Source organism: Phlebotomus papatasi, chromosome 1 (genome assembly GCF_024763615.1).
Source record: "Phlebotomus papatasi isolate M1 chromosome 1, Ppap_2.1, whole genome shotgun sequence".
Lineage (NCBI taxonomy): Eukaryota > Metazoa > Arthropoda > Insecta > Diptera > Psychodidae > Phlebotomus > Phlebotomus papatasi.
The window spans coordinates 47,503,176-47,568,738 of NC_077222.1; the positions used below are offsets into that span (position 1 = coordinate 47,503,176).

The 65,563-nt window shown below is 32.2% G+C and overlaps 1 protein-coding gene across 7 annotated transcripts; it reads left to right on the top strand.

Moving 5' to 3' along the window:
- The first annotated feature begins 27,823 nt into the window (after positions 1-27,823).
- On the top strand, positions 27,824-57,857 carry LOC129799481 (protein FAM107B). 7 transcript variants are annotated; one of them, XM_055843387.1, is made up of 5 exons: positions 34,697-34,998; positions 35,071-35,098; positions 44,774-44,910; positions 52,196-52,433; positions 56,629-57,857. In XM_055843387.1, exons 4-5 carry the CDS (start codon positions 52,294-52,296, stop codon positions 56,900-56,902), a joined length of 414 nt encoding a protein of 137 aa, XP_055699362.1. In that variant the 5' UTR covers positions 34,697-34,998; positions 35,071-35,098; positions 44,774-44,910; positions 52,196-52,293; the 3' UTR covers positions 56,903-57,857. The 7 variants fall into 7 exon arrangements, with proteins under 7 accessions (XP_055699360.1, XP_055699364.1, XP_055699363.1 ...); XM_055843385.1 differs by lacking the exons at positions 34,697-34,998; positions 35,071-35,098 and adding an exon at positions 27,824-28,049; XM_055843388.1 differs by lacking the exons at positions 34,697-34,998; positions 35,071-35,098 and adding an exon at positions 32,576-32,800.
- Positions 57,858-65,563: the final 7,706 nt, after the last annotated feature.

Here is a 65,563-nt window from a genome sequence, read left to right on the forward strand (position 1 = left end):
TTCTCTTTTAAAATATCCACTACTTGATATCTCTTTTAGATATGAATCTCGTGTGGCTGTCACATAAAATAGAGTCAATTAATTTCTGAATAATAAATTCACAATCGATTTGGTTATACGACAGTTATTCAACGAATACCATCTGAGAATGGAATATGGAAGATTGTGTAGAGAACCCTGACAATTTGCAATATCCAACACTCAAAGACACTGTGGTATAATATGAATTGTATTTATATGTGAGTTTGGCGGTGAAGAGTGGCTGGGAGTTTGCCAAAAAGAATTGGAATGTTAATTGGGAGTCGATTCATTGGAAGGAAGAACAAAATGCCAGCAAACAGCTTTAAGCTACTGTTTTGGAGTCTCTTTGTATTGTGGTGAATGCGCGAGAAAACGAGTCACCTTATCGGCACTGTTATCTTACCTGGGAGAGCTTCAGGAGAATCAACCACGGAGAGTAAGCCAGGAACGAGTAAATAAATAAATTGCTGACCGTAAGGTGTATTGTTGCCTTACCACCAACCCCAGACTTTCCATCACTAACTCTTTCAGTTTCAGGCTCATAAGGCACCTCACCTCACGGTCCTCTCTTTACTTATTCGTTCAAATCAATTGGGAAATGGATGGATTTATGGAGTTACCTCCTACTCTCTGATGGCAGAGGACAAAATCAAGTGGTCAGCAATTTACATTGGCAATCGTACAATAAATCAACTCATGGTAAATTATAATCATTCAGTGTTACCATTAATCACTCACGGTCTCTGACACTGTAATTTTTGCATATTATCTCCTATTAGTAAAAATTAAATCGATGGCTAAATGAATTGTAACGTAATTAAACGTATGGTAGACCACTGGCTGTGTTAAAAAGTTGAAAGAAATCACACAAAAAGCAGCCACCAAGTGTGTGTCGATATAAATTCACGTTAGACATATTGACGGCACTAAATTGTGCACCTTCTCGAGTGATATTCACTCACATAAAATAAAGTCCATGTGAGGAAAAATAAGTCTTTGACAGATTTTTATCTAAGATTTCGGTAGCGAATTGACTCAGGTTAAATACGATTACGTGACAAAACTGGGAATAAATCCCAATCAGTTTGGGATACAGATACTTTCCCTTCCTACAGGTTCCTCAATTTCATGAAGAAAAAACTAACTGTGTGGTAGGAAAATATTCGAATATTATGGCGAGAGATTTGGGTCTTCCAGTGCCTGCATTGTTATAAAAACTCCACCATATTCTCTGCCAATTAGACATGTTTGGTAAATCGGAATGTCCGAATGTTGGGATATTCCTCAGGCCAATTAATTTTATTCCTCATTCAAGACATAAAAAACACAAGATTTCGCTCCCATATAGAAGAATTTTTGAATCGAGATTTTGCTCAATCTTGCTTTCTTCAATATCCACTAAAACTTAGTGAGGATTATATCTGTCTAAGAATCTATATAGAATCAGGCTGATCCTTCACAACATTTATCCTGTAAAATTTGACTGTAAGGGATTATGTGAAGGAAATTTATGCAAAAGACCTCTAATTAGTCTAATTGATGATCCTTAGCCCCCCGTGAATGACAGTTTACAATAAACTTCTATTGAACTTCTAAATTCTATTAAACTTCTAACTTCGAGGCTAAATATTTTTGAGGAACAGCCTGAGTTTATTTTTGCCCTAACTATTACGTTAAGGATCGTATACGATTATAACTCCGATTTTGTAAAGGTAGTATAAAATTGAAATTTCCGGCTATGCTAAAGATTTGAGGTCATTAAATTGGTGCTAAAAATACCTGAAAAATAGATTGCATTCTCAATCGCTAATCTGGTTGCGACTCCCGTCGACTTACCTTTACCAGTTTCCCCAAATATATAGCAAAAACCTTGTTTTAGTATTATATTTAATCAAATCGAAATATTTGCACAATGTAATCATTTTTACAATATCATATGTCGTAGTGGAAGAATCTGCTAAGTCCGTTGTAGACCGCCCAGAAGCACCTTCACATGGTGTGCATGCTTCTTCCATGCTCCGGAGTGTTGAGCGAAGGCGGTGCATCATATTACGTTACTGTTACATGTGAAAATTGTCTGAGTCAAACAGTCAGATTTTTGCGCCAGACGGGAGTCAAACTCACAACTGTGAGAGTCGAGTCAAAGATCTCACCGCCCAAGAGCCAACAGTCTTGCCTATTGTGCCACTGAGATCCCCCTGTTTTAGTAAACCCTATATATTTATTTATAACCAGAGTAAGGAGAACCAGGAACAGGCTCATGATAAACACATTGTCATTGTGTTGAATCAAAAAATCAAAGAAGATAAGCATATAATGAATTGTATTTTCTTAAATTAAGAGGTGAGAAAGCGTCCAAGCTCTACAACATGCTCAAACTCTCGTGACTTAGGATGCCAAAATTTGTTTTGTTTAATTTGTTTTGTAGTTTTATTGTTGCCCTGGACCCTAACATAGCCCATCATCCATTCCTCAGGGCCAGAACATTGAGTTCCATGCTCCCATTTTCACGATCCAGCCCCCATCTATGAACTTCCTCTTTGTGATCTCGTTTTAACACTATATGGAAAATAATTGGTAACTTTTAAATAAGGTCCGTTGCAATTTTAGTAGAAAAACTGAGTTCTAAGGTTTTTTTTCTTTTACACATTTTCTTAATGATCAACTATACGACATTTTAAGCATAACAACCTAATACATCTATTAACACATTCTTCATTATTTGTGGAAAACCTCATATCATATCAACTTAAGTGATAAATCTAATATATCCCAAAATGGTGAGTAATCTTCCTTAAAAAGGTTTAAATCCTCTTCTGATTTGAAAAACGATAACTTTCAAAGTTTCACCATATACATCAATTCAACTTATTCACTGTTAAGAAATAACAGTCTTAGTATTACAATTGCAGAAAAAAAGTCATGAAATTTTTCCAATCAAAGCAATAACACGGTGGATATTTTAAAAGGTGAAGGTATGTCAATTTCATCCGTGTTTTGCATCAATAATATCAAAATTTACGATCGACCTGTCTTTTCTCGTTGAGCACTATTGCCATTTTGATAAAGAATAAAGTGCGAAAGGGTACACCACCATGCACAAGATCATCCATTTTTCTCCTATTTTTAAGTCTATCAGGGATTACAAATCGCGAATTTGTGATAATATCTCAGCACAGTGATAGATCTGTGTACAAGGAACAGCATGGGTTTGTGGTGATGGTGATAAAAAGAAGTAAGAGTTGCGGAAGGTAACTCCATCAATTTTGAGCAGTTTGCTCATGAGAACGCCATATACACAAACGTTAAAATGATCTTCACTCAACCATTCATATTATCTCTTAAGATTCGACGTGTCTCGTGTATTTAATTGGCTCGTTAGTCAGAGAACATGTTTTGGACGTGCGACGATTATTGATACAAAATACTGCTTCTCGCTATCGATGCTCAACTTGCATGCCTTTATGAAATTCACATCGCACTCCTTAGCGAACTAGTTCCTGATGCCTCTACTGCACTATTGAGTCGCTCATGATGTATCGTATTATGTAGGTACACCAATAAAAATCGCTAATTGTTAATACGCATTCGTATAACATTTTAAATTCAATGAAGAAGAGAAACCAATTAAAATTTTTCCTCATATTCCCCATTTTTCTGCGCATTTGCTTCAATTAATTCTCTGTGAAGAAGTAATATTTGTCTTGTAGCGAGTTTCACACGCAAAAAAAGGAATCATCTTTGTATGTGATTCTCATCAATTGAGGCAAACACACATTTATATATTAATCATTTTTACTTAACTATATTATACGAGGATGACAGAGTAAATAATACTTCACAAAACGATCAAACATGAGTTTGATACTATATGTCCAGAAAATTGCTTTCGTATTGACTCTGTATTTTGGTTTAATAAAATTGTTTTACGCTTTAAATCATGGTGCAAAGTGTAGTGGAGGACGGGACACTTTAACAATTGGGGCAGTTTCATTTTTTATAATTGAAAAAAATAGGCTAAAATTTTCATTTTACAAAAGTGGAATCTGATGAGTACCATATATAAACTAAAATCGATAATTTTGTAGCAATTTAATTTCAAACTTAAATTACTTTTGTTAAATAAGAACATGAGCAAATTTTTATCGAGTGAAATAATAACTACAAAAATTAATAACTTAGATTAGAATATTGCAGATATATAAGAATCAAATGCGTTGAGTCTATTGGAGTCGTACTGTATTAGTAAATTTTATAGAATAGCTGTACTATATTATTATATTATAATGAGAATAACTTTACAGGTAAATGTTTCAATGGAAATTCAGAAATGTTAAATGTATGAAACACAAAAGGCGAAATGTATAGCACAAAATTAATATAATGGCAAAACTAGATAATGCAGTTCACACTCACGGTGACACTTTGAAATTTGAATTACTATCATGGAGAGACCAATGAGTGGGTATGACGTGAGTACGCTTCCAGTTACAGAAGTTGTTTTTCATCTTCCTCTACTATTATAGCATACTAAAGGCAATAGAAATTATTGTACTCTTAAATAATGTGTAATCTGAACCAATTGTTGGAAGGTGAAACGTTGTATTCTGCACTGTTTAAATATGTAACTAAATGTTATGTTATATGCCGTTTAAGAAATAATTGAGTTGTGTTGTTTGGTTCAAAATATTCCTATAAACAGAATTAATTAAATTCCGGAAAATAGTTGAGGGTTGCGAGGGTTGCATATATTGCAAGAAAAATTAGGAATTTGAATGGATAGAAGACGTGTAAAAATTATTTTTATTCAAGATTTGTTTTATCTCTATCAAAACGAAAAGAAATGGCAAAGCCTTCCATGCTTTGCAAAATGCTCGAACTCGTGACTTCGTGAAAAAAACATGGTTTTGTAAGAGAAGGGAGGAGCAGAAGTAAAATTTGGGGCATGTTAACAGCCCTTGGGTCGACTTATGGAGACGTCCCCCAAAGATCCCCAGCCTGTATCTTGAACCGTTTGTCCTGACGGTTGGTCGAACGGACAAATAGTGTGGCTTCAAAAATTCTAGAATTTTGGATTTCAAAAAGTCTGCCAAAATACGATCCCTTATGAGATATGGAGTCGAAAAATAACTCATAAACGACGGATTATGTATTCTCTTCCTGTGGAGGTCGTTCAATACATATCCTTTCATAATTGGTTCATTGCCGGATAATAACCGATTAAAACGAACATACAGTAGACTCTCACTCAACAGTTCTTTTTGAATCGGGCGCAAAATTTTCTTGACAATTTTGACGTTTGATTTTAAAGCAAATTTGTTCAAATTTGCTGTATTTTCCCTTGTTTTATCGTGATTCTTTAAATTTGAGCATTTTTTTGTGAAATTTATAATGATTTTAATGCCCAATTCTCTCGATAATTTGGATGACATTTTGTCCTATATACCCGATTGAGAGAGAGTCTACTGTAGAGCTGTTAGAATTCGCAGAATTCCAAGAGCTTTTCAACGAGTGCATACATACCCCATACAGTCAAAAAATACACTCTCTACAGGGATTTTAACTTTAGCTTTAAAAACCCGCTATGAGAAATAATTCAACGGTATTTTTGAATTTATTTTATTTTATTTTATTTTTATATATGAATGAAATAATGATCACCTAAAACATATCCAAAAATAAAAAAAAGTCTTACATCGCGTTTTTAAGTAATCCAAAAAATAACAAGCCGTAAGAAACAATGAAAATAACCGACTTATTAGGGGTCCCCCGAAAGTCCCAAGCCTCTATCTCTAACTGTTTGGCCTCAAGACGTGGTAACAACAGAACAGATGGACAGACGGAAGAACGGATAAACAGTGATGACGTCAAAATAATCGAAACTTTAGATTTCCAAAATTCTACAACTTTTAAATATTAAATAGCTCCAGAGAGCGCCTGTCGAAAGTAATTCAAATATTCTGCTACAATTCAGTAATTAATTTTAAACATAAAATCTACACACTATTTGTGCGTTATTTTGTTCAGGTCTTGAAATATTTTATGAATTGGTAAGTTGCTTAAGAAATACTGTGTGAAAGAAATTTAAAGAAATCTTCTAACTCTTAAGTGCGTTACTTTTCTACATGAGTTATATCGTAAAACAAATTTACTCCCACTGTTCCGAAAAAGGTCGTACATTTTTCATACCAAATTTACTAGCAAACGTACGACGTTTTTCGGGACGGAAATAGTATTATTTATGCAAAAAATTAACCCGAAAATAATTTTCAGCGAATCAAACTCATAAGTGTGTATAGTGAAATAGACTATAGTGTACTTTAGTCTATATTAATTAGTATGTGGTAACAAATAATTTCATTTACAGAAATTATTAATAAAACAGACAACTGGTAAAATATTTCAAATTCAATTAATATCAAAGACTACCGAAATGTGAATAATTTAATGAAAATGTCTTCCAATTAGGACACAGTTGTATATTCTCACGATAATCAAAAACCGATTTTTGTATAAATTTAATTTTTTCCAGCAAATTGACAACCATTCAAATTTTATACAGAAAAAGGAATGGCTGTAATGTAATTGGTGAAATGTGACATTTTATACTGCGCTGCAGTGCAGGACCATTGGCATGAATAATGCAAAGAATCTCTACATATCTATATAGGTTGCAATGCATATTGAGAATCGCAAAGAGAGCCTAAGTATCTTCTTGTACATCACATAATGTGCTCCTAAAGAGTCTCCCCTAAGAGATCGCGGGATTATGGTGATTGGTGATACACGCCAATTGAGAAGCACAGAGAGATTGAGACAAGGAGAAAGAAAGAAAGATGCAATTGGATTGACGCGACTCGTGAATACTATTTGTCCCGTGGACTGAGCATGGTGACATCCACGATTAAATTTCAAATGAAGGGCAATAAATGCAATAAAAATTCATTTTAATTGACAGTTAATAAAGGCCAATGATGGTCTTGACATCCCCGTCGACGTCCAATTATTATAAATGTTAAGAGTGTTTCGCGAGTCCCCTTCATTGAGCGCGCGCTTTTAAAAAGCCCATTGTCTTCCATCTCCTTGGTTGATGAAGTAGATCTCATGGGGCTTCCTTCCATCTTTGATTGTAGCCACAATACAAAATTATGATAATGCCTCTAAAAAGGTATTTCAACATTTAAGCGTCGAGAGTGCAAAGGGGCGAGACACAATATGTCTGTTCAATCTGAATCCCATTTGCTCATGATTGGCGGATACCCAGGATATTAATGCAAATTCATTACAGCTCAGCATCCAACGACAATTACCCAAGAAGTAAGGGATTAAAATTCTTCATTCCTCTCGTTTGATGTACAACTTCCTCTATATATACTTTGAGCAACCACTTTGCGGATGTTGCTGGTAAACACACAGCATATACATAAAAAGTCTCTAGAAAATCACAGTTCCGCTCGTAAGAATGAATTACTCCTTTTAATAAATACATATTATTTACAAATGTATTTTTTATACAAAATATAGTATAATAAAATTTATTTCTGTTTAATTTAGGAGATTTATTGCTCAAAAATAAAAGAGAAAGAATATACATATATTAATATACAATTTTAAATTTAATATATACAATATCACGTTTAGGTAATTTTTTACAACAGGTATATTTTTACAAACAACATCAACACAATGTTAAAAAGTTTACATAGAGTATCTAAATTAACCAGGTTTTCGAAAATAATCCAATCAAAAAGCATTTAATATTAATATCAAGCTGTCCGAGAATCTCTATCTTTTTCCTCTTATCCATTAATTTATAATCAATTCGAATTGATATTATTAGTTGTCTCGCAATTGTCCCAGCAAAACAATCATGAACCATTGAACCAGTCTTTGAACAGAGTTGTACTTTTCTAAACTTGCAAGTGTTTGTATAAATCACAATGAGGGGTTATATGTAGGAGAATGCTTAAGATTATCAGGTTTTTGTGTTACGGAATGAAGGCCGATTTTTTTATGCACTCCGCGACAATCAGTAGAATGGCCGTCACGATGTTTGACTGTCTGTCCGTCAGGGTCAGCTCGTCTGTCCGTCGTTCGTCCTAGAGCCCAAACGGTTTGAGATAAAGACTTGGGATCTTCGAGGGATGCCCCCCCCCATAAGGGACCATTCACATGCACCTCATTCTTCTCCCACTTCACTCCTTCCTCTCAAAAACTCTTTAAGACTTAGAATTTAAGATTTTCGAATTTGTTTTGAAGAGGTAGTCCACACGTATATTTCGTCCAAATATACCTATGACCGGAAAATTCGGCATTTTGAAATACTGAAGTTCATAGGTCAATCATTTTGAATGGCTCATATTTTAGCCGATTTGGTTAAATTTGGATTTTTTGGAAAGATCTCATGGACTTTTCTTATCAATTTTTTCTAATTGGTCAACTAATCGTAATTGATTTATTTTTCTCGATTATCCCGTTTTATTTGTGCGTAAGTATGTTACTTTATTAGCCAAGATTCTAGTTCAAAATTGTTTTTCGATTTACAAATGAATTTAATCAGTAAAAACCAGATAGGGTTTAAAAAGTTTAAATTCGCGAGCTTGTCTAAACGAAATAAGGATCTCGTGGTGCAATATGTAAGAATTACACCTTTTTGATGGACAGATGCCGGTCGATTGTCCGGTACAACAACTGAATGTCTGCAAGAGGATAATTTTACATGTAAGAAAACTCTTTGAAATGCATTGCACCTTAGGGAAATATGGGTAAGTTTACTCAAAAAATCAGACTCCTGGGCTACCTACACTGAGGAAAAAACGGGGATGCGATTAACTTTTTTTCCTCATAACATTAACACTTTTTAGGTGTAAAAATATATCAACATTTTTTAATGTTAATTTTACACATTTTTTAGGGTAAAACTAACATGAAAAAGGGTAACTTTAACCCCCAATACACCTAAAAAGCATAATATTTACACCGATTTCGGATCAATACTGCAGGGTAAAATAAACATTTCCGGAATGTTATTTTAACTTTTTCGGATTTCTCTCAGTGTACAACAATCAACAGAATATTGCAATACAAGAACATTTCAATGATGATATTGTAATACGAATAAAATGTCGTTAGTACTACACCAGAAAAAAATCGGCTAAGTACTAGTTCATGAGCTATAATTTCGCTTATCTGGTTGCTAGATGTCGTAGATTAAGGAGAAATGGTCTCTTGTATGAGATCCTTGGTATTATCTGTCTATAGATTTTTTGTTGTGACCACTAAATTTAATAGATAGTAACCAGTACATTGTATCCTTAACCAGTAAAGGTATCTAATAAAATTCAAGGTTTCGAAAGCTGCACTAAATCTTCTTAATGTGCTCTAAGTATGTAAATGTAGTAATTAATGCAAATATTATATTAGTATTACACATAGAACTGTTATCTGCTTCATACGATACACACAGAGAAATTTTAGTGGCATAACAACTCCAAATGGTGTTGTCGGACACACCAACCTCAACCCCAAAATCAACTAACCCCAATTCGGTGTTCAGAATACACCAAGTGGTGCCACAAAGTAACTAACACCGGCTTTGGGTTTCTGATTACACCAATTTTACACCAATTATTAACACCAAATTTAGCGTTGTTGGAACACCATTGTGGATTTTGTATCACACCATCTCAAGAAAATATAGGTGTTCCTTTTACACCAATAAATGAAAAATGTCTACAGATTTGCAACTAAAACTAAATGATCAAAGGATTTAGAATTAGGGCATTGGCATTCATTGGATGGGATTTGAAATTAAATTCCTGGGTGTTTCTATTTAAGAATTTTCCATTTTTCTGCGTGATTTTTATTAATTTTTGACCATTGTTTGAGGGCTTGGGGCCCTCCCTGGATGATATTCTCTGTATTTCAAAGCCATTTGGTGCGTGAAAATCTTTTTCCAACATTTAAGCCTGCGCCGAGATTTGAACACGCGACCTTTGTGATGACAGTCGAGCATCTTCCAGCTGCGCCACGAACTCCTATAATGTATTCAAAGCATATCGGGAATCCTTGCATCGGCACACACGATATTCCAAAATTAGAGATTACAATTAGAATTACAGATTTGCAACTAAAACTAAATGATCAAGGATTTAGAATTAGGGCATTGGCATTCATTGGATGGGATTTGAAATTAAATTCCTGGGTGTTTCTGTTTAAGAATTTTTCATTTTTCTGTGTGTGTGGTCGATGGTGAGCGACGAACACCGTTTGGCGTTGCAACAGCACTGTTTAGAAAATTGATGGTGTTACTTTTGCACTATTTCAGAGATTTCTGTGGCGGAGTTAATACAACACCGCCAAAGCATTTCATAGAACACCATTGATTCAAAACTAGGTGTTAATTTGGTGTGAATGCTACTACGTTTGGTGTTCAAGCAACACCAACACCAAATTTAACCCCAAATTCAACACCGCTTTCTCAAAATCACTTCTCTGTGTGTATGCTTGCGACAGATTAACCCTTATGAGACGACGAAACATACATAAAAAAGTCATAAAGGCTAAAGGAGGCCATCTTGTCACCAATTTAAGGAAAAGTATACACAGAATTGGAAACCAGTTTGTTTTTCTTCCAACACATTGTGTTGAGTAAAATGTTATATTGTGGAACCACACGTAATCAGACTGAGAATGGTGACTTTAAAAATGCAATGCAATAAACAAGAATGTAATTAGTGCATCTCTCGTTGAGAGTTAACATTTTGGCGCGAAACACGTTTCAATTTTGATCAAAAGAAATGTTAATTGATGCTCGTTCTCATTGGACTCGTTCTTGTACTCTGAGTTACTTTTTTATGGTATGTGTAGAAATTAATTGGCAAATTAGTTCCGGACTTGATGATTCTTGTGAGACAAACTAAATATGTACTTCTTTTAACTGGGAATGACTGAAGCGCATAAAAATGCAAGGAAATTTTTTTAGTATATATATACACTATATATGTACGTATACAGTGAACATAACCAACTTGGTATTTTCAGCCTCCACTGTGCAATTTTCACGTATTTTTTAACAATAAATAATTCATCTTTCCTTTCCACTGTGAGTAACTGTAAGAAAAGTTCTTCATTCAATCCCATCACATATTTATGTACATTATATATTATATTTATATATATATATATATGAACACATCTTTTCGCCATTTTTTTACTAAGCCGTTCTCTCTCTGTCTTATAATTTTCCTGAGTGTACCTGCGTTTAATTATATAGAGTGGAACCTATGTTGTCTCCCTCTTTTGCGTGGATGCAATTAAAGCACCAATTTCCGTGCTTCAGACAAACAATAAATGTGCAATTAATTTTCACTGTGAGCAAACAAGTATATGTAGGTACGTACATTTTGAAATGCTGTACAAGTTTATGTGTCGTCCTGTCTCAAATTGGCGACTCTTGGTGTCTCTCTGCAATTTCCAAGAAGTGCGTGTTCGTAGCCCACGATCCCCAGTAAAGTAACACAGATCGTAAGAGACCTCAAACACTGGCTAAAATGCGCGCGCGTCAGACGCATTGGCAAAAAGTCACAAACGGCTTGTTAAAATTCCTGATTTTGCTCATTCGGTCTCCATGAACCGCGCCATTTTTGATAAACCGTTTCGTGCCCAATTAAACAAAATGACAAATTACGGAAAAAATGCGACGAAAAACTGTCAAAGTATGGCCTTAAAACATCCATGTTCAACACAGTATGAAGCAACCCTTTTAGATCACAAAATCGCTTTTACATTTTGATCAGATTCTACCGATTCAACTATCAACGGATATTGGAGGAATCAGATTTAATATTCTTGGCACGTGGCGTGAATCGTCAAACACGTGAGATGGAAATCGCATAATTGCAAGAAAAAGCATCTATCGCACATCCCATCAAGGTGTATTCTTAAGTAGTGATTCAAAAATATTAAAAATTTCTATGAAAATTAACAGTGTAATTTTCCTTTAATTCTTTGTTTCTTTCTTTTCTTTATTTTAGGGATCAAAACAATACCCTTACGTATTTCAAATTCGTTTACATTTATAATTAAACACAAATACTATGAAAATATTTTTAAAAAAAATAGAAAGAAAAACATGTAGAAGTTTTGTGTGGGAAGCGCTACGTTCTTTGTTGAAATAATTCTGAAAGGGTTCCTTCGGAATGCCCAATAAAGTAATGTGGCAAAAATTCAAGCGTCAATGAAAGTCAATGGCTGTCCGGAATTCAAATGATGGAGCCAGTCAAATAATTAAAATTTCTGATTCTCTTTGTCCTCCCCATTTAATTATTATCTGTAAATATTCCTGCAATTAAAGAGGAAGCCTTTTTATGAGTACTTGCAAAAAAGGTAAAATTTTAATTGAGTATTAACATTAACTGTAAGGAATCGTTTTTCGAGAGCTGCGTCTCTTTTGGGCTGTATTTCAATTAATTTTAACAGTAAAATGCAAGACAAGGCGTCCCATGCTTTGCGAAATTCTGGAACCCTGGAATTCGTGACATCGATGCTCTTGTACCTCAAAAGTACTTTCACGTCATTTACTAATCGCTAGTTTACAATAGATTTGAAACGATTTTTAAATCACTCAAAAATTCGCCCAAAACAGCTTAGCATAAATACAATTTAATTTCTGATAAAAGCAAATTATTGATTCATAAATGATTCATTACTGGTTCACAACATCAAAACCAATTCAAAAACTCCAAGAAAATTCCAATAAGGCCAAACATAAGCCCTTTCAGTTGAGTAATACGGTTTCTAGATTCTTTTTTTAACCTTTTATTTTGAAAAAAAAACTTTATTAGGATCCAAACAAGAAAATCGCCTATGTAACTTTTAAAATATATTGCCGATTGGATCATTAACCCGGGTATCTGAGCAGCATATTGTGACGAATTCAAATATAAAGGAAATGCAGATAGCCGGCTACTAACCCGATCAACGATACCCAAAAATTGAAAAGTCGCACTCGTTTTCGAACAATTAAAAGAGTACAATTAGGTGTATTAATAGTCCTTAATCTATTTATGTTAGGGATCCCCCGGAGGTGTATATCTCTAACGGTTTGGCTTCTAGGCTTTTTAACGGCTGAACGAACATACGGACGGATAAACAGACGAATAAACAGCTAGTAGTCATTTCTTCAAAATCCTGTGAAGTGTGCAAACATGTTGAGAAAAGTAATTCCCAAGGGACAGAAGGTGAAAATTTTTGGTATTGAAAAAAATCTAAGAATTAAAATTTTAATACATTTTCGCAATGTTTATTTTTTACTAAAATCAGGGAGAATTAAGATATTTCTTCTCACACTGCCACACTTAAATTTATTTAACAAACTTTATATCTTGCACTATTTTATGCCAAATGACAAAAAAATCTTTTTTTCTTTTGGAAGACTCTAAGCAGAAAAAAAGAAATTGACCACAATCATTTATACTGCGAGACCTTTTTGTCCAAATGAACAAATTTATCACAAAGCAAAAGTCTCTTCACTTTTTGCCCTTCTCTGTCAAAGTCCACAGTAATTTTCACAACTTGTTCTCATCAAAAATTGCCATTTCTTTCATTTATTTCTCTTCGCCAATTTGGTGGTCAGCAAGATTTATTGATTTTCCTTTGTGACATCATTTGAAAGAAATTTTTTCTTAGGTAGCATCTCCAGAATGAACTCTAAGTTATCTATCTCCCACACTTTTTACAATTCACTTAAAATTTCACCTCAGCATTATTTGTAAAGGATAGTGAATGGAGAGGATTGGATGAATGAAAGAAGCTAAAGGGACAATATCAAATCATAAAAATTTAGGAGTGTCTGTGGCGATTGTTGGTCAATTGGAAGAGCTTCATATACACGAAAAGGACTTTGTCAATGGAGATTTTGAAAAGATTCCTTGGGCTCTATATGTCTTTATATCAACCAGCTTCACATTAAGTAACCAAAGGACATTTCTATAAATCAGTTTCTTTTTTTTCCAATTTTTATAACTTGTTTATGAGTTCCAATATGTTTCTTTAAATCTGTCTCAATCCATGAAGGTGTGGGAAAGTGCATTCTCTTTAAAAAGAAAACTGATCGTTAAGGAAGATCAAATTTTAGAGAAAACCGACAAGAGATATAAAATCATTAGGAAAATGACAAATGAAGTGACGACTTGGAAACATAAAAACGGACATGAAACGTTGTAAAAATATGCCGCATGTTATTTTTTTTAATGTTTGTACTCAAATGAAGAAAAAGACCTTTGACTATATGAAAGTCTAATGGATTCTTTTCTCATTTGCATTCGCATATATTTATAGGGCGACAAAGGTTTGACCCCACTAAGTGTTTCAAAAACCTTTGAGATATTCAAATCACATAGAACAATGCCATATGTACAACGAAGTTTCACACAAAAATCAAAACCAATTTACTTACTATACACAATAAACAATTAACTCTCCTGGTTAATTTTGTATTTTTCGTTTTAGAATTACAGAATTTATTTCGTTTATTTAAAAATATTTTAGTTATAAACTAATTTATTTGAGTTGAGTGCATGATTTTTTTTTCTTTTATACAAAAATATGTTTCATACTAAATAAGTAATAAAGTAAACTATATTTCTTTTCTAACTTTTCAACAAAATGTGATTTATAACATGGCTATTAAGAATATATTTACAGTACAATGCTCTTTAACTTTTTGATTTTATTCATTCGACTATTTAAAAGATTAAATTTTACACATTTTATGAAAAACTCCACAAATTAACCAACTTTTAATTATCTTTAATAATTTCTTGAAGTTTTATTAATCTATTCACGCAAATGTGTACTCAATATTATTGCTGAAATTTGCAAAAATATTCATACAAATTACAATTTTTACGATTATGGTATACAACCATACATTTTCTCAATTCCTTATGGCCCGGAAATATCGAAGTTCTTCCAGGTGTTAACGTGAAATCTTATAGAATGTGAAAGCCACGTAATGACGCTTTTGAAATATTTCGTGACAAAGAAGAATATTGATATTAATTTATATTGTACAAGTGTCCCTATGATCTTTTCTTTGAAACTGTAGGGCAGATGGAGAAATCAACAGACTTGGATATTGAAAAAGAAAGAATCCCATGAGAAAAGGTAATTTTATTGACTCCACTTTCAACCAGTGAGCGCCCATTGAGATATTTGTTACCCATTATTATATTAGGGATTATATGGAGTCTTTTATTATGATCTGCTATTTTCATTCTTTGCAAGATGGAATCCTGAATGAATTGGTTTCCCTTGAAATGATTATTATAAATGAGAACATAAATAACTTCATTTCACGACATGGCAATTGTTACATTCCTTTGTGAAATCACTTTTAAGTTAACTTCCACTCACTATAATATTCTATAACTGTGTCCAAAATAGACAAAATTAAGTTATATACAGAACAATTACACATTTGAGAACACACAAAAAAATTGGAAAGACTGGAACTTTCTCGGAGGAGCGAAAAAAGACAACTTCTGAATATTGAATTATCAAAACATCATGATTCTGCACATTTCTACAAATGTGACTTAGAAAAGAGATCCATCTAAGGAGTATGAATAGCCTAGAGAGATCCATTGAATCCTAACACAAGTGACAAATGATGCCATGAGCGGCTCATTTCATTCTGTTTGAACATGGGTGTTAAATTGTATTCAAGAAGGAGCTCCTCTCCATTTGCAATGAATGATCCCACTCATCGCCTCAATGAACCCCTTCATTGGATCATCCACACAGGCCTAAGTAGGAGATCATTACTTGCAACTAAAAACCTATTTATCACCATCTCATTGTTGGACCGTTTCTATCGTATTCACGTTCCAAGTGACACAAAATAAAGCGTCAATTTTGAGGTATTCCAATTCATAATAGTGCCAATTCAAATGAATTTTCTCGCACATGTGTGGACAATTCAGCAAATTTCTATTTCAAATGATCCTATTTTGTTCTGAAATTCTCCACACTATATATATGGCTTAATTAAATCAAGTCACAATTATGGGCTCATTATGCCTCATTATTAATGGCGTGAGAGTTCATTTAACTGTCGCTCAAAACATTGCCAATTGCCACAGGATGTCTATCGATTGTTTAGCGCTTCGCCAGTTTTCACGATAAATTGATGCACAGCAATGTTGCTCAAGAACAGAGTTGAAATAATTACAGATTATTCCCTTGTCTGCTATTTACAAACATTATTATACTCATGAATTGCAATAATTCTGGTCCAGCCCGTAAATTATAAGTCAGACTGTAAAATCATAGACAATAATAAAATGGAAACTTAAACTCGACCATTATCACATTCACAATCAAATTAATGGAAATTTTCACGACGAAAATTTTCTGTTTAGTGGTGCTTTGGTAAAAATTATCAATAAAAAAATGATAAGTAGTGAAATATTATTGACAAAGAAAAAATTAGAAGTTGAACCATTTTGATTTTTTACTGAACAAAAAGGATACTTCTAAATAGAAAAATTACTCTTTTTTACTGACTAATTTTAATTTGGTATTTACCAAATTTACTGACCAAAAATATTTAGGCAAATGGGGCAGATAACATTAGTCAGATGTGGAGTACAGATTTTTAAGATTTTTTGGATAAGTGGTCGAAATGCCAAAAATTTATTACAAGAAAAGCCAAATCACATATTATTCTCACAATCTCTTCTTTTAACCCAATTATATTTTCAATATTTTTATTTTGCACATTTTTAAAGCTTCCAATAGACAATTATTATACATTTAAAAACGTGAGCTAACTCGGAGTGCATGCAAATTCGATTTAGAGCTGAAGTTGGGAGACGCCATTCAGTTATCTTGAATAAAATTCGTGAAATTATACAAATTTTGTATTTAAACCAAAATATCAAGGATTTGGATGAAAATCATGATAAATAATAATAAAATAATGTATTTTTTTGACTTTATAATTTAGAAAATGATTAGTTAGGCAAAGTTAAAGGATGGTTAATCGTCCAGAGATACTGCCGAAAGGAATTTGCGAATATGGTTATATATCTTAATTAATAAATTTCGAAACTTTTAATGTGTAAAATTTTATGTACGAGTGAGCGAACGTTCTGAAACAAATGTGTGCTAAAACAACTCCGTACCGAGTGATACTTAATATTATATTCAAACTCCTGCTAAGTGTTTAATCAAAATTCATCTATGTTTTTTTTATGAATATTGTAAGTAGTCTCAATAAAACTTGGCTGAACTTTTTTTATGTTATTGGGATCTTAGTGGCGCAATAGGAAAACCGTCGATTCCTGAGTGGATAGATAGATCCCTGGCTTGACTCACAGTTGTAAGTTCGAATCCCGCCCTGTGCAAAGATCCAAATTAATGTTTGATTTAGACAATAGACTTTGTAAATTCTTCCTTCATGGGATATGATATTGGAAAAATTATTACATTGTACACCGAGAAAACTGGGATTGTAAAATTTTCCATCCTCCATACAAAATTTTAATAGCTGAATAGTAAAAAAGTCATCCAGCAAACGTGATATTAGATCGGACTGTCAAAAATTGTAGAATATCCGTTCTCGCCTTTAGAATTTACTTTAGAATTTACCATATGATAATATGGATAGTAAATTCTAATAGCCGATAGTAAATTTTAATATACCCGGATAGTAGATTTTAATAGCCTAAATAGTTTTTTATATGGGAAGTGCTTTTCTTTGTTAAAATGTAGGCACGCTTTAGTAGATTCTAAAGGAAAATATCTATGGCGTATGATATTTTTTACTATCTTTTGAGGCAGTAGAATTTAAAGGCACGATTTGTAGAAAATACCATGCAAATTTTTCCCGCTGTATATTACATGCAAGCAAGTAAAATACATACTTGAACGTATTCGATTTAAATCGAATAATAAATCGAAATAATAATAGTCGAGATAATTTTCTTTTGGCAAAATTTACGTAGAATATCAAATAGATATGTGCTTAGTGTTTATTGAAAAAAAAACTAAATAATAAAAAAAATGTTAGGTAAAATAATTAAAAGAGACAGAAAGAAAAAGGATAAAAACGGTAAATTTTATTAATTTTTCGATTTGTATTGCAATTTTACTTGCCGTTTCATGTCAATTCATGAAACAAGTCCCACATATCCTCACACTCGATAAGACTTATAAGTAACCACTACCAGTGTTGGAACAAGCCTCGAGTGTAATTTTAACCCTCATCTTGGGGTTGATTAATTCTAATGTTGGATTTGCGTTGTGACAACATTCATTTCATGTTCTTGTAATACTGAACCTTCCTTTAGTCTTGCAATCAAATCTACTATAGGTTTATAATTTCTTCTGAATTAATATTACCAAATAAATTTAAAAGCTTTAAATGGAAAATTCATAATTGTAGCAATGGTTATCAAAAAAAATCCGCATTTAATTGACTAATTTAGACTTATTATAGTTATTCATCGAAAATAAAATTATACTGATTAGTGATTATTTTATTAAGTATTCCTAAAGAAAGCAGTATGATCTCTGTGGGCTGAAATATCCGTTTAAAACTATAGTCGAATATTTATAAATGTACATTACACATTTTTCTCTTTTTAAATTCAAGCAATAAAATTAACTATCAAATTAACTCTATATAGAGTGTATTCTATCGGAAATAGTGTGAACTCAGGGGTTACATTTCGTGTTGGCACAAAATAATGGTTTCGGCCGAAATAGGCGGAGGTGAAAAGTGTAATATTGCAAATTAATTCAAACACAACGAATCGATTTCTAATAAATTTCCACTTAATAGTGAATTGAATTTTGTGAGAATTGCTTTTGAAAAACACATTGAACTTTTTGTCAAGCTGCCTCGGCAACATTAATGGGACTGTCCAGAAGCCTCCCCATTAATATGGATTTAATGCGGGAAAATATTTTATTTAGAGAATCAATCTCTGGGGCGTGTTTTGGGGTGTGAGGTGTCATTTTTGGTGTATGAAAATAACAAAATAATGTTGATATAATATGTTTATATGCTGCATTGCAATAAAAATCAACACCACACGGCATTTATACTGCAAATTGGTAATCACGTTACAAATTACTTCGTTTTCCACATTTTAACTTTTATTGACTTCGACTTACATGCACGCAATTTCATATTATATTTCCAACTTGCCACTGAGAATAAGTGGACGATCTTCTATACTTAATGTCCCTTCTTGTGCGTGAAATTCTTACCCGGTGTGGGTCATTAATAATTTATATTGGAATGATGGTATATGGAAATGCTACAGGAATTCGCCTGGAACAATTCCCGGACTGGAGTCTTTATTGTTGTGAGTAATTGCTATATACGAAAAAGGGGATTTACTAAGAACGCCAGACAAGAGTAATACGCAAATATTCTATTTAACAGCACATCAATAAATGTGACGGACTTGAATGGTTGAATTAAATGAAGATCCTTTTGCAATATACTAAGGCAAAAAGATTTGCATTGCATGGCCCTAAGGAGTGTGAAATATTTCTTTTATTTTCACCTCTACAGCTTAATTTAATTTTGCCTTTTACGATCCTGGCACTTTGAGACACGGTCTGTTATTGGAACAGGCATATAAAAATGCTGTTAATTTAACACGAATGCAGTGGCACAATGCATTATTTCACATTTGCCCCGAAGAGGTTTCCGCAAAGGCAATTAAACCACAAAACGCTTTATGATTTTCATTATATGACCACGTGTCGATTTCTGTGTAAATCACAGTTCCTACCAAGAAGACTGCCACTCTATGTTGAATTAGAAGAAAAGCCTCACATTCTTCATGTTCATCGCGAATGCATTAAACATTAAAGGGCGTCTCTATTGATGAAGAGCAGAAACGCCGTGCAAATTGCAATAATACACCATTATTTACTGTACGTTCCATAATCTCTGTGTTGGACCAGGAGGAATGGATGCTGGAGAGACAAAATAAATCATTCACAGTGTCGCCAACACCAGTGAATGCGAGAATCGATAGAATCTCAGAGAATTGAGTTACTGCATTTTATAAATATAGTATTATTTGCCAAAGGGGGAAATCAAATTAGTTTAGACAAGTGGTGTCACAATCTCGAGATTCCCACTATCCAGCATTGGTTGTCTTTCATAGAGATTGCCTCAAGAATTGCCTCCCGGAAACGACAATTGATAGCAAATTATCAAGTGAGATACATAATAATCTCACTCAACGTGATTGTCACAAAATTTTATTTCCTTAGGAATAGACTCAAACTTGACCAAATATATTGTATTTGGAAGTTTTTTTTGCTGATCATTGGACTTTTTTTATAAATGGACTGGACATTTTACTCAGTCAAAAATCCAGCAGGGTATTACATTAATTTCACTAATTCGACTCGAAACCGGAAGTTACTGCATCACATGTCCTTAACATCAGATCCAAATCGAATTTGAATGCTTTCCGAGTCGACTTACGTTAATAATCTCACCTACAATAGACTTATCTAAGATTATTACCAGTTATCACAAATAATTCTTCTAAAAAAGACCGTTTTCCAATTTACATGTATGGTATCTTTTATTCGTTTAACTAGTGTAATGGCCTCTACTCACTAGAGAAATTTATGTTCGGTGCAAATGACTTACGATTGTCAAATATGGACATAAATTTCTCTAATGTGTAGAGGTCATAAGGTGAAATAATAAAACTTTCATTCGCATAAGAGCAGAAAAAAATGAATTTCAATAGAAATAAATCAGATTTGATCATTACAGTATTTAAACCTTAAAAAGTAGGATGTAAATTTTGATTAAATTAAATTTTCCTAATCTGAAAGGTTTGCCGAAGACATTGCTGACTTTGACTCTTTTTGATCAAATTTAATTTTATACTATTACTCATATTTTTTGCCATTTGTAATTGTAAACATATTCAAATTTAAATAAAGAGCTGTAAACACTTACGACTTAAACCGAGAGACGGATCTCAATCTTAAAGTAACATAATTATAATCAAAATAATCAATAAATTACATTTCCATCAGTATCTGTCTAATCCGTCTCTCGGCATAAGCCGAGTAACGACTTAGTTAGTATGGGAATTTAGTCTAATTAAGTTCACCGGTTAATTCGTTATCTTGGATTAATCAATGTCAAATGCCATAGTTTTCAACCGATTTGGTAAAATTAAATTAATTTATTTATTTATAATTTTTTAATATACCTTCTTCTTGAACAATTCTCTACTTTAAGATGGTTTTGTGGTAATTCATAAACAAATTAACCTAAATTAATCTTATAGAAGCATCCATTTTTAGCCCTGTTCTTTCCTGTCCACCGTTTAGGGCAGAATCACATTTACGGTAACATGCTCACCGTATTTCGTTAATTTCCGTATTTTCATTGCAATTTTTACGGAAATTCTTGATTACCGTATTACCTTATCTCATACTCAGTGGCACTAGGTGAAAATAAGAAAACTAATTAATTTGAAAAGAGAAATTATTCGTAGTTTTTTTGCTCGCCGTTTATCGTATTTTCGTTTTATTTCTTTAATTTTGTTATATTATTTTCACCTAGTACCACCGAGTATGAGATAAGGTAATACGGTAATGGAAAATTTGCGTAAGAATTGCAATGAAAATGCGTAAATTAACGAAATACGGTGATGCTACGGCGAACATTTTATTGCCAATGTGATTCTGCCCTTATGCCAAATGTCTCTGATGGCTGCCTAGCCTTCATCTCTTAATTCTATATGAATATTTCTCAAGATTTAAATCACTTCTGTTCTGAATATGTTTGTAATAGTCGTGATTAGAAGGAATCACACCTAAAAACCACTAACTATCAATCAAGCGAATATAATCTGTAAAGGAATTTCCCGTAGTTTTTCCGAAGTTGGTCAACAGCACGAAGACGATAATGCCCGCAAGAGTAGTGGGAAATGTCTCAATCAAGACGAATAATAATAATACAATACAAATAAGAATCATTTTGGCCATAACCAAGTCTGGGTTTCCCAGTAGCCTTTATAAATTATTTACGATTCGCGTGCAGGTGTTGATTGGTTATCACATCTTAAAATTCAATCAATTTATTATATACATTATATTAATTTTGTCAGAAAATTATGAAATAATAAATTGCCTTCACAATATATTATTTCAATTGATGTATTAACACTATAAAATCTTTAAGACATTAGAGAAAACACGAAGCAGCATATATAAGAAAAACCATTCATATAACGATAGCACTATATTACTAATATTCAATAATATCATAAACACATAAAATACAGTAATACAAAAAATTAATACTTTTTAAATGTCAGTTTAACATGTTGATTTATATTTTTATGATTTTGTCTAAGAAGTAAACTAAATCAAATATAAAGTCCTATCATTTTGCTTAATAAAAAAAATTATTGAACGGAGCTAACTACAATAATTCGAGCATTTCACAATTTTTTTTTACAGAGTCACTATTAACCTTTATTCATGTTTTTTTAGTTAACAAATAAATTTGAATTGATTCATAAATGATTTCTACGTCTGCGCTAAACAATGTAAAAGTCAAGAAATTGAATTTCAAATAAAAATCAATTAGCCAGTTTACTACCAACTCATAACTTTTTTAAGCCAATAAAAATCCGCGATATTCAAAAGTTTTTTTTTAATTAAAATAGATTTATCATATCGGACTAAAGGGATGCCAAACGTCCCAGGCTTTGCGAAGTGCTTGAACTTGTCACTTAGATGCTATACCTCAGAAGTACTTTCGCATTATTTACCGTTTACGATTTAAACCGTTTCATAAATCACTCCAAAGATTCCACAAAATAGTTTTAACGTTTTAACCGTATTGAAGTTAAATTCGTACAAAAATTGCCAAAAGGTTCATAACAGCTTCATTACAAGTTTAATACCGATTTGAACCGATTTATAAATCACTCAAAACATTATCCAAAATAACTTTAGGAGCAATTGAATTTCGGATATAATTATCAATAATGAACCGGTTCCAAACTACTTGGAACCAGTTGGGTTTTATCGAAAATTCTGAGACCTTTCCTTTTGGAAAGCTCTCGTAGAATACTATAAGTTTTTTAACACCCCGATATCATCCGATTTAATCGAAAGTCCAATTAATTGAAAAATCAATTTTCGAAAATTTGATTTCGAATATTTTGAAAACTAAACGTTGCTTTTTTCTCTAAATTTTGGTATTTTGTACCTGAAGTCATGGTGGATTGCACTCTTCCCTTGATACCCTGACCTGAGCTATAATAAAAAATCTCTAAAAAAAACTCTATATTATATCTGAGATTGATCTACCAATGCAATGGTAGATCCCATCCATCCCTACTTCAACCTACTGTATCCCGAACCTTACTATATCCAAATGAACCTAATTCTATCTCTAATTTCAGCCGTTCCTTCAATTGTTATATTCTATCTCTAATTTCGCACAAAGACTACCGTCGTTGCGGGTATGACTTTGCATTTTTTTCGCTGTTTTTCAACTTTACCCTCTAACGACCTCTACACATTGGGAGCAATTTTTGTCAAAAATTGCTTTTTTGAAGGAAATTCCCTGCAGCGTTGTAGGGGGAAACGTCAAATTTCTGTCAAAAACGCAATTTTTGACGAAAATTGCTCTCAGTGTGTAGACGCCTTAAAAGTGGATAGTTAAAGTGAAAGGAGGGGAGTGAATGTGTAAAATTATTTGTATTCAGTTGTTAATGAATGGATTTTTTGTCACTAGCATTAATTTTATAAAATTTTACTATGATAAAAAAATTCAAGAAAAAAAGGCTTGCACTGGGATAAGGTGCGGGTGACTTAGCACTTCTTAATAAATGCTAAAAAATCAACAATTTCTGATAATAAACGACAATGAAGATCTTCACATCTAAGGGTAAGATGCACGAGATCTACAAGATGACGTGGTCGCCATCTTGATTTGACGTTTCTGTCCGCCATTTTGAATAACTGTCAAAACCTAAAACTGGTCCGATTGGGTTGAAATTTTAGTATGTTGTAGCTGATGTCAAGACCTTTTCATAACGCATCTGTATTCCAGTCTATGTCAAGCATTTATCTTGATACAGAGTCTCAAAGTTTAAAATTTTGAAATATTCATATTTGTGCGATCTTCTTTTTCTAATCCTGAATTTTAAAACCAAAACGAAATGCCTCAGTAACCATTAAAATTCGTTGAGGCTTTTATTTTATAAATTTATTTACTCTTACATAATTAAAAAAAAAAGACGAAAAATGCATTTATTTATTTATTTTATTTTTTCATCTTTGCAAAAATAGTTTTTCAGATACTAAAATAATAACTGTTAATAAAATAATAAAATAACTGTTGTAAACAATTTTTTTCTTTTTGTTTGTATGTTAGATCTCATCGCCTAAAGATAGCGCTGTCTTTTTTTTGTGATGGTTTCGATAAAAGAAGCTCCCCGTAGTTTTATATTCATGAAAGTGTTAAAATTTTGAAATTGCAGCCCCTGTATCCAGACAATCGCTTGACCTAGGTCGGATTTTATATATGTTCTGAAAAGGCCTTGACATCAGCTAGAACATACTAAAATTTCAGCTCAATCGAATGAAAATTTTGTTTTGACAGTTATTCAAAATGGCGGACGGAAATGTCAAATCAAGATGGCGACCATACCACCTTGTAGATCTCGGTCATTTTATCTTATATTCCCAAAAAATTGGATAATTTTTAGCCAAATACTTCTATAATAAAGCTTTAGAAAGACCATTGTATGCAATTTTATAACATATAAATCATGCATTCTTAGAAAGATAATTTAAAAAAAAGTATTTTAGGAAAAATAATGAACAAAATCAAAGTGGATTATTCTAGCCAGATAAATTTAGAATAGATTTGGGCAATTTACTACTCTGAAATCGATTTTTGAATTGCACCTTCAGATAACTTTTTCACGGAGCCGTTTTTTGGAAAATTACCTAATATTAACATTTCATTGTCTATTACTGAAACTGCAAGAATCCTTTTGGGGATCATTGTAACTTACCGGTACATAACATATCCGTATATACTTTGACATGGTAGACTGGATCAGCGAAGACCATCAATAAGTGTTAGAATTTATGAAAGTCTTACGCCGTTATCACACTTGCGCATTAAAATTTTAATGTGATTCACATTAATTGTCGCGTGTGAGCGTCCAAATATGTTATTTGTGTCTTTGAGTCACTTAATATTTGGGGTTTTTCTATTTATTGATAAAGAATTGGACTTGGCTTGCAAAAATAAGTTTAAATTTGCCTAAAGCATAAATATTTTTCACATTAAAAAATTAAAGAGAAAAACGCATTAATTTTTCGCATTAATGCTATAAATCAATTTATATCAAATTTTGCGGCCTAAGTCTACCTTTTTATCAACAAATAGATCAAATTTTGATTATAAAATGACTCAAACACACAAATTACACATTTGGAATCTCACCAGCGACAATTAATGTGAATAATATTAAAATTTTAATGTGCAAGTGTGATAACACAGTTACGGACAGCAGAGTGCAAAGTCACCCCCCGAGTGCAGTCACCCGCAACGACGGTATTTAAAATAGAAAATGACCAGGAAAAAGCCCAGATAAGCCTATGGTAGCTAAGATTTTTCACAGGTGACCTGGAAATGCGTGCAACTCTAGGTGCTTGCAACTAGGAATGCGTGAAAATTCGATTGTGAGTTAATCTTGGGGGTAAAGAATCGCGTCGATTAAACTGTTCTTGTCGCGGTCGCAATGGATAAAAGTGGCTCGACGTCATAGAATTAAAGAATCTCAGCTAAAACCGTTTTAGCACAGTTTCTTTGCAATCTCAGTTTCTGTAGTCCGAGAATATAATTTTCTCAGATCGGACCTAGGCTTTGTATGTGAACGTTTATGACCGTGAATATTACTACAGACAAAAATTGTTCTATGATGACATAAGTATTATGTTAATGTGTTTCCACAATTATTCCAATTCTAATGATTAGATGGATTAGATCCAGAAATAATTTTATTAACTCAGATTATGGCTTGAGAAGTTGACTTATTCTAGCCAATTAAGAACATTCTTATGGTTTATAACCATTTCCAATTCTCATGTCTAATGAGTATGGTAATACTGACATCCTGATTGCTGGAAATAGATGAAATAATTGGCAGGGTAAGAATATGGCTTCTGAAGTTATACACATTATATTCTTTTAAATCACCGCACCATGACTGGTTAATCCCAATCTTGCGTATGCTAATTCGAATTTCATAGTTTTACTAGTCCGCTTGGGTGTTTTATTATACTTCCCTCATGGCGGTGTTTTCACTGTTTTCGGCAAATTTTGCAAGGAGCTGAAGTACATGAAAGAGAGCAATTGGGTAGGTGCTGGGAACTAGAAGAAGAGCGATGAAACAATCACATGGTCATTATAGGCGTTGGGAACAGCGAAGAGGGAGCCACAGAGCGAGACGAAGACCATCCCCACAAACCTCTTAATTAACCGTCTGTCAGTTTTATTACTCAATTAGTGCCTCTCCAAGAGTGAGCCATAAAGGATCTCCTCTACCTCTGCGATTCCACTGGCATCCGCACCACTCTGTGCGCTAAGCAATCGACGGGCTTGCACTTCCTCATGCTCCTGAATCTCCTCTATTATCTCTCACATGGCATTATGTTAAAGTCAAAGGAAGGGGCCATTTCACGCGGTCTTCAGTTTACCCGTGTGCTGAGATAGTGTGCAGGAAGGCGGGCTGTTCCCCAATACAGAACATGTACGAATGTGTTGGGGGCTTACTCTGGATGTATAGGTGCATTAAGCCCCATATGTATAAAAAAAAAGAAGAATAAGAAGAAAAGAAGTAGCAGCGCGAGAGAAGCTGAAAGCTCGTGCTTTGGCCGCCTTCGTGCATTATAATAATAATAAATAACCACTAATTGACATTTAGCAGGTAAAACGGTGTACATTGAGCATTCATGGAAAATGCCTCTCCATGCCCCATTCGATGCGTCCGCCTCCTCTGGCTAGGTGGGGTGGCATTGGAAAGAGAGACATCATCTTCCCGCACAATGAGAAGAGCACCACAAGTGCCGGTAGTCCAGCGAGTGAGGCCAATTAGTTTTAGCCACGGATTGTGGAACTGCAGACAGCCACAATCGAATGATGCACTTTTTGCTGCACCAGCCATTACTAACTGAACTGAATCCGATCTCTCTCTTTCTCTCTGGGAAGAAAATTTATCGGTTTGCCATTCAATAATGGGATGACGATGTCAATTGAGAGTTTCACTCTGTTGCGGCCTCTGCAGAAATTGCCGTGAGACCTGTATATGGCCTGGGGAAAATTCATGTCTTCATTGGCAACTTGATTGAATAATGATGAGATGAGGTACCCGTTTTGGACACTATTGGGCGTATTTTATTATTCAAACATTTTTCAATTTATTTACTCTTACAAACAATGCAATATGGTTACAATACTACCTAACGACATTTTGTTTTCAATTTCCCGCCAAGTAATTCTCTCTTCAAGTTCTTCTTATCTTATAGTTGCGCCCTCTATTAAATGTGACGATCTTTCGTTAAGTTGAGTAGAGAACGATATCATATACACAAAACTCCAAAGACACCAAGTGTAAATGCACTAACTTAACGAAACACCTGTTCGAAAGCATGAATAAAATTCACCACTAACCAATCCCAGTGAGGTGAATTCGCTGTAGCATTGTGACGTCTGACCCCCTCTTTTCAGTGCGTGTTTATATTTTGATGGGTATATACACGGGAAACCGATGAGAGTTGTGATAAATCAATTAAAATTGCTCAGAAACATCTTTAAAGTGTGATATTTCATTTTTATTCGCATATGCTCACTAGATTGACTTACAACGGACTGTGAGTGAAATAGGAAGGACTTTGTGAAGGAGTCAAAGGGCTAAGGAAGAGGGAATAAGGTGAGTTTCCTTTATCTTTTTTAATCTCTTATTCTTAGCGTCTCCGTATTGATTTTATATTTAACACATAATCTATTAAAATAAATCACAAAAAATGGCCCTGAATATCTTATATACCTTGAAAATGAATCCCTCAGTCGAAAAATTCCTCACAGAGACATCCTTGTGAGGTGTATGAATATCCTTTGTCATAAATGACGTCACAGCAACCCTTGGTGAGCTGTCAAGGTCGAAGGCATTAGAACTGCGCCGCGGTTACGTTTTTCGTGGCCAAAAATAGCGTGTTCACACACAAAAAACCAGAAATAGCAATCCTTCACGACCTTTTCACAAAAGGGCATGGACAATATAATTGATGAATTTTATAGCGTAAGGGTTGATAAAGAAATGACATTTCCCCATTCACCGATACAGCCAACATAATCAATTGAGCCAGTAAATCGTTTTTCTGGTTATCAACCTCTCCTTTCATCAGACAAATTTGTTTCGTTTCCAGAATTGCTTTTAAAGCAATTGTGATCTCTGCCAGCACTCTTCCAGCTCCACGGGTTCTCAGACAAGGCGAAGGTCGTGTCTAGACTAGAACTTGAAATGTAGCATAAACCTTGAACAAAATTCCAAAATCACGAGCAAATGAAATCTCTGACTATTTTCCTGTTTTACTGATTTTCAACATAAAGTTAAAGTGCATTAATAGGGGAACTATTGCCTTTGAGTTGTTTTACGCAATATAATCTTCAAATGTATATTGGCGGAAACATTCAATCTTATTTATGCAATTAATTCAAATCTAAAGCATTTACGTTTTATGTAGCGTCCATTATTTAGATCAGAGTTTTAAATTGTGTTTTGATTTGCTGTTCAAATGAGTATTTTTTCTATTTTTACTCGTTATGAAAATAAAATTAAGCATGTAGCTGTTTCTAAAAATTAATAGATAGAAAGATAATTTTTTTCTGTAAAGAGCCTTTTTTAAATTTTTTTTTAAAATGTTATTTTAAAAAGAAAGTGTCAAGTTGGAAAAAATCAATTTTATAGAAATTAAAACACAGATCGAACTTTTTTTTTAATTACTTTTTTGTCGGAAAAAATATGTTTTGTATTAGTTAACATTAAATTATAATTATTAGTTTGGGTTCTTCGTTTCATTCTTAGTCAGATTCTAGTCTAATTTAGTTTCTAGATAATTCATCCCAAAAAATGTATATTTTCGAAAGTAAGTCATGCCGTGAATCTACCCCACCTTGCTCTAATCTTAATTCAAACCTTAAATTGAATTGAATCTTACAACAGAATGAGATTGTAAAACATCTCATTATTATTATCGTTTTTCACAATTTCAAATTAAAAATTTTCTATTTGTCTTTTATAAACTCTTTATTTTGACGTTTGTCTTGTCGAAAGCAATGTTCCAAAACGAAATTTTCTATTACTGCTCGAACTCCACAGAGAACGCAGTATATAATAATCCCTCGATTTTGAGTTATTATTATCGATTCCACACCTTACCCTTTAAAAAGTCGTAGTTTTGTAGAATTTTGGATATCTGAACTTCTGAGTTTTTTGACGTCATGCTGTTGTCTGTCTCTGACTCTGAGACTCAGAGTTTATGTGTTCGACCATTGCCACGCCCAGAGGCCAAACGGTTTGAGATAGAGACTTGGAAACTTTTGGGGGACCTTTATAAGTCGACCCTGGGATGATTAATATGCCACTCATACCAAATCCCCCTTCCCCTACCCCTCCAAAACTATATTTTTTTTAGGATTGTTTAAAGACGTTGTAAGATTTTTTTTTTATTTTTGGATATGTTTTAGAGATTACCTTATGGCCTCTACACACTAGTAGAAATTTCTTTTTAAAAAAAATGCCTTTTTAAAGAAATTTTCCCCTATCCTTGTAGGCAGAAACGTCAGAATTTCTTAAAATTGCTTCTAGTGTGTAGGCACCATTAGCGGATATTTCATCCAAATACGAAAATACCATTGAATCATTCTTAATAACAACGGTTTTCAAGGTCAAAGGTTTCAAAGGCTCGAGAGAATGTATTTCTCAATCGAATGATATCGTGTTTGGACTCGTTGCAAAGGTCTTAGAATTTCTAACAAGTGTGAACCGGTTCCAATCGGTTTTGAACCGGTTCATAACCGATAACTAATTTTTATCAAAAAATCAATTTTACTACTCCTAAACTATTTCGGGCGATCTTTTGAATATAATTTATGAAATCTTTTAAATCGGTTGTGAATCAATAAATGGTAAATGTTGGGAAAGTACTTATGAGGTATAGCATCAAAGTGACAAGTTCGAGCACTTCGCAAAGCATGGGACGCTTTGCCACCCCTTTTTTGATATAATCTAAAGATAGACGTGCTGTCACCTCTTGTCACTATCTTCGACGTACACAAGATAGAAGATTCCTGATATGACATCATCTTCTAATAAGGCTGATTACAAGACTGCATAGAAAAATAGATAAATACATACCTGACCGTCCATGTACTTATAACTTCATATTGTTACAAATTCAAGAGTTTGCACTGATTTGCACTCCAACCAAAGCAAAGTCCTCAAGGTTCAAATCTTTTGTAAAATCTGTGTACCTTTCTTATTGTAATCTTTTAACAACACTAACTCAACAAGGTGTCAATTTTCTTGCTTCTGAAGATGCCAATCTAAGTGATAAGAAGTGCTCCTATTTGTGACTGGGTACAAGTAAAACTTCTGCTTACCCAGTACAGTGTCTAAAAGGCATTGGGATCCGTGTTAAACAATAAAAGCAATGTAGAGAATGGGGCACTTTCTCTCTGCAATATAATGTTCAATTTCATGTGGCATTTTTTCTTAGCGTCACTTATTTTTTCCGTATGAGCATGATTACAGAAATGCACATCGTTTTAACCCGTACATAAGTTGTGAGTTTCAAGTACCTAAAATTGACTCTTTTCACTTTTGTGCGTCTATAATGTGTCCCAAAAGATTAAAGCAAAATGAAATCTTCCTCATTGTTACTAAATTGCCAAAGTGGTCATCACTACTTTTGATATTCGAAAGACAAATTAGAGTTTATTTTAGTATAATTTACTCATAGGGTCTACCTAAAATTCACATGAAAATTACTTAATGTTCTTCTCAAAGTTCCATCTTATTATAAGTTTACTCGAAGAATACCTATAATCTATACATTTATGCATTACTGAAGAATATGTACTCTCTCTTAATAAAGGAAAAGAAAGATTTCATTAAAAGTTAGTAACATTTAAAAACAATTATTTTTTTATTTATAGACATAAATTCTTATTGATGATTGAGATGCTTAAATCAGTGATGTAGAGTGGATTTATAACTTTCCTAAACACAAAGGGATCTTATATTGCTTATAATTAGCTTCTAATATTCCATAAAAAAATGCTACTACAACAATTCTAGTACCAGTATCACTTTATAGAGTTATAGCTTTTTTTTTAATTGCCTTTATAAAAAGTGAGATTACTTAAAGTTTAATTTTTATCATTTACTTAATAAATAAACCGCATTACACATAAATTTTTACATTGACTACTAAACCATTGTGATTAAATAAAAATACTATAATGTATTGAATTCAGTGAATATAATCGTGTATAAATTATTCAGATTCTTTTGCTTTGTATTCTTTAGCAAAAATCTGGTGGGAACTGACATTGAAATGTTATTGGAAATATTCCTTCTTTTTGTGAAATATTATTCTTTAGTGTTCTTTTGTCTGAGACAAGAAAATAATTCTTGAAATTCCACTGTATCAAATTAGTCAGACGTTTTGCTGATGAATGAGGATGGATCCAAGGCGTCCAAGAGGTGTTCTGTCTTTTGTAGTTATCTTATGTTTCCTCATATCCAAAATTCATACATTCCTCGTGTATGTTACACACATGATCATTTTGGTGCGGAAGACATTGAAAAGAAGATGAAAAGAGGCATCATTTCACTTTGAGAACCTTTGGAAACAGTTACAGACGGTTATGGTGAAGTTATGGGGCGGGGGAGCAATGGTAATCGCGACGAAGAAGAATTTCAACACAATAAAAATCTCAAACACCTGGTGATGCTGAAGGTGAATCTTTTGCTAAGTTCACTGTCCATCTCATCCCAACGATGTTGAATTTCAGAGGAGGTCAATAAATGCCTCAACATATTGCTAAATGCTCACTCTGGCATCTCTTCGGCACTCACTAACAACTATATATAATACATATATGCGTATTTGTGCGCCTCCAACCCAACCTGATACCTTCTTCTACTTCTTCGCGTCTTTCAAATCCAAAGTCGAGGCCCAAAGAGATTACCAACAACCCAGAAGAGAGTCATGAACCGGTTCTGAAAGTTCGATTTTATTACTCAGTTATATCACACACATTTATCCAGTGAATATGTATGCATTATTATCCAAAAATATATATTCATGTCTATTTGCAAACTCATTTAATTTTATAGATTGTTTGCTAGTAAATTTAAACGGTGAATGATGGATTCAAGACATTTTATAGTATAGCATTTCACGTAAAAGCACAAATTCTTAAATCTCGTACGAAAGTGCAGATTCAGTTTGACCGGAAAGTGTTATTAACCTTTTTATTATTTTAAGACAAGTTTCTCGCTCGAGCTCCAATACCTATTTGCAAATTGTACGAAAAGTGTAGCAACAAATTGAGTGTAGCATTACATTTCTTTTATGACACCACTGTGTTTTGTACACTAGGGTCATATAATGTGTAAGTGTAATGATCTTTAAAAAAAAAAACCAGAAGTTAAATGTTTCATGAGAAACCCTTAGGTCCTTCTGTTGTTTCTCTACAAAAGCATTAAAAACAATTTTGAGACTCTAAAAAAATTTAGGTAGACTAATATAGAGATATCTGTATTTTTTTCTTATTTATTGCATACAGCCGTGAATAATGTATCTTTGTTTACTTGTGATAACATACCGATAAAAGGCATAACGAAAATTTCTGCCACAACACGTTAACAATATTGCAGAACGGAATGGTGAAAGAGACTTGGGAAATTTTGCATAAAGCGCTAAGGCTGTCTACACACTATGAGCATTTTTTAAAAAAATTCTTTAAAAAATAACCCTAAAAAGGTTTTAAAAAAGAATCGGCTCTACACTAGTGAAAATTTTTGTAAAAAAATGGATTTTTTACAGAAATTTGCCTAGTATGTAAGCAATTTTGTAAAAAAAACCGACCCATTTTTATTTTTTAAAATTTTTTTTAAAGAATTTTTTTAAAAAATGCTCATATGTGTAGACAGCTTAAATCTCGAAAAGTTTTTATTACCATTTCAAATTTGTTGAAAGAAAATATTTGACTCGATAGAAGGCAATTAAATCACTAACTTCAATTATTCTTAATTTTTAGAATCAAAAAATACTACATTTGTTTAACAAAGAACTACGATAATTTTTTAAACCGTGCTCAAATTATGTTTTTTATATCGTAAATCAGCGCAGAATGAATATATTTTAACATCTGAAGCGTGACCATTTTTTCTCAAAATTATTCCGATTAGATAAAACTAGGTAGGAATACTGGGTAACAATAAAAAGACAAAAAAAAATTCATCTTCAATAAAAATACAGTTGAAACTTTAAGGATCATATGAAAAGATTAAAATAAAATATATCTACCAAATACATTAAAAAATTATTTTATTTCAATGCATATATCAACATTTTCAGAATACTAATATGGAGTATTTTAAATTTTTACCATATAGCTTTATGAACCTCTTTAAAAAAAATAATTGAAGTATTATTAAATCGCCATAACTAATTCAGAAATATTTAAGTTTTGCGCCCTCTTTGTTTTTTTTATCTTTCTAAACAGATATTAAAATATTTTACTTTGAATAATTTTTGCCATTATTTATGCATCAGGGAGAGTTTCCAGAATTATTCTGTCCTCCTAAATATGAATAAGTCATCCGTTTTAGAATTTTGCAAAAGTTTTTCAGGTTCAAAGTAACGTGTGTCCAAAATCTGCACAAAATTCTATTAGTGTTCCCCCCTAGTGCGCCTTTTCTGCCTATTCTAAAGCTGGAATGTGATTTTTTAAACCAAAAACAGCTTTCAGAAAATGGCTTTAAAAGTACATTTTCCTTATAAAGATCAATTTTTTTTACGTTTTGCCCAAGGTTTTTTTCTATAACTGTTTCCTTTGAATGCTTTAAATTCGAGCATAATTATATTATTTATAAACAAACTATCCCGACAGCTCCAAGTATAGTGATTTCAGATGAATCTTTCAAAATTTTGAGATAATCATGCAAATTTATAGAACTCAGTATAGAATTAGGCTACCGATATACAAAATTTACCTAAATTTAAGCACTTAATTTTTTCAACAATAGAAGAAAGAGAATTAGCTGAGTGATAAAGTAATTTTCCTTCTGTATACAATTATTCAAGGCCATAATCCCTGCATCTCATAATCAAGCACAAGAATGAGGATTGTAGAACAATAAGTCGGCATTCTTCATTGAAAATTGTGATAAGAAGAATAACCACATACCTATACATTTATGTATCCAATATGACCCCCACTGCTCTGTATCATTATTGGGAGAGAGCACTCACTTTAGTCACCGAAGCTAGAGAAGTCCACGCTTCGGAGTTACCACGAAAGCGTGCTTGCGACAGTGTTGAACGCAATATCGTGTCGAATGGTTGTCTTTACCTCGTGTCTCAGCAAGCGAATGTTCTGTGAGAAGTTTTCAAGTGAATTTAAAAATATTATTTATTTATCTTGAAAATTGTTCTAAACAGTGTTATTTAAATTCTTGGATATTTCACAAAAGAGCTTACAAATTGCCTTTGGGTTTTGTTTATATAAAAGTGTTGTGGTAGTTTTCAATTATCCGACAACTCGTGCAAATTCATCGAGTTGTTGCGCATTCTTTGCAAATATAGGTATAATAAATAAAAACAAAAATATATACTTATACTTATTTGTGAAATATTTGTTCACACTCGAAACTGCAGATAAGAACTTATTCTATAATATTATGAGGTGAGTGATAAAAAATCCCATCAACGATTTTTAATTATTTGTTGTTTTTTTTAATGACTTTTTAGAAAGATTTTCACACTTTCGTATTGAAATACTGGTGTTTTAAAAGCCACATAAGTTTCCCTCATAGATAATCTTAAAAATGCACCAAAAAAGTACTAGTCTCATCTTTTCCTTTCACTCATCAGGGGATTTAATACTATTACCATAAGAAACTTTCCACGCATTCGTGAAAATTTCCTTATTTAGCAATTTGTATAGGAGTTAAGTTTATCTTGTGTGTGCTTAGAGATTTGTTCCTATCTTATCGCTCTTGGCGTTGGTTTAAACACAACACTCAAGAATTACAAGTATATTTCAATTTTTTTCTGCTATGTCTGGCTATGATATTAAGATATTATTTTCTGAAAAGAAAACATTCTCAATCCTTAAACTCGAGCACTAAAATATTTGAAAATTATCTTTGAGATAAATCAGCGTTTAATTATCTTTTTATTTCTACTACACTCAGAAAAGAGCTCTGTGGAAACAGCTCTTAATTTAGCTCTTGATATAAGAACGGGCATTCGTGTGTTGAGCTTAAAGACTATTTTACTTGAAGGAAAGTATTTATTTTAAAATATGCTTTGGTTCAAGAACGTACAGTCTTTGAATTTTCAGAGATGGCAAAAATAGTCTCTGGAAGAATTTTAAGTACTAATAAGTTCTTGGAGCAAAGCATAACGAGTTTTGATTCTAGTATCAGATTTTTTCTGCTGTATCGCAACAATTTTGACGTACACTCACAATTAAAAACACAATAGAATTTCACGTTTTTTTATTGCCCTATGCCACCGTATACACTTCTTAATTTATAATATTTCACATTCCCTATTGTTTTCCTAAAATCCAAGCGAAATTGATCAATTTTTGACTAAAAAAAACTCACATTTGGGAAGATATTTCTCCATCCGATTATCGCTGAGCGAGATGCCCGACATGTTTACAATTTTTTTTTCACCCGAACCATCTCACAAAAATCTTTTAATTTTTCCTCTATATAAGTTTTTCTAAATAAAAAACCACCTTTTCACAACACTCCAGACACTTGAGCGAGCTCGTGGGGCACAATATTCTAATTTACAAGAAAAAATATTTTCCTATTTTTCGAGCTTCACTTCACCAAATTTACACGTAATTCTTATCGGCACTGTATTTTTTTGCACCACAAGACACTTCACTACTTGTAGAGGCTTCTCCCCACAATTTTCACTATAATTTTATTGAAAAAACTCGCGAAAACAATCACAACTTTGCGAATTAATTGCACTGTGAATTATTTTGTCTGTCATTTGACAGCACTGGAAGTCACTGAAAATTTTCTCTGGAGAGACGGTACTCTCTCTCTCTCGCTCAAGACACGGCAGCTCTTAGTTGATCTGTTTTAGAAAACAGCTCTTGATTCTAAGCACGACATGTTTAGGTTGATTCGGCTCTTAAAATATTCTTACAGACAAGAGCTGCATTTTTGCAAATCCCATACAAAGTTAGAACTGCCTTTTTCTGAGTGTATACTAAACGAACTAATCAACATTTCTTACTATGCAACGTTACCATTATGTACAGCTCACATTTAGTTCTTCACACACAACAAAATTTCATAGTTGACGAAATCGGAAAGTGAAAAAGATCAACACTTTTCCCGCAATTCAACAGTGTATCAGATTGCATTTAACTTATTTCTCACTTACCTATATAAGACTAAACATACAATAATCAATACAAAGCATACAGTGTGAGTGAATGAGATAAGGCATACTTAATATCATACAACGAATAAGAATGTATAATTAGGTTAATAATTTATTTTGTATTACACTGTATACAGTCATTCATTTCACTCTCTCTTTCTCTTTCTGTAATATCTTATTTTTCTACAATATTTATTATGATCTTGGATTATATCTTGAATTGTTTTTATAGGAAATTCTCTAGAGTAATTCAGAGTTCCAGTGAAAATTGCAAAATACTCCTAATAAAAAAAGTCAAATGAAAAATCCTCAGCAGTTCCATACCATAAAAATAAATTTAAAATTATGTGGTAGGTAAAGGCTCTTTGACAATTTAAACGTATATATACTGTCTAAAGCAAATTGAAAAGTGTGATAAGTAATTTCTTATCGGTTTAACCATTAAAGGAAATCGTTTTATTGAATTCTCGATTAATGATAAAGGATATTTTTAATTCAATGAAATTCATTAGTCACATTCGATTGTTGATCCTAGGATTAATCTAAGTGATTAAAACATATTTATTTCAAAAGAAATCTCCGATTTCTCAATTGTTTCCGGAATACATTTCCGATTAAAGCGTCAAGATTTTTCTGTTTAAGAATCCGACATATTAATCATTCTGCGGGGTTGAAATCTGTAAATGAAATGAGGTTAGTAAAAGATTCTCTCGAATTTCGAGTTCATTATGAGACCTTAATAAAAAATAATGCATTTTTAGCGGTATTTTAACATTCCTAAACGTTAAATAGAGGACTATTACGACTATTACATTTTTAAAAATGTAATGAATAGGCCACTATCGCGATAAGTCATTCGCGATCGTTAAAAAACTGTATACTGGTATAGGGTAGACTACGAACTTTTGGTCACTTGAAGCTTTTATAACGTTTATAAATTTTGGAGATTGAAATGAGATTTTGCCATAATCTGAACTTTTAAAGAATAAGGAGTCAAAGTAGTACACTTATGGGCAATTTGCACTTAACTCTATAATTCATGTAGACATTTATCAACTGTCACAATGCCTTAAAAATTCAACATTCACTTTGTCAGAAGAAATCGATGGGAGACTTGGGAATTCGTGTACAGTATCACAACCAGTGATGGTGGCCCTACAAGGATTGCTCTAGTTAAGGGTCGCGTTTACATATCGTCGATTGAATTATTAACTGGTGCTAATTGCATTTACTTTGCAAAGCAAATGCACTTAGCACAGTTCCTGATCCTACTGACTATATTTGCTCAGGGTTAACTGATTTATACGATCAGAAGGCATGAGTGCTCGATGCCAATAACCTTAAGCTCATCGGAAGACATGTTGACTAGGCTTTGAAGATACCTAGGGGTAACTCATTCCCATTTTTTTTTGACAAGGGTTTTTGTTTTTTAGAGTTTCGCGATGCAATTCTTGAGTGTCTCGGGTTTCACGATGCAAAGAGTGGGTTTCTCGGATTTTGCGAAGCGTTTCTCAAACAATTTATAAGGGTTTCTCAATATGAGTTACCCCTTGAAAGATACACATCTTTCACCTCCCACTCTAAAGGCACATTATGTACCCAAATCAGTCTTTGGGTATTCAAAATAACAGCAGGAAGCCCCGGAACCGATTCGTCTTACAACTTAATCTATAACAGAAATAGATTTAACATTATATCGATTCGGTAGTATCGATAAGTTATATCAACCCCTCCATTCAATATTTCTAAAAATCATAAAATAAGTATTTTATAATTTGATGTGATTGTGATTAATAATTTTTTTGATTTTTGAAAATCTTCTTTTGGTCAAAATAGAAGATTTTGTCCATGATTTATGGCCCCTACACAATGGATAAATTTATGTCCATATTAAAGACTTTACACAAGCGTAGAGAATTTACTTCAATATGGACATAAGATTCCCCAGAAAAGCTATGCAAGCCATGGTGAGGAGACCTCGGCCTCGAGGCAGACCTAGGACAAGGTGGCTGAATCAAATTCAGAATCTTGCCTTGGAACGCCTCGGGATCGAACCCGAACATCTTCCTGAAGTGGCGGAGGATCGACAAACGTGGGCTGCTAAGTTGGATGTCATGGGCCCGCGACCCCAATAGGGATAAGCGGTTGAAAATGAATGAATGAATGGACATAAATTCCTCAAGTGTGTAGAGGCCATTATGGACGTATAACGTCTATAAGTTATGACTCCACTCTATTGTGGTTTTTCATTCTGTTTGAGCAATACAAATTGCCTTGCCATAAAATCAGCCCTTGTTCTAAAGAGAATTTTAATTAAATACCAGTAGTAATATCTTGTTGGAATGTACAGGAAATAATACTCATCTCACATCACAATATTTGCATCTAGATGCTAATTTTTCTAATTTTTACTAACTCTACATAGCAGAGAAAAATTTGATATAATATGAAGAAGGATTTTTTGCACATCTCTCATTACTGAAATACTTTGGTATTTATTGAATATCTTCATGAAGAAAGTCAATAGATATTTTCACATGTATTAATTCAAAAAAGATTAAATTCATGTAATGTGGGTAAATTAGTTGAGATATTCTCACTGATTTTGTGAAATCTGCTATTATATCATCAAAATATTCTTTTGATTTTTCATATGCTGATTGTAAATGCGTTACGATACTAATGTACGTAATTTAGAAATCAATAAAATTATGTTCGGTATAACAATTTTGCTTATTTTATATAAAAGAAAAAGTTGCATAACATTACTTTTTAGTACGATTAAGAATATCTCACATTAAGTGCTGCGAATGCAAATCAGATAAATTACATGGGGAAGTTATGTTACGGAGAAAGAGCCATCGAAATGGATTCGAACAATCGGAAACAATTGCAGTGTACAAAATTTTGAGTGGAAAGTCTTGGCTTTTCAAACCATTCTTTTGCATTCATACCAAAACAGACGCAATAATACACCAATTCAAGAAGCACTTTTTGTCAGCGCGCCAAATTAAAAATTTTATAATAGCGGCAAATCATAAATTTCCGGTTGTTGTATAACTTTGTATTTTCAGGTGCTAAAATGTAATGTATGGTAAATGTGATCAACCAAAATCAAATTTTCCTGTCGATTTATCCACCTTCGTATACCAAATTTCTGGAAATATGAGCTCTCTCGAGCATGATAAAGTGATTGGATTGAGATTATATAGCCAAGCATATCTCTGTCGGGATTCACCCGACAGACGTAGAGTGGTTGTGATGATGAGATGACAAAATTAAATTGTGAGATGTGCATTTGATAAAATTTCATTCTGTGAGAAAATTAGAAAGAAATTGGAAAATGCTACACATGATGGTGCTTGGGTTTACAAGTGCCGCATCCGGTTGGATGGACAAGAGAGTCACCATAAATTAATTCGACTGCTCTCTCGCATATAATTGTAATATACGAAAAATATAAGTCGCATTTCTGGGTTGTGATGGGACATGCCATATATATCTATGTAATATGAGTACAATGTGGGATAGAGGGCTCTTGATTATTTTAAAGTGGTCGTCATTAAATCATTTGAAATTCCCATTGGGGAATATCATTTATCCCAGAGATTTCTTCCCTATACACAACCATTTCTCCCTCTCTGGTGATATAATTGACCATATCTTATAGGTCAAGTGGATATCAATAATTGGAAATAAGCAAAATAGCTCTAATCTCAAAATAGAATTTCAATAAAATATTTATTTGATGAGATTCTTAACAATCTCATCTATTTTGATTTTACTTTCTTTATAAAAAAATTGTACTTATTATGAATTTAGTTTTTTTTTCACTATGAATCCTAATATTTATAATCTACAGATAAAACGACATGAACTTCAGTAAATTCAGGAGTTTCTGCTGTATTTCTGTTTCGAAATAATTTATTAAAAAAAATTATCAGGCCCATACCTCAATAGCATAAGTCTATCGACATTCTTTCAGAATGTTATTTGTTTTGTTATTTTACGTCGGTAAAAAAACCCTTGATCGATAAAATACGATATACAATTCTAATTATGTCCGACGTTGTTAGCATTGTCCAGTGTTGTTTCAATAAATTAAATCTAAACTTTTATAGATGAGTGTAAGTGTAATTTGATTTATTCAATCAATGGTTTACTAAGTGGAAGGTTTATTCAAGCTACGATCCTGCAATTTATTGTGTAAGAAATCGCACGGTTTTGATCTAATAAAACAGAAATTGTTGACCTTATGATTTCTGTTCACTAAAATACTCACCGAATCATTCTATTGCATGGGACAGTAGGGCTCTTCAGGCATATGCATTATTAAATAAATATATGGAATTTTCTTTTTGACTGTAATTCACATTTTGTTTTTAGTGACCATTTTTTTACTGCTAGAATTCCATATGTATATCGCTCCTTGGAAATTACAAGAGGCCAACTCAATCTGAGCCATTTTTCAGGAGACAGCACGAAAGATTAAACTTTGTATAAATAATTATCTCATATATGTATGATAATAAAAACAATTTAATTCTTTTCTATTTGTATGAGCATTATTATAAATATCGAAATATACATATTTTTACCTTTTAAAATATGTTTTTTTATGAGTTAGCTCTTTGTCATTCTAAATGATGCGTAAATTCTCATGAAATTAGAATGACAAGGGATCAACTTGCTTGAGTTAGTCCCTTGTTTCACAAAAATTTGAACGATAAATCTATTTTGTGCCCCTTGACTTCAAACAAAACCGCGCAAGCAATCATAAAGAGTAAAATTTTGAAAAACTTTTCTAATAACGAAATTTATTGACTCATATCATCTGAAATTTTATTAAATTCTCTGTCTGAGTGTATTAAAATCTCAAAATCGCCAAAAAGTGAGTTGGCCCCTTGTAATTTCCAAGGAGCGATATAATCCACATGTGTATATTATATATACAATCCGTTGAATTGTACCATCACCCTACTACCCCACCACGCGGAGACCACTATTTTTTCAACAAATCTTTGCGTCTTAGACGAGTTCTGAGAAATGCCGTTACGCTGTTTGTCCGTCTGTGAGTCTACCTGTCCAATCGGTCTGATACATCTGCCTGTCCCTACCTCTATAGGCCAAACGGTAAGAGATAGCGATTTCGAACCATCACCAAACCCAGAGATCATTAACATGCCCTTCATTTTCCCCCATCGCTTCCCTATCCCTCCAAAACCATGTTTTTGGGGATTTCTCGAAAACGCATTGTGTGATTTTTTTCATTTTATTATTGTATGAAAATCATATGTTGAATCATTCCTAATAACGGGTTTTCAAGGTCGAAGATTACAAAAGGCTCTAAAGGACGTATTTCTCATCTGAATAGTATTATATTTGGGCTCGTTTGAAAGATCTTGGAAATTCCGATAAAATTGAACCAGTCCCGTTTGGTTCTTAACCAATTCATAACCGATAACTAATTTTTATTTTATATTTATTATATAACATACATATAAGGTATAGCATCTAAGTCACGAGTTCGAGCAATTCGCAAAGCCTAGGACGCTTTGCCATCTCTTTTTAAATTCAAATTCAGTAAATATCTAACGCCTTAATTTTGTCCCAGAATAGTATTTATGAGAAAAATATATTTTCAAATTTGTCATTTTTAATTTTCATGCTTTCAACCTCTTTTCATAAACTGCAATAGGGTTACAGAAAGACTAAAATCACTGTATTATCTCATTATCTTTTCACTGATAGTTCTGTTGGGGAAAAAGTTGTGAAATAGAGTCTTAAGACTTTTTTCTTCCTTTTCTGATTTTGCATATGCCGAGATTAATTTATGAGCGACAATTGCACATCTTGACTGTGAATTTGTATTTTTTTTCTGTCGATCTCAAATGGTTGGAAAACTGCACATACTCATGTGGTGGCAAAGAGGAATGAATTGCACATTTTATTCCTCATAAGTTGTTTCTTTAGCACTTGTTGAATGCTTTCTTTTGTATTGCATAATGAAGGCGGAATATGTTGGCCATAATTTTCCATTAAATTGAAATATTGTATGTGAATGCAGCAAGATGTCGATTTATTTTCACAAATTAAATGTTCATCTTGGATGTTCCAATTGATAGTTAATATGGGCACATAAAAAGGCGGGAACCAGAAGTTAATTCTTTATTTTAATTCCAGCATACAATTGTACGAATGTTTTGTGTAGGTTGACGATGTATCTGGAGTGGATTTGTTGTATACTTTGTGGCATACGTTTGGTATTGTGAGCATTTATTTTAATGAAGATTGTGTAGGGTAAAAAAGAAAAAAAGAGCTTCCATTCAATAAACACCGAAGGTTGCACGTGGATTTTGTGTGCAACGCCGGCACTATGTCAGTGGCAAGCAATTGTTACGTGAATTTATGATTGTATTTAAATTTACTAAATGGCTTTAATTGAAGAAACAAGAAACAATGAACATGGAAATCATTATTTTATAAAAACAAATTTGCCATTTGTACGTGAAGTATAATTGACGTACACATACATTACATGATTATAATCTTCTTATTCATAATCCTATATACTGTATAAATTTTGAGTACCAAAATGTCGTGATTTAATTTCACATATGGCTGAAGTTCTTCTTTTGCATTAGTTTCTCTGAAATATCTTCAAAAACATCCATCTCGGATGAAATAACTATGACTTCGAGGGTTCCCACAAATGCCCGGCAATTAGATTTTCCACTCGTGATAATCTATTATTAAGCATAAGTTTTTGCGCATTTGCCAAAAATAGCACGCTTCATATTTTTCCTATACACGCAATAAGACGATATTAGAGAAGGAATTGAGACATGTGGGAAAACAATGATGGAAATTTACGAAGAAGTTTTATGTAACTATTGAACGAATTTGTATATTTAACATAAGGTTTTTTTTTTTGTAATAATTTCTACAGAAGGTGTTTCAGAATCAATAAATTCTTTTGTCACAGTTTTGACACAAATGTTTGTATTTAAAATAGTCTAATTGCAATAAGTCATTGTGTTGATTGTTTCTCTCTTTCCCAAGTTCCAATAAAAACTACTTGGTCTATGTTATTTATTGTTTCAAGTGAGAAAAATTATGAAATAAAAACTAATCAAACGATATTTTTAGTTTTTTTTTTCTTATGGTGGTTGGCAAGAAGACCGTAAAAATTCTTAGTTATTATAATTGTGTTCTTTCATGAAACATGACCTGCAACACTTGAAAACTCATATAGCTCAGTGAAAATTGTCCGATTCTATAAATAATTTTTTAAAATGTCTTGAAATTCTATCAAAATTAACTTGCGTTTCATCAACATATTTCATGCATTGCATGTGTGGGAATTAGAAATAAAATTGCCAAAGATAAACATTCCAGCAATGCACTATATGCTATTAAATCTCTCCACAAGAAACATGTTCAATTTCAAGAGTTTCAATAATTGTCTTCGAAATAAGAGATCGACTAGTATCACATCAGATATTCTCGGCTACTCTTCCCAAGCACCCACAGTGTAATTTTTCCAATTTGATAAACTTTCCACCGTTTTGTTTGAAAATAATATAAAATGTGAGGAAACGTGAATGTTTTCAAGAGTTCGGTATCGCGCTGCCAATGCACATGTGGCAATTTAATGTTGTTAAGTTTTCATCTACAAGAAATTTCCATTGCAAACTCTATTCTTTTTTCTTTTTTCCTTTTATACTTGAATATATATATTTGCCAACAAAAGCGCATCTCATGTGCAATCTTTCCCATGCCAAATGTCTCTTTCCGGTTTTTATACATATTAGTTCCTCTGCAACATCAAATCGACTCACAGTGTAGACTCGTAGAAAGTGAAATTAATTAAAATGCAAAATGCGACAAAGTGTTTTAATATAAAATCTTTGAGTTTTGATTAGTCTTTCTCTTACATTTTCAGGAGACTGATTGACTTACATAAGGAAAGGCCTTAAGAAAATTCATTTCGGATTGGACTAACTATACAAAAGAGAAAGGGAGAGTGTGAGGAAGAGAGAAAACTAGCTGAGGGAGAATTTAATAAATTTAACCTAATTTGTGAGTAAGTTATTGAACTTTTTTATGTATTTGTGTCAAATTTGATTTTAAGCACGTGATAATTTTATACGAGACTTATATCGTAATATAGAGATATTTTATCTTAAAATTTTAATTTGTTTCATGTATAGTGTCACCTAAATTCAAAATTCACTTGACAATGATTTATTGTAATGAAAATTCATTAATGAAGTTACTTATAAAAGTTATTTCAAGTTTGGCTACATAATTAGGAAAATTATATGACTAATTAAATACTTAAAAAAATGAAATAATATTTTTAAAAAAATTATTAAAGTAGAATGGAATAAGAGAAGAATTTAAGCACAATCCAAATAAAGATTATTCATAAATTACAGTAAAAATAATTTGAAAATTGCACAACAATACGAGAACACCGCGAATTTTCTTTAGCCATTGTTTTCGGGTTTGTTACGGTTATTAACCATCTGGAAGCTCTTTGTAAACCATTTGAACAATTAACCCTAGTTTGAAATTTGATATATGTTTTTCCCGATTTTCATCGGAACCTTCAAACGCCCTGCAGTGATGTAAAAACCAATGTCATACAGGCAATGCCAGTTTTGTTGTGGTAATGTATTTTTAAAAACTTATGAAAAAATTGGATGAATAATAAAATTAAACCACTAAAAATATTTTTCTTGGATTTCGTGTATGTTTGAGAATTAATGCCAATAATATTTACGTAGAAATTTTTAATAAAAAACATTTGATTTACCTTATTGTGTTCCAAAACGATCAAAATTATTCTTTTATTTTTTAGTATATACATATCTACACTTATAACTACACTTACACCGAGAAGTGATAATTTAACTTTTTTAATCCTAGTTACTTTAATTAGGCACTCAATAAAATATAATATTTTTTAGATAGAATTCATAATTTTGTTATTTTTATGATTTTATTTCAGATCAATTCAATTCAATTAATTTATTCAAACTCCAATATTGCGACTGGCCGACCAAACTCACAAATTATTATGTACTCTTTTTCAGAATAAAGCTTTCTCTTTCTAAATTTTTAAATTTGAAAGTATTTTAAAATTCCTAGATCAGTTACGAATTTTATGTTATTCATATTTATGGTAATTTCAATTTTTTTCTAAATATAGTAAATAGGGGAGACTGGGGCAAAATTTGTCAAAACGCATATTTAATTCTTTCACGAGCTATGAGAAAACTTAAACGTTTTATAATGAGCATATTCTTATAGGAAATTTACTGCTCTACAACATTGCAGAAGACTATTTTCCTCTATCTCGAAAGAAATGTGATTTTCGAATCATTTTCTAAAAGTCGATTTTGTGGAAATTCTCAAAATTTCTGGGGCAAATTTTGTCAGTCTTCGGATAATTTGTGACGTTTTACTCTCGCAAACGTTAAAAATATCAAGTAGACATATTTTTATAGGAAATTCCTCTACAATTTTGTCGAAAATAATTTTTCTCTATCTCAACGAGAAATGTGCTTAAATTGAACTAATCCGTATTGATATTTTCTGTAAGCCAAATATTCCAAAAATAGGGCGCAAAATTTCTTTATCTTTTATTTGACATAATCCTCGAATTCCTTGAAACTTTGTAAATTTAAGAACGTTCATGAAGGCTATCTATAATAAAAATTTCAAGCCTCAGTCTCTTTTATTTTAGAAAATAGTGAATATTGAAATTTTCGTTTTGACAATTTTTGCCCCAGTTTCCCCTATGCAGTAGGGAGAGGTCGGGCTACTTTGAGCTATGGGGCTACGTTGATATATGATTTATTCGCCCATTTATAAATGAAGCTGGTCTCTACAACTATTTTATTTAGATCCACAATGTTTTGTCTATCCAAATTATATCATGTTAAAACCCAGTTTCCTTTAAAAAATATGCGTAAAAATCGTATAACAATGTAGCCCCACGGCTCAAAATAGCCGCACCTCCCCTATACGAAACTTATCATTTCTGTATTATGTTTTACATACAGGCGAGGCTATGCCAATTCAAGCAGATTTTTGCTCTTTAATGGCCTCTACACACTGGAGAAATTTATATCCACATTGATGAGTTTTTCCTACACAGACGTATGGAATTTTCTTCAATATGGACTAAATTTCCCTAGTATGTAGGGGAAGCCGGGGCAGAATTAGCCAGCTAATTAAATTTGCATTGGCCTGTGATTAAAAAAATAACTTTTTTAAATTAGATTGTTAAATATTTAGTAAAAGAGTTTATTAACTGTAAATAAATAGTAGTTTACTGTATATTCTTTTGAAGAAAACTATAACAACCCACTGACTTTCTACTGCTGGCTCACTGCCCGGGTCTCCCCTACTATGTATAGTATATTCAATCTAAATCAAGCTAGTTTCTCTTTTATATTAACTATTTGGAAATTTGCGGTATATTTCCGATATATTAATTTTTATTTTGAAGACTAATGTATACTTAAAACTATCCCACCTTCCCCTACGTCATTATTGTATCATTTAAAGATACCGAACGTCCCCTTATATCCACAAATGTAGTTATTATGTATGAAATGAATAAATAATTTTAATTCTATTACAAATAAATTTAATTGCTTGATTGTTTATAACTTGAAAAGCAATTTAAATACATTTCTAATAAAGTGGCCAAACGCCTTAGCTTCAATTCATTTTATAAAGATTAACTATTCTGGAAGAAATTGCTTATTATATTTTTAAGTTTGAAACAAAGGAAAGTATGACAAGTATGAGGGGTTTAATATTTATTTTCTGCAAACTGCTGAATTGTGCTGAAGAGTGGGAAATTTCATTTCATAAATAGGAAGTTGTGTCAATGGGAACAAAAACCAATTAGCTTATATGCGACACTTGGAAAGTACACCTTTTCAATTACACCAATAATGACAAAAGCGTGAAAATTTTACCTTCATTTCCTGTACATCTTCACTGTAGCAGACGCTAATTGAATTATTTGATAAATTCCCATTGCAATTTAGGGTGACAATGGAACTAAAAAAAATCTATGAGGAACGTCCCATACATAGCTTTATTTTTTGTGCGATTTTATGGGGAATTTGTTAAAGTATTCTTGTTATTAATTTGCGCACGTATTTATAGAACGCACTTACGCAACCGCAATCAATGAAGCGTTTTTATTTCTTATTTGTCTGCAGATTTGCTTTTATTTTTGTCACTCTGGAATATATTAACATTTTTCACACATCTGCAAATGCTAAATTGCAGTGCTGAAAAACAATTATATAACAAATAAAACAACACGGATGAGTGAATTTTACGGTGCAACGTGTAAATTAAGTGGAAAAAAAGTGCTTACACTTTATTAAAAGCGGCATTTTCATGGTGTAGCTTTTTCGTTTAAGATCATCACCTATTATATTTGCTCAATATTTTATATTTACTCTTACCCAAAAGACACAGACTGAATGGATGAATGTGAAACAATCCATTAATTCTGTGTCACAGACATTCCAATAATTGTAGTGTTGAAAACTATGACACACTTCAATTTATTAATGTATTTTTATTTAAATTTTACTCTCTTCCAAAATCGAAATAGCAATGTTTAATGAAATTTCTAAAGTACACACAATTGTATTTGCTGAATTATTTGACAAAAAAAAATTAAGAGTTAAGTTCCGTCTTCCATCTTATAACATCTTTAGTAATCGGATTGGAATATCTCTTTTTTGTATGACATTTTGCCACAATAAATTTATGAAGATATTCTCAATGTGATGAGTGGTGTTATTAGAAAAGAGTTTATATTTCATCATGATGTAATTATGAATGACGTGAGACATTAATTATATCATGTCACTGCTCAATATTTCATACATAAATGTGTGTATTTAACTTGATGAATATGAAATAAAACAATTGAACTATTTATAGTTATTTTCCTGTAATGTTCAACAAATAAATATTAAGATCTTTTTTTTAAGAGCTGACAGCTGACCCACTAAAATTTTGTAGTTGTATACATATCTCCCCTTATCATTTCGATATAGGGGAAGTGCTCATAATTTTGGACAGTCTGCTTATAAGCATCGAAGTCCCAAGTTTGAAGTGCGATATTTTCTATACTAATTGACATTTCTTGTTACTCTCTTTTCAGAAGGGTTGTTTAGAAACTTAGCAAACTATTTATCGTCTTATTTTTATTAAAATTAGTTTTAATACGTTTAAAAATGAATTGATAAGTAGAGGTGACCTTGGCTCTTATTTTGGACAACTTGTTTATTAATTTGTCCAACTTGACTGTAAATTTGGACAGCTAATCCGCCTCAATAGGATGCCCATTGTTCTTCATTTGATGAACCAATCTTACCAAGTCCTCTTCCTGTTCATGTAAGGGAAACGTAGAATGTCACAAGAAACCCGGAAACTTTCCATATCATTCATTAAAGTGAGTTGATTTCGGTACTCCAAGTACGTGCGGATTCGCTTATTCCCTGACCTTTCCGGGAGCCTTTCAAAGCATTTCTCGCTACATCTCTTTCGTAGAGATGATGCTCCTTTGTTTCTCCAGGTATTTGTCCAACCTAGTCATCACAAAAGCTAAAACTTCACGAAATTTCGTGAGAAAAACACCTGTCCAAAATAAGAATCATCACCTCACTGGTAAATGTCTTAAAAAATTTCCCATTTTTCACACGAAAAATATAATTCACAAGGCAAATCTCACTTCAGGTCAAATGTACAAATCATCAGTAACGTGAATCAACACAATATTCAATGAATATTCAATAATATCACTCAAAAACAGCGAACAAACTTTGTTAGTACTTCACCAAAACTAAATAAGACTGAAGTAAGCCACGAAGTTCTGTCATATTTCTCGTAAGCAATTGCTCACACTGAATTTTCAACAAAGCAATTTCAACTCAAATCATATTCAAATTTTAACGTATTTAGTGTTAAAATCTTCCAAAAAGAACAAATATTTAGATAGAATTCATTATTCATCAAATATTGGAATAAAAATCCATCATTTTAATCAATTTATTTTTAGTGTCCAATGTTATCCTCAAAGTGTCCAAAATAAAAAACTGGACAAAATTATAAGCATTTCCCCTATTTATTCTTTTGAATACGAACAGATGAATTGGTTTAGAGATAGTTTTTATTGATGATTTTTTAATTAATTTAATCTTTATATCACTCATATACAATAGAAGACGTTTTAAAATGATAAGAATTCTTAAAAAAAATCAGCCCACCAAGATCGAATCCAATTAAATTGATAAAACCGGAAGTTCACTGACACTTTAGCCTTTAACGAATAAAGCAATTTTCTTAAACTGATGTAATCATAAATTCATAATGTAAAATAAATTCACAAATTATATTACAAATTTAAGTTACATTTTGTATTTTTAATTCAGTATTCGAATTATATCTTTTTCTTTTTTCAAAATCCAAAATTGTAAAGATTTTTAAAATTTATGTTTTACTAGATAATTATGTGGAAATTCTCATTTTTTGTAATTTTTACAAATTTGCTATTACACTAAAATTATAAACTTAAGTCCCAGGTGGATTGACACTTATGAGAATCAAGTAAAAAAAAATTATGCAAACTCCCTTTGATATCCTAAACTTTTAGCATATAATAGGGTAAAGTGGTACAAGTTGGACAATGGTACAAGTTGGACAGGGCTTTTTTTCTTGATAAATTTAGTACTTCATTTTTATTTGTATGTTTTTAATGCTTTAGTTTTATAATTTGGTTCCTTGTGCTTAAAAACAAATTTTGTACTGTGTTTATCAAAAAAAAAATCCATGTCCAACTTGTATCACTTTACCCTAGTTGTGCAAATCCTTTACCATAAAATTTTACGGACTAAACATTCTCAAGGACTAGTCTGAGTATTTTTTGGGCTGTATTGAATGTCTTACGCATATTTTTATTTAACGAATTAATAATTAAAACTTGCCAAACAAGTTGTTAATAAATTCTCCAATTATGTAAATAAAAGAAGCGCCATACCAAAATATTTTATTGCTCGAAGTCAAAGAAAAAGAAGAAAAAATGTAAAGTCATTAATGCGATTTTCATACTCAAAATTGTTTTCCGTACTTAACTTGAAAATAACTCAAATTTTTAGATTTTGCAATTGTTTAAAAAAAAAAAACATTCTTTTTTTTGTAGATTTCTTAACAGATTATTTTGGCGTAGATGTAAGTTATATTTAGGTGACCTTGAAAAACGGAACATTTTTTAGGTATGGGTGCCAATCATCCGATCATAGAGACTGATCGGCGCCGATTAAGCGCTACTTAAGTCCTTAAGTAATCCTTGTCTTCTTCCCTTTCTTTATTATACGAAATGCTTCACAATCTTTTTCTTCAATTTTTTAAGATTATTTAATATTTCTTAAACACTTTTACAAAATGATTCGTTACTTATTGCTAATTTTTTTTTGTCATTAGTTTAAATCAATCAAAAAACCATATATTCTTAATATGGAATTTTTTGAGAGATCTTTTTTATACTCTTTGTATTCCTACAGGTCGCCTTGTCTTAATTAAGTCACACTTTTTTTTTTGCTTTTAAGTGTGATCATGAACAAACTTAAAAACTAACGACGAGAAATCAAAGAGGTTTCAAGATCATAGAGCGTTTCACAAAGTGTTTTCCACTTCGACCTAAGTCTTTCCTATGATATATGACTACAATAAATTTGCATTAATTTGATATTTTCTTTAAACCTAATGCAACATTAAAGTCAATTTATAATTTTTAATATCTCACCTCCAAAGGTGAAATCATGTAATTTCTCGATGATATATCTTGTTTATAATTATGTGAACATTGCATTGAATAATGTATATTTGAAGTTTTTACACAAAATTCATTTGGATCTTTTATAGGAAAAACATAATCTATTGAGAAATTCAATTTCTGGTGAATATGAAGTTTTTATTAAAAATTGAAGGAAATCATTTATTTTTAGACCTAATTGATTCCATCACTGACATGAAAAAGAGAAGACCCTGAGTTGAGCACTTGCGCAATTTCCAGCAGTGCCTGACCAACTTTTCACTCATCTAGAGCGTTTCCACTCAGGAAAAATGATCAAAAATTGCCCTATTACAGTGTGCACGTGTTCTAACTTAATTTACTCAATTTGATGCGGTGTGAAATTATGGAAAAGTCCCAGTATTTGCGAGACACAATAAAATTGTTTGAATCCAGTAAAGTTGTGGCCTTACAGAAACAATGAAAAAAAAACTTATCTCGTAAATCTGTTTTGTTTTTGTCTTGCAGAAAATCCTCCTGGAAACTTGGACAGACAGTATTCGCCTCGAACGACTGCTTCCACTGGACATATCAGTAGAGAACGACAGGAGATTTTCTATGAGAAAATGATGCCACCACTTCAATCGCCATCCGGAGTCATAACAGACTCCCAGGGTCTCATTGTGCCAAAGAAGCTCGTGAATCCATGCTTAGAATCATCGGATCGACAGAACTTGCACAGAGAATTGCTATTTAATCAGAAAATGTAAGTTTCATAATTTTTGTTGCAGGTGTAATTTTCTTTTAAAGAAAAAGAATATTTTTAAATTCTTATAGAACCATAGTCTTGTAAATTAAGTTTAGTTCCCCTAAGCATAGATACATGATATTACAAATTGATACAAAATGCACAAGATGATAAAAGAAATTGCAAGTTTAACTTTAAATGCGTGCAAATTCGAAATTTAAGGATTACAAGGGTTTTAAAGGTTTTAAAGCATAAAAAGAATATTTTCCCGCTTGTTTTTACAACATTTATAGAATTTTTGAAATTTTCTTTTTAAAAAAATTATATTCATTGGTTTGCACTTCATTTTCGAAACCTGGGTTAAAAATAAATTATACTTCAAGTTGTCATCAGGAATTCATCGGAAATCAAAAAAACAAGTGTTTTTTGTAAATAAATAACTCTTATTAACCGAAAAAAAAAATAATCGAAAATATCGATTTTTCATCACAAATATACAAAGTTAATTTTTGGTGGATTCTCTGGTCAATTCTTTGTAGAAAAAGCATGTCATATTTCAATTCGTTTTTGAAAAATAATTTTAAAAAAATTACTTTTCAATTAGTTTTTCACAATTATTTCATTTCGATATTGATTTGAATCAGAAACTTCGAGAAAATATTCTTGGCGCTGCTGTACTACATATATCAGTTAAAAAAAATAAAAAATAAAATTAGTAATTGCTGTTCATAATATGTCTTTAACTTTTTCTAAACATAAATGTTCTTTTCTTTAGATGAATATAAAAAATTGATAATTTAAGTAAAACGTCCAGCCAATTGCTAAAAGTTACAATTACTGCATCAAAAATTTGAAAACTGTGAAACTCCAGAAAAATTTTAAGAAATAGAGCTCAAAACTTGTAAAATTATTAGACTAAATACAGTTTCCTAAAGTTAAAATAATTATTGTTAGGTATTTTGTTAAGAAGAATAATAATAAAAATTTCAAATTTATCAAATTTAAACTCTGCAAATATTATGGGTATTTTTATATACGTTCTGTTACGTAAATCGTAATTTGTATATGATTTTACGACGTTACTCCGTTATCCAATCTGGCCTCTAAAGATCAGGAAAACTAGAATTAAATATGATGTTTAATATATCCTAAAATTGACAACGAATTCATTTTCAATAGATTTCAATTATTTTGGATGCACTCACTAATGCATAAACTTTTTTATAAAAGCGTAATAAAAATTTAAATTTTCTGTGAGCATAATATTATAGGTGAAATTCTTAACAATCTCATCTACTAAATATAATCCTAACAAAATTTCATGTCCTCTGATCGGGCCCAAATTTTGCCAAAATGTGTTTCGCCATCACGAATATATATGTTGCTAAAAATTTTCTCGGTCACTCGTCCGGACTTTCGGGCTTTCACATACATATAATCTTTCGGAAAAGGTTATATATCGGGTACAAATTTCAAATTGTTGCATTGACCCCCTATCCTCCACCTCTCCTTCCGCCATTTTGAAGACTCCTCTATTTTGTTTTCTCAATAGCTCCCTCTAAAGATCGGGCTCGAACTTTAGTATGTTATAGCTCAGCCTTAGTGCTTTCAATCAGTACCAAACTTAAGGTCCCCTGACACCCTGATCCGGGCTGTAGGGGTCCAAAAAAAATCATTAAATGGTCATGCCTCCGATTTTATTTGTCAGAATTTTAAAAACGTGGGCGTTTTGAAAAACTCTCATGAAATGCCACTATCTTTTCACCATGAAAAGTTTGTAAAACCACCGCTAGGGGCGTTGTTATTAAAACGAATTTTTTTCAATTTTCTAAGTTAAATAATTCAAAAATTGCATTGTGCATCGGGCTCAAATTTAAGCATGTTTTAGCTGTACATTATACCTATCAAACAAAAAAAAACTTAAGTCGCTCAAAAACTCCAGACCCGAGCTGTAAGGAGTTAAAGTTCGAAAATTAATCGGCCTGTGTCTCCCGTTCTAATTAACATTTTGACCTATTTTTTTAAATTTCTTCTTTTTTATTTGTGCACCTTAATGATAGCGTCAAAATTCAAACACATTTTTCTCAAAAACGCCATTGTGCAAGTTGATCAAATTTTAGAGTGTTGTCTAGGCTATGAAGTTTCCAAAAAAAAGCGTGGATTGGCTGTGGTTATTATAAACCGCCATATCTTCGGATTTATTTGACGGAATTTAACGAGTAAGGGCGCAAATGAAAGATCTCACAAAGCGGTACAACTTTCTAGAATATTTTAACTTCGTATAATTAGTTTTTAAAAAGAAATCTCAATTTTCAAGTTTTTCCTTATTCTTTGCTCGATTTTTTTTTAATTTGAACAATTTGAAAAGTTTCATAAAGCCTATGGAATAAAAAAAAACTTTAGGTCTATTATCTTTTTGAAATTTTAGATTTCTGATTTTATCGACTATAAAAGAAAAAGCTTTAAGCATTTGAGAAATTATACTATTATTCTTATGATAGGGGAGACTGGGGCAAAAAGTCACAAAACGGATATTTTATTTTTTTTACAAGCTACTCGAGCGCTTCAGAAATTTCTAATTAGCGCAGTTTTATAGGAAATTTACCGCTCTACAACTTTGTGAAAGTAATTTTCCTCTATTTTGTAAGGAAATACGTTTATCGAGCCGATTTCTAAAAAATAATTTTCTGATCATTCTCAAAAATGCTGGGGCAAATAGTACCAGACATTGGGTATTATCATATTTTAATTCGCTTCATTACGTGCTTCCGTAAATTGAAAAAAATAAGTAGAGGAAATATTTTCATAGAAAATTTATTCATCTACACCATCTACATCTTTGTAAAACACCGTTTTCTCGGCTAGAAAAACGAGAAAACGAAAAAAGCGCTTTTCAAGCTACAGTAGAGTTCCTCAAATTTGAACAATTGGGGGGTATAGATGACATTTCTTACTCCTCAAATTTGAACAATATTTTCAAAAACATAACGGAAATCATGTAAAATTCACTTTTCCTAAATTAAGATGAACAATTTTAGAGAATATATAAATGTAATATATTGTGAAATAGATGGAATTTGTTGCGGAAGTTAATATAATACCATAATATTGAGGAAACATCAAAGAAAAATGGCACTCTACGCAAAACTTTCTTCACATAACCTCAAATTTTACATTTTGAACTCAACCCTCGTTCAAATTTGAGGAGTTCAAATTTGAGGAACTCTACTGTATTTTAGAAAAAACACACAAAAGACTGCAATCGTTTGACCAATGCAAACAACAATGCGACGAGACATGATAATGACGTTTCTTTTCGCCGTGAGACATCAAAAATTGCTTCACTTTTTGTTACTTTTTGCTCTATATCTTTTGTTACTTTTTACCCATGGCCATTTTTAATAAAAGTATTTCCGGAGAAAAGGACCTTTTTGAAATTCTAAAATAGATACCGGATTCGTATTTAGAGAATCCAAATTATTTAAGAAATATTCACCAGTGCATCAATTTTGAAAAATAAGTAGGTAATAATTGTTATCTTCTGCAAGGAAAATATTTGAAAAATAGAACTAAAAATTTCGATATTTTTTATTTTCTAAATTCCTTCTTTGAATTCTAAGAAACTTACGACATTGAAGAAGGTCTATGGAAGCTATCTATAGAAAAAAATTTGAGCCGCTATCTTTTTTACCTTGGAAGATATTGAATTTTGAAGTTTTCGATTTGTGACTTTTTGCCCCAGTCTCCCCTACCTTTGTTTAATTCTTGTACAGGGGGAAGTCCTTTAGCACCTTTGAAATTGGACTTTTTTCTCCTATTTTTAAATGGAACTAAACCTTATCATAATACAATTTAGTTTCTTAATTCTTTTGTGGATCTAAATTATATCAACATTCAGTTCCATTTAAAAGTAGGAGAAAATATGCCCAATTTGAAAAGTACCCCAATTCAAAGGTGCTCCACTTTCCTCTATCTGGAAATAGGAACTTTGATAATCTAGCAAATTTAACGAATAAGTAAATTCTTATTTGTATGTTACCTAAATGATTTTTTTATTAAGTTTTAGGAGATTTATTTAAATCTAAATTAGTTTGTTCCAAATTAAAGATTTTACCCTATATTATTGACTTTTCCTCTTCCAATCACACGGATTTCTCCGTAATTTCTTTCAAGAGAAAGTCTACTTATTGTATCCCTGTTTTTTCGTCTTTAGAGGAAGAAGTGTCCTGAATCAGAAGTCAGAGCTGCAGAGAGTGCTGGAAAAGCAAAAGGAACGCCAATTCATTGCCGTGCAGCAACAGCAACTGAACAAACAGGAGACAGGATTGAGTGGCGAATTGGGCCGTGTTATAATGCAACGTGCTCAACGGCTGGAAACACTACAAAATGCCACCTCCATGACCGAAGAGGAAGATTTAAAACGCATTAATCCTGAATATGTGAATGCCAGAGCCAAATTGAAAGCCACCAGCTTCGATGGGAAATAGAGAATGAGAGAGGAGCTATAAGAACTTGACTTTGATCGATGGGGAAAAGTACTTTTTTTTCCTCAAACGATTGATATTGCAATTATTTTAAGATTTTGTAACCAACATCTTTATTTCAAATTTAGTGACAGAATCTCTAAAAAAAAATGTGCGTTTCTTTGCGATGTATCTTTAATGTTTAAGTTATGATAATAATTGTATTGTGTATACAAAATGCTTTAAATTAACTACGATTATGAACCAAGTATATTATTTTTTCTAAGTGATTTTGGCACGAATGAGTGCGCTTTAAAACATTTAAAATAATTTTTAGAATAATTTGGTATCCTGGCATTAAAGTGAAATACAATGAAAATAAAATAAACTTAGGTACATCATTATAAAGATTATAAACATTGTCGCAGAAAGCAAAAGTAAGAGAATATTACTTCAAAACCAGAATATTATTGTTAATCTACCAGAAAATATTCCTTTGCAAAAGTGTATTCATCAAAATTTATAGAGTTCTTGCAATGTATTTTCCTATATAGAATAGTACAAACAAAATCCTCGAAAATTTAGTCAAGTTATTGGGATTACTGCTGGAATGGAAAAGGAGAAAGAAGAAAATTAGTCTCGTAGAGAAATCAATATTAGAAGAGAGATATTTTTGTATCACCTATAAAAGCAAAAGATGATGGAAAAAAAACTGTTTAGTAGGTAGATAAATGTAAAAGTTCCTCTCACATCTCCTACCCGAGATTTGTGGGAGAAAAGTATTTTTTCACAATTATACTTACAATTCACTCTTCAAACCCCAATTGCATATAACTTTAATGGACTTAAAAATTTGATGAGGAGCTTGAAAAAAAAATCGAAGGACATGTGAATCAGTTTATTGAAATGATGTGCATATACCACAAGTATTTTGTGTAATAACAGGATATACTAATGTAATTAAAAGGATAAATCTCAATTGAATTTCTTTTCATTATTCTAAAATTCTACTCAAAAAGCGGAAATTTTGTCTGGTACCGGACTAGAGTTCAAAAGATTTGAGATATCGTCTACAAATCTTCGATGACCCATTCATCCATCATTTAATGAAGTGGTCTGCCTTTCCTCGCCCCTTCCCTGCTCCATAAACTTTGCCCCTTTTTATTGTGGGGCAGAATTAGCCCCACAAAAACACAAAAATCTCCAAACCCAAGGAAACCCAAAAATCACTGACACACTCGATTAAGTTTTCAAAAATGTAGGATAAGTGTACCAAATTTCGGCATAGTTGCATGCAAGTGCCAAAGTCTCAACTTTGCAATGTAATATTTTTAATAAAAATTGATTTTTTATTCCTTCTTTTGAAAGAGTGTTGCTTGCAACCTTGTAAACCGTTTATCATCTTTATATACTCTAAAATCATTCTTAATACATTTTAAAATGAATAAAAATGTAGACATAGCTTTGGTGCCTTATTTCGGCCACCTTCATTCTCATAGTTCTTTGCCCTTAGGGAATTCTTTTAATGTCTTTTTCACATCATCTCGTTTGTCGAAGCTACAATTTTTGTTATTCTTTTGCATTGTATAATCTCAAGAGTATGTAAAAACTAAAAATTCATGGAAATTTGAGGAACAAAAAAGGTGGCCGGAATTACAAGCTGGCCGGAATTTGGCACACTTACCTTATACTGAGAAAAATTGTGCAGGATGATTTTAAATAAAAACTTCTTCCCCAACCACTGCACTGATGAAAACAAGGATCTTATCGAAAGCTCTGGTAGAAGAGTTGAGTTTTTGAACCTGGGTTGAGAACTCCACCAATTGTGTTGCCGCATCCGGACGGAGATTCTCTCCGAATTCTATTGTTACATCAACGGCAATTTATTTCTTATAAAGTTCTCTCCACTGACACTGAAAAATTACATACGCACAGAAGATGTTTTGCAATAAGTTACAGTAACGCCGTTATGTATGCAAAATATTTTTAACGCTAATTTTTCAGACTAATTTTACCGCCAACGGTTCATAAGAAATGCATTTGAAATTTACCGAGTGAAAAAAATTTGCATACATTTAGGAGATTTTCAAAAGGTATTTTATAAATGAACTCCTAATAATTGGCAATTCATATCAAATTCTTTCAATCCTCCGTTTTCATTTAAGCCGGAACTCCCTGTATCGCAGTCAATCTTGCAGACAATATACTTGAATGATATTCTCTAAACAGGTATGCAAGACTTTTGATGACTAGCAAGGATGCTTTATAGAATATAGAGTTTAAAAAAGAAAAAAAGTAGGGTAGACCGGAGCAAAATTTCCTCAGCAAATAAAAGTTTTCTTTTCTTATAATTTTTGTAAAACATATTTGAATCAGACTGATAAAAATTTCAATGAACAGGTAGGGAGATAATTTCTCTATAGTAGATTGCTCAATATTCTTTCTAAAGAAAACTGTAACGCAATTATAATATATATATATATATATATATATATAAGTAATTGTAACTCAATGTCAAATTATACCCCTTCCTGACTAATTCCGCCCCGGTCTCCCCTTTGGTGATTAATTCACTCCCCTAGCAAAACGGAGCCGAATTTGTCACTCTATATATATTCACTGATCCCAAAGTTTTCCTTACTTTCTTGTAATTTTTTTAAATAAAAAATTAAAGCCTCTCAGAGCACCTATGTAGGGGAGAGCCGGTATATTACAGAAACTTTTTTAGGTTTTAACTTTAAGGCATTATTTCCAAAACTCAAAAAGGTTATCTTGAAATTTGGAATAGCGCCTGGTATACTCGGTAATAGGGGAAAGTGGGGCACTTTTGAAAGTTGGGCACCTTTGGAATTGAAATTTTACACCTATGTTTAAGTGGAACTGAACCATATCATAATGTAATTTATCTTCTCAATTTGTGCACCTAAATTATATCACGATAAAGTTCAATTTTATTTAAAAATAGGTGAAAAATCTCAATTTTGAAGGTGCCCTACTTCTCCCTATAGATTTTATTTAAATAACTCAATTAGTGTTTCTGGCACATTTATTTAAAACTACTGTATGTCACTGTGTTACCGCACTACGGATGAATGAAACAAATCGTAAAAGATATCAACTCAGATCTTCGGTGATCCCTTACTCAAAGACCTATCTAAAATATTTTTACTAATATTTTGTAAGGTTTGTACACTGAGAGAAATCCGAAAAAGTTAAAATAACATTCCGGAAATGTTAATTTTACCCTGCAGTATTGATCCAAAATAGGTGTAAATATTACCCGTTTTAGGTGTATTTGGGGTTAAAGTTACCCTTTTTCATGTTAATTTTACCCTTAAAAAGGTGTAAAATTAACATTAAAATATGTTGATATATTTTTACACCTAAAAAGTGTTAAAGCTATGAGGAAAAAAGTTAATTGCACCCTCTTTTTCTCAGTGTAAGTAGTCCGCTCAAACATTTCGTTCAATGACCGGAAAATTTGGGAGCTTGAATTATTTGATGTGAACTTTAAACCAACAACTTATAGAGGCGGTTTTATTTCTCAATCGATTTGGTCAAAGTTGGAATTAAATGAAAGGTTTTGAAGTTTTCTATCTGAAAGCGTATAGGTCACATCACATTAATGGATCCGTAAAGTCTCATATTCTCACATTTTTCTTTCTTCGTTGTTTCTAAGGTTTCTAACGGCGTTATCACACTTACACATTAAAATTTTAATGTGATTCACATTAATTGTCGCTTATGAGCGTCCAAATATGTATTTTCCCAAGAAACAATTTTTTCTTAATATAGTCTTATAGAATTCCTTAAGTAAGGCACTATAGAACAAAACATCTTTTTATTTACTTATAGCGCTCTTGGTTCCATCACTGAGATTACTATAAGTAAAGTGGCGCACTCTTAAGGATCTTAAGAGCTTCTATAGGAATTTCAACAGAAAATTCGCACTTAAAGTCTTTTAAAAGTGCACTAAAAGACTTGTTTAATACTTGGTTCTATAAGGCAGCTATTTTGCTTCTTGGGTTGTGTCTTTGAGTCACTTAATATTTGGGGTTTTTCTATTTATTGATAAAGAAGTGGACTTGGCCTGCAAAAATAAGTTTAAATTTACCTAAAGCATAAATATTTTTCACATTAAAAAATTAAAGAGAAAATCGCATTAATTTTTCACATTAATGCTATAAATCAATTTATATCAAATTTTGCGGGCCAAGTCTATCTTTTTATCAACAAATAAGATCAAATTTTGAATATAAAATGATTCAAACACACAAATTACACATTTGGACTATCACCAGCGACAATTAATGTGAATCATATTAAAATTTTAATGTGCAAGTGTGATAATGATAACACAGTAATAGAACTCGTCAGAAGTTCGTTTTAACACTTGGAAGGACCCTAGTGGCAGCCGCTGCCAATTTAGTTTTCAATGTTATTTTTTATAGTGAAGAATATATCATTTCGCCTGGAGGCCTGATTGAATGTGTGCAGAATTTATCTGGCTATTTTTTCGTTATAAAATTTTTAATAAAAATTAAATATTAATGTAAATATATTGCAAAAACAAAAAACTGCACTCGGAAGGACCAAGTGGCAGTTGCTGCCATATGCATTTTATATGGGAGTTTGACGTTCAGCAGATGTAATTTTATTGATTGTTAGTGTATAAAAGCCTTAAAAGAACAAATTGAAAGTGTTTTTGCAAATTATTGAGAAGAATTATGGGAAATATTGAATTGGGAAATATGTATGAAATATGAATAATTTTGGGAATTATTCAATTTTTCTCTTACTTCCCAAAGCTAAAAATCCATTTTGTTAAGCGAAGTTAATAGAAAATAGTTAATAGTATTAACTATTGTTCATAAAGTAGAATTTTTGCTTTGAAAAATAAGAGAAACATTGAAATATTCAAAGGCTGCCGCATCCAAAGGCACACCACTTTCCCTGACGCCATGATTCTGATAAAGATGAAAACATCGAATGGTTAAAAATCTTTAGATACAGTACCCAAGGAGATGAAATTTCTGATTCAGACACCAGAAAAGGACTGACTAAAGCTCCGAATGTTAAAATATAATTCAAAATATCAAAATATTATGTAAAATCCGATAAGTGGCAGCGGCTGCCACTTGGTCCTTCCGTGACACTTTTAGTTAGGGTTCTACGAAGTGTTAATTCAAATAATAGAAAGAAAAGAAAAACAGTGCCATCTAGTGTGACAGCGTTATTGTAGTTCAGACACCCACCTGATAATAATTCATTGATGTAACAAATGGCGCTCGCGTGTAGTTTTTCGCTGTCAATACGCTTCAAAGAAGAAGAAGAAGAAGGCAACGTGACACCATCTTGGATTTAAGTGAAGAAAATTTTACAGAGAGGCTGAGTAAAAAAAAGTGTAAAATTCAGTGACAAGTGCAAGAGTGTCAGTGGAAACCATATTGGATTGGCGTGGAAAAAATTTTTGAGTGAAAAAAACCGAATAATAAGTGAAATAAGTGAAGTGGTGATTTAAAAACAGTGATATAAGATATTTAAGTGATTGATTGATAAAAGAAGTAAAAAGAATTCAAGAAATAAAGCAGATTTGAAGCAGGATGACACAGATAAAGAAGAGCCAAACGACGGGGAAAGCTAAGGCTTTAAAGCAAAACGTAAAGAAAGATGACACGGGTGCTTCAGGCAGTGGAACAGGATTTCAGGGATTCCCTGAGATCCCGCCTAAGGCGCCAATACTAAGGGAGAGGCAAGAAAAATTGAAATACAGAACGAATGATGGGGGCCCTTTCGTGGTTATATTTCAGGGAAAAAACTTGCAAGCAATTGAACTGGGGAAAAAAATAACAAATATAATCACACACCACAAGATCGTAAAAATTATAATTGTTAACAAAAATAAGCTGAAACTCACAACTGCAGATGCCATCTCGGCCAACAACATCCTGAACAGCGATTCTTTCAGGGAGGTGGAGGGTCTCAAAGTATTTGTACCATCATTCTATATCTTTTCTGAAGGAGTCATTGCAAACGTAGATCAAAAATACCAACTGAAAGATCTACAAGAAAATGCAAGAGCAGAAAGCGAGATCGTGGAGGTAGAGAGACTGACCAGATGGGATGCTGCAAAGAAAAAAGTAGAAGCAACGGACAAACTGAAGATAACTTTCAGAGGAACGAAGCTTCCAAACAGCATGTCGATCTACGGGATAAATCTAAGGGTAACATATTTTATCCCAATGCCACTTTTCTGCAGGAAATGTCTATCTTACGGACATTTCAAGAAATACTGTACAGGTGAGGAAATCTGTGAGGGTTGTACGGAAAAACATGTCAGTGAAGAGGAAAGGAAGGATTGCGTCAAAGTTTGGTGTAAATTTTGCAAGAATGACGAACACAAGACACATGATAAGAGCTGCAAAGAAAGGAAAAGACAGCAGACTATTAAGAGGATCATGACGATTCGTAAACTCACCTTCTGGGAAGCCCAAAAATACATGTTGGGAAATCAAGATGAAGCCGCAGAGATCGAGCAACAAGCGGAGAAGCAATCGGCGCTCTATGCTACAGTTGTAAAACTTAAAGAGCAAGAAGAAACCATTGAGAAACTGCGTTCGATGGTGGCCGAAATAAGGCAGAAAGTGTGCAATTCCGATACCAGAGGAAACGAAGACTTGGTAATTCGAGAAATTTTGGAAGTGTTGGAGGGGAATCTTAATATCCAATGATGAAAGTCCTCCAACTCAATTGCAGAAGCCTAAAACATAATAAGGATCAGATTGAACACTTTGCAAACGAGAATGAATATGACGTATTAATCCTATCAGAAATTTGGATTAGTGAAAACAGGAAAATTAAAATTAAAAACTATAGCCTTGAAGCGAATTGCAGAGATAGCAATCATGGAGGAGTAGCAATAGCAATACATAAAAATATTGTCTACAAAAGTACTAAATTAAGTGAATTCTACCCAATTGAAGCTATAGAAGCCGAGATTGAAAATGAGAACCTATCATATACAATAATATCAATATACATTCCACCGAATATTAATAACAGTGATATAAAAAACCAATTTAAAAAAATAATAGATAAATACGACTCTAAAAATAATGTGATAATCGGAGGTGATATAAATGCTCATAATATACTATGGGAAGACGGTAGTAAAAATGATTCTAGAGGTTATATAATATCTGATTTAATAATAAATTCAAGCTTTATATGTCTCAATACGGGTGATTATACGTATCAAGTGCCAAACTCATGTAGAATAAGTGCAATAGATATAACGATTGTTTCAAGTAATCTAAGCGGTAAATTTGATTGGAGAGTACTACAAGAGCCACTAGGCTCAGATCACTTGCCAATTCAGATTGATAACAATGAGAAAAGACCACCAACAAATAACATAATAATCAATAAAAAAAATTTAAAAAAAGATATTGAAGAGCTTAACATTCGCGAAATATATGACTATGAACATTACGAGGAAAACTTAGAAAAATGCATTAAAAACAATTCAATTATAATCCCTAAAAACAATAAATACGTACCTAAACACTGGTGGAACGATAAGATTAAAAGACTTTGGTTAATAAAAAATGAAAAGCAAAAACTTAAACATAAACTTAAGACATTAGAATCGGAAATAGAGAGGCGGAAAGCAGAAAGTAGGTTAAAAATAGAAATAAAAAAAGCGAAGAAGCAATCTAAAATAGAATTCTTAAAATCTATAAATAGTGATATGAGTTCAAAGGATATCTGGAATAATATAAACAAATTAAATTTTTCAAAACATAAACAGAAATCTAAGTTATTCGAAAAAAAAGAAAACGCGGAAGAATTTCTTTCAAAAAATTTCAAAAGTGAAGAATTTAAAGAAATAAACATAAAAAAAATAGATAATGTTAGTAAACTATGCTCAGAAAATGAAGTCACGGAAGTCATCAAAAATAATAAAAATACAGCTCCCGGAGTAAATAAAATATCGAATAAAATTTTAAAAATGATACCAGAAAACCATTATCCTTTAATAACACAACACATTAATAAACTTTGGAAAAATCAAGAGGTCCCTGAATCATGGAAAAAAATACAAATAATTCCCGTAATAAAACCTGGAAAAGACAAAATGGAAATCAGCAGTTACAGACCTATCGCTTTGCTAGACGTCATGGGAAAATTAGTAAACACATTTGTAAAAAAAAATCTGGAAGAAGAATTAGAACTAAAAGAGGTTTTATCAGAAAATTGTTACGGTTTCCGAAAGGGAAAAGGTACCATGGATTATATAGCAAGTCTATTATCAAAGGTTCAGGAAGACAAAGCAGAAGGAAGGGTGACGATTGCTATAATCACAGACATATCGAAAGCCTTTGATCATGTAAAGATAGAGACGCTGATAGAAATTATGGAACAACACGAAATAAGTCAAGAAATCTCAAATTGGATACATCAATTACTAATCAATAGGGAATTGATAATGTCAACGGAAAAAGAACAAATTAGCATAATGACCAGTGAAGGAGTTCCACAGGGATGCAAGCTTAGCCCAACGTTGTTCAACATCTACACAACAGAAATACATGATCTCAACAATGAAGAATGCAGAGTATTGCAGTATGCGGATGATGTCACTCTAGTGGTTAGCGGAAATACATTGGAAAAAGCGTATGAAAA

Excerpts from the sequence above, each read along its gene's own strand:
- LOC129799481 (XM_055843382.1), top strand. The coding sequence starts at position 52,059 with ATGCGGTGTGAAATTATGGAAAAGTCCCAGTATTTGCGAGACACAATA. Across the intron at positions 52,123-52,195 it reads AATAAAATTGTTTGAATCCA|AAAATCCTCCTGGAAACTTG; the intron begins GTAAAGTTGTGG and ends TTTGTCTTGCAG. Across the intron at positions 52,434-56,628 it reads TTGCTATTTAATCAGAAAAT|AGGAAGAAGTGTCCTGAATC; the intron begins GTAAGTTTCATA and ends TTTCGTCTTTAG.